Source organism: Plectropomus leopardus, chromosome 1 (assembly GCF_026936395.1).
Source record: "Plectropomus leopardus strain MGB_pleo_1.0 chromosome 1, ASM2693639v1, whole genome shotgun sequence".
Lineage (NCBI taxonomy): Eukaryota > Metazoa > Chordata > Actinopteri > Perciformes > Serranidae > Plectropomus > Plectropomus leopardus.
Window position 1 is genome coordinate 41,628,794 of NC_142176.1, and position 72,089 is coordinate 41,700,882.

Genomic DNA, 72,089 nt, shown 5'->3' on the forward strand with positions numbered 1-72,089 from the left:
GAAGAAGAATCTGCATATATGGACAATGTGTTTCGATCTTTTGATACAAATAAGGTAATGTACCGTGTCTTGAGTGATATAGGATATAAAGTATATGAATTTACAAGTAAGTAACCAGTATTTTAGGGAATATGCTGTTAGATAAACCAGTGTTAATGACAATCTTCAATATTTGTCAGTATTTGCCTTAAAATTGCAATATACCAGTCTTTACTGGAAGGCATTATGATGATGATGCGTACACCAACCTGTTTTCCTCTTAGGATGGTAAAATCGACTTCCTGGAGTATGTGGCAGCACTGCATCTTGTTCTTCGCGGAAAACTGGTGGACAAACTGAAATGGTCCTTTAAAGTTTATGACAGAGATGGAAATGGCTGTCTGGACAGACAGGAAGTTAGACACATAGTCCAGGTAAGATTTTATTTCTAAATAAATTATTTGCATCAGTTACTTGCATCGGTTACATTTTGCAAGACTAATGTTTTATAATGCATTAGGCTTCAATGAGGCACTGTTTTCCAACATGGTCCACATTCATGTTTTGATTTGAGGTATTGTTAAATTTTAATATCCAAAATATCCAGCTGTAAATACCCTCTTAACTGTGCAAAATTCACATAGTTCTGCTGTAGGTTCGTGAAGAGCTTTCAGTACAGTATTGCTTAATGCAAACAGCACATTTCCCATCCAAAGAGATTTTGCAAAGTCACCATAATATCATTCTGAACACACTCACTCACTGACTGAGGTTACATGGACATGTATAACGTGTTTATGAGGTCTTTCCTGGTTATGATCATTTTTGGGATATGGTGTTTATATACTCCAGCTAGCATATTCAGGTTTCTCATAAACAGAATATGCTGAATACTTGCTCAAAGACATAACGGGAACATTTCAAAAATGTATCATAAACTCGTCATTAATGTCCATGTGAATGCACTGACTGTTTCAATGCAGCAACAGATTGCTATAATTAGAATCATATTCAAAGCTACAGTCAGGATCCAAACAACAGTAAGAGTCAACTGTTGGATTGCTTTGCTTCAATATTAAAAATTCTCTGATTTCACAGAGTCCCCTGACTTTTTCTCTATTCCAGAAGGTGAATATCAGAATTTTACAAAAGCAGTCTTATCTTTATCTTTCTCAAATTAGTACTCAAAGTAAAATATAAAGTCTCAGCTGAAAGTGAAGCTCTGCTCTTTCCAAAAACAAATACGTAAACATGACCAAAATTTAACATTCTCTAGCAGTGACTGTTAATACATTCCAGTGGTTCTCAAGATGCTGTAAACTTGGTTTCAAACCCAAAGTAAAAGTAAAGATCAAATCAAAGTTTCAGTTAGAAAAAAAAACATCCTTCAGAATGATTTATTCAGAATTTAACACTTAAAAGTATCCACTGATCTGCGTCTTTGGGTGTGGTTTGATCAGATGTGACTGACAGCAGCCTGGCAACTTGAGCAAACAACACCACAAACCACCACTCAGTTGTCACTAAATTCTGCTTGGTGTAAAGAAATGGGTGACATCCCATTTTTTTCCATTCACTGCAAATCAGTGAGTGGAGCACAGAAGAAGAATTCAAATATACAAATTTCTCTGTTTTAAATTTTAACTTAATTTTAACTCTATACTTGTGTGTTTTGTCCTTTTATATAAATTGTCGTGGTAATGTTTGAAGGAGACTGAGAACAAAAACTGAGATGACAAATACAGACTTAAATCTTGAAATCTGATATTAAAAGTACAAAATGCAAATACAAGCACGAGGATTCACAAGGGAAGTGGTTCTGTTAAATGTTTGATTTGTTGGCATGAGATGTTTTCATCTTTCATTCAAATTGGCTTATGTTTTTTCTTTTCATCTGCTCAGATCATCAGCAAGTTAAAGAGGCATAAGGACCCGAGCACCACAGAGAACGCTGAAGATATCTGTGACAGAATCTTTGATCTGGTGGACAAGAATAAAGACAGTAAGTTCAAAGTTGGTGATACTGTACCCCCTTTAATATGTGGGCATGGTATCATCAACATGTGCCCACATGTCAATAGTGTCTGTTAGAACTGTGCTTTAATGAAGATTCACTGTCACATGTAGCTTTGGATTGTACCATTCTGTTTCTCTTGTCAATTATCTAGGTCAGATTTCTTTGGAGGAATTTATTGAAGGGGCAGAGAAGGACCCATGGGTGATGGATCAGCTCAAACTGGACATCGGGCCCTGTGACTGGTTCATTGACCAGCAGGAGAAGAAGCCCTGACTTCAAAGTGCACAGTGTGGGTTGTTCCGATAAATGACTGGACACTTAGTGACAGGAATGATCTGTCTTCAGTGTTCAGTCTTTTGTTTACACACACGGTGGTGCAACATGGTGGACTCCATGGAAGACGACCTGTTCCCATGTACACATGGAAGGCTCTCTCTAAGGGAACAAAAACACAACAATTCATATTTCAGGTGATTATTAAGGAATGAAAACATAATTATGAGTATTATATTCAATTACTGCTAAAGTAAGTCCTAGACACTGGACTTAACAGATCACAGAGTTTAACAGATCACATGCACTGGCAGGCAAGCTTTCTCTTATGATGAAGATGAAGATGTTTTTAAAAAACAACAAGAATATTCTAGGTTATTTTGCCGTTTAATAAAGTCTCATATGGCCATTGCAACATGAAAAAGTCATAGTTTGTCCCATCATCAATGACTTGATGCCATTGCTGTGATGAATATTTTTTGGCAAAAATGACAAGATTTAAAAAAGCATTAATTTTATTATTATTATCAGGGTTTGTTTAATATACTACACTATGTATTTATTTATAAAGTTAATCAATATTTATTCACAAAACTGTACATGATTAAACTTTTCACAAGCTCCTTTTGGTATTTTTTACTTTGGCAATAATTATCAAAGTTTTGTGGCTGCCAGTGGGAAGGTGAGCCGATGGAATAAAGTGTGCAAAGTTTGTTTTTTGGTTTATGCTTCCTAGAACACACATTGTCCATGAGTAAATGTCCCAAACACTGTTCATTAGACACTACAGTGAGGCATAAAAGTTCATAAAAACTATTTTGATTGTTGATGACTAAAAGGAAATGTGCAATTTGGGGAACTGCATTAATTTGATTTCTTGCAGTGGATTAAAATCAATACCACTTTTATCTCTCCATTATAGGAGACTGTTATCTATAGCTTACCATAAACCAGAAACGGGGGAAAAGCCAGCCCAACTCTGCTCAAATGTAAATTAATGAATAAATAAACAAAGTTTGCCTACCAGAACTTTTAAAGTTCACCAAATAAGATGTTACATCTTGTGTAAAAAAAAAAAAAGACACATTGTGGTTTGTGCTAGATTTTTTCTTGGGTAGGCGCTGACTACCTGCCCAGCTGGTATCAGACATCAATACGATAAATTTTGGTTCGAATCCAAAACTGAGTAGATGGTATTTTAAATGTCCAACTACATTAGAATTTCACATTGGACGTGAATATTATAGCGTTTCGCAGACGTTGGGTTTTCTTGTCATTACAACTAAATATGATTATTCTACTTCCAGATAATGTTAGCATGAGATGTCTGAAAGACACTGGATTTACATTACTTAACAACACAATTAAAAATCAACTTCATCTGTTGACTGTATACTCCTTGCAATCTGATGTTGGCATTAGATTTTTGACATCAAATTTGGTCACCTGACATTACATGTTTTATATAATTATATACTTTCATATACTCTGCAGGATTATTCTGTTTGGAAATATGCTTGCCAGTGAAAGTGAAAATAAAAGCCAACCATAGATTCACTCTAGTTTTGGGCTTTATTTTGATTTTTTCGGGGCTGTGTCTCTTGGATGCTGCCTACAGTCTGGCAGCTGGTCTCTACCTTTGTATAAAGCCACAACTTCACCTGAGGGGTACACGCCTACCAACATCCCAAACACAGAAAATAAGAGGAAAATAATTAAATCCAGATGTGTCTGCTGAAAAATAGAATTACTGCTGTATGAGTCTGATTATTGCAAAATTGTACACAATATATCTTTAGGTCAACGCTTTTGTCACCAAGTCTCCAAACATTAGTTGAATTCTGTTTCTGAATGCTAAACACCAAATTTTACTCAAAATTTCCTTAACCCCCTTTATTTCATTTAATTATTTTTATTTATTTTTTTAGCCATGTCTTGCTAAGTTGCAGACTGGCTTTTCCTCATGTTTATGAAAGAAATTAAACCAATTTCAGGTTACAAAGGGTTAAGGTAGGCTGTAAGGTGTGCTAAATGACACTGATATTTTGTTATGTTATGTCAATACAGAAAACTCAGTCGATCCATCTAATAACTCACGCCCTTACTGCTGTTTCTACTGTACTTCTTTCTACTATCTCTTTGCTCACTGTGTGCCTGCTTTAAAACACAGAAGAGGATCTATTTCATTATCAGATCTTTTTTGAGAGGTCATCTAAATTTGAATGATAAAGACAATGAAAGCAGTAATTAGGTGCACAAATGCAGAAAAGGGTGTAACAGGAGTCTGAATATAGAAAGTAAGGGGAATAAATCAAACATGTCACTCAGTTGTTGTTTACAACCTTTTTATGTCTGCTGTCTGCTATCATTTAGTAGCTCCAGGTTTCATTCTGTTTTTCCCTTTTTTGTCAGCTGCTGTGATATTGTAAATATGGTCCCCCCCTGTAAAGTTCAAAATTAACAAAAGACCATTGAAATGTGTGTGCATGTTTTAGTATATATTTTACTTTATTATATTAGAAACTGTTTGGTTACCATGGAAATTTCGTTTAGTGTGCTAATTTCTACATTAGTTATACTCTCACATTTCTCATAATACAAAAACTCACACAAGCATGCGCTTCGACATAGTGTCAACACAGCTGTCACCACCCTTACGGAGGCCTTCACTGTATGGATTTAGTCTGACTTACTCTTCTTAGCCTTTAAGGCTCTTTACCTAATAGTATCAGTAGCCTATCCATGACTTCACAGAGACAGCCATGAGAACATACATGTCTTTTACATATCTTAGCTCATTTTAACATAGGCTATATATAGCCTAATCAACAGATTTTTACACACACTGTCTTCATGAAATTAGGTAATGAGGGACACATTTTGGAAGATTACCAATAAAACCCCTTAGAACTCTGCAGACTACCTTACGTGTTAGTTGTATATCTTGAGTTCCTGCTATTCTAGTATGAAGAAAAAATGTTGAGTAAAATAACTTAAAAGTTTGGATTTTCAAACACGTTGAGAACCCCAACCTCACTCTGATGACATGTTCAGGAAAAATGGGACAGCTGATAAAGTAAAATGATATGTTTGGTAAAGTTAAAAAAAGTCTTTTGAAATGACTAAATCCATTTATCAGTTCAGTGATTAATTCATTAGATCATTAATGTAAAAAGTTTACAAAAGCATGCAAATCCAGGTGACAAAAAGGCTAGGTGCTGGACAAGAGATACAGGGGAGGAATAAACAAAGTCACACCAACAGATTATGCTCCCATAAATATTTAATATAATTTGCACTACAGAGGTGATATTTTGAGCTACATGCTCTTAATCTGAAATCATTCGTGTAACCTGTGGCTACTCTACAGTGGACGTGTGTGTGTGTGTGTGTGTGTGTGTGTGTGTGTGTGTGTGTGTGTGTGTGTGTGTATGTGTGTACAACAATCATGGCTACATAGACTCATTGCACCATATGAAATGCTTTTTAAGTGACAAAAATACTAAAAAAAATATCTGTAATATGAAAGGGTGGCAGAAAATAGCATAAGTTATGTTTTATGGTAGCCTAAAAACATGCGAGTTTCACTTTAGAAAAAATGTCCCATTTTGGCTTTTTTTTGTCCCATTTTACCTAAATGCAAAGTATTCACTCAAAACTTTTTCCCATAAAAAGTAAAGAGTAGTTATAGTTATAGTAGTTATATTTCTATATAAGCCAAACTGTTAACAAAAAGCAATATGCTATAACCATTTTTGTGGTTATACCCTTATTGTTTTAGCTGCAATAGTCTAATAATAAAAATAATAATAATAATAATAATAATAATAATAATAATAATAAATGATGATAAGAATAAAAATAATCATCATCACCATCATTATCATGACGGTGCAAGTACAAAAATACAATTTAATAAATAAGTAAAACATAGAGAATTGAGCTAATATAAGCAGATAAAATTAATGAATGCCAATAAAAGGTCTTGAAATTTAAAACAGGTAAAAGAGCATAGTATATGGAAGTGCATAAAATCGTTGCCTGGGGAAACTAAAACAGGACCAATATCAAGTGTAGGTACCAGAGGCGAGGGGCCATCACTGAAAACACACGGTTGCCATTGATTTTCCATCTGGTCTGTGGGACTGCTACTAAGATTTGATTCGCTGATCTTAGGGGTCTGGCTGAGCTGTAAGGGGTCAGATTTTTGATGTATGGATGACCTTGTAGTTGATTAGTACAATTTTAAAATATATTCTAAAATTAATGGTTAACCAGTGCAATGATGCTAAAATTGGGGTGATGTGACAGAACCTTCTGGATTAAGTTAATAATCTGGCTGCTGAGTTCTGTATAAACTGTACTTGTGAGACTGAATTGGAGTTTAAAAAGAGAATTACAGTTGTTCAGGCAGGGTGATAACCATGTAAATCTGTGTCATTAAAACTGAGCATGTGTTTTATCTTAGAGATGTTATGTAACTGATAAAAACCGGTTTGGGCAAATTTGTAGCGTGTTGTTCAAAGGATAGCTGGCTGTCACAAGTTACTCCAAGATTCTTTGCAACAGATTTAACGTTGACGGTAAGTGAACCAAGAGAGAGCTGTATCTGTAGGTTGTGATGTTCTGAAACAATGATCAAAACCTCTGTTTTATTGCTATTAAACTGAAAGAAGTTAGCTGCCATCCAGCCCTTGACATTAGATAAATAGGAATGAATTATGGTTATATTGTTTTTTTTTATTTTATTTTTTTTATGGTTATATTGTTAAGTTCATGTGGTTTAAATGACAGGTATAACTATGGATGGTAAATGGACTGCACTTGTATAAGGCTTTTTTCCACTCAAAGCGCTTTCACACTACATATCACATTCACCCATTCACACACTGGTGGCTGACGCTACCATACAAGGTGCCACCTGTTACTCAGTAACCATTCATACGCATGCACACTCCAATGGCACAGCATCAGGAGCAATTTGAGATATTTTGACCGTTGACTGGAGGAGCCAGGGATCATCAGCATAACAATGAATAAAGATGTTGTGCTGGCGAATGATATGTTCAAGGGGTAACATGTACAGTGAGAGTAAAATCGGTCCAAGAATAGATTCTTGGGGCAGTCCACAGGCCATACTAGCTGTTGACGATTTTAAATCCTGAATGGCGATTTAAAAATTTCTTTCTTAAATCCTATTTTCTAGGTCAGCGCATCTCCAGTGATGCCAGGCTAGCCCATTTCCTCAGTCGTGCTACTCTATGGTGTTGAAGGCCAGCTTCATTTGTCCCATTTTACCTGATGTCCCACTTACCTGACTACACCCTACTCCTACTGCCTTCTTTAGGCAATGTTTCTACCTGCACACACTATAGTTAGGCTATATATTTCTTTCATCCTGTAGGCTATCACTACTGCATCTCAGTATTTCTCATTATATTTTATACATATTACATTAAATTCCTATATTTTAACCTCTTCACTATTTAGTGTTTGTGTCTTTGGCCTGTGATTCTCATTTTTTTATATAGGCTATGTATTTATATAGTTTGTGTGTGCAAGAAAGGCCATTCAAACGAAAGCGGACATGATAGGTAAATTACTATCTTGTTGTTCGTTTCATCTTTGATGGCAAACACAGGCCTCTCGTGATGAAAATGCATATAATGAGCTAATAGAGAACTTAACGTCTGCATAGCTCTAGCAGGTTCAGCCATGTGCATGACCGTCCTGCATATTATTTGCCTGTGGCCGATCATAATGATAAAATATCTTTCGATGGCTTTCCTCCGGGACATGTCACCGAGACACAACAGCGCATGCGCAGGTTCTCAGTTGTCTGTTGACAAACGTGACCAAGGCATATCTCTGTCCCATTTGCAATTTCGCCAAATGAAATAAAATGTAATTAAACGGGAATCTGTCGACGTTGTGCGGTAGCAGCTGGATTCTTCATGAAGTTGTGAATCCGGTAAGTAATATTTAACGGCAGTAAGTTGTTTGACTGAGCTAATTCAAGTGGAGAGTCAAGATGCAGTTCAATGCTAGCTAAGTTAGCATGTAGCGAGATAAAGTTAGCCAACTGGATTAACAATTTGCTATTAATGGTATTTGTTTAAATAACTGGCCCACTTTCCGACACCCACCCCAACACCTGAGGCCTTCTTCTGATACAAGTGTGACGCCTTTGCGGTTCATATGAGCCGTGGTTTGGCTCAGTCAGAGGGGTACCATTTAGAGATGCGAGCTAGTAAGTTAGCTAATGTTAAAGCCTCGTCTTCCCACAGACAACTTTTAGTGACGCCTGACTGACAGCACTGTTTAGCTGTGCTCACAGTGGCTGTTTTCTCCATCTCAGCCAGCTACGCTTTCTTTGCATTTTGCGATTGTGTGTCTAGATATTTTACTTATTCAGCGAAACGATCGGCTTGAGGACAGACATTTGGATGCCTGTTTCTTTTAGCCGTAGCGTCGGTTGCAGTATCTGTGTTTCACTTAGCTCTGTCTTTATCATTAATCTTTCCATTTCGATGTATTCTTCAGAGTAGAGGTTTATTAAGACTAACACAATCACCATCAGGGGACGAATCTGCAACAGTCTGCGTTACTCGTTACAAATAAGTAACGTTACGTCATTATCTGTGTAATTGAATTGCAGGAATCTTGACAGAACATGACACTCGGGAAAGATAGCAGATAATGGCATTGTAGGCACTGGGGACACTGTATGTTATGCTTGAGAGGACTAGTTTGACCTGATTTTCCCCTGCGTCACGTGGGTTGGACCTTCCAGCCAGCTGAATGAGTTGGGCTGGTCATGCACCCTGCCAGTGAGCTCAGGCTGCACCAGGCCTCGAGTCGGGGCCAGTTTAGTCTTGTAGTTGTTTAGCTGCAGCGAGCACCAGGAGCCACACCTGTCAGTCAGCTCTGACTCAAGGCTGTGTGTGTCTCTCTGCTGCTGACATGGAGCCTGCAGCCAGCTGAAAGTGAGACAGGCTTCATTATAATGTTGGATTCTTTCTCCAGCCTGCATCTCAGTAATCACTTGGCTGACTCGGCTTGCCTTTGACTTGCTGCTCAGGTTGTCTGATGAACTAACCTTGGAAGGCTGTACTTCTTAATCTGTTATGTACTATGCTGGGAGGCTTGTAAATATTTTATAGAGGCGACACAGAGAGAGTGTAGTCTTGCTTTGTCTGCAAGTCATGATGGCGGACCTGCTCTTGAACTAAAACCCAGTATCAGTCTTGCTCTTTAGAGGTCCAACCACCCCCTCCATAATGTTGTGTGTCTTACAATTACACATGTTCAGGAGTTAGGCTGTTTATGTCTGTTTGCTGAATATTTTCAATGTAGTAAAGGAAGCCTGATAAATTAGGAATACTGTTTTGTTGTTCAAGAACAGTTATCTCCAAAATGTTAATAAATGAGAGAACCCAAAATAGACTCACCCGCTAGCAGTGAAGTTGACACTTTCCTCAATTCTGAATAATTAACTTTCTTTCTTTCTTTCGGTCAGATCTGAACTGAAACCATGCTGAAATGGCTTTCTGGTGAGGAGGGAGAGCCTGGCTCTGTGGTGAGTACACATGATTTTTTTTTCACGTCTTGTATAAATGGTCACATTGTAATCTGTGTCTATAATCAGAATTATTACATATTTTTAGTGTGTGGATAACATGTCTAACCACTTGTTTCTGTTGAAACATTTTTAAGCAATGGATGCAATGATTCCAGACATGATGAAAATGGCTTGTGCTGAAACAGATGTCACTGAAGAGAAACATGAGTGTGTGTTGTAGGAATGTTACCACACCTTGACTTCATCACCCTTTCACCAATAGAGTTGATCAACTAAAGTAAAATACATGCTACAGAGTGATCATTCATTTTAGTCACCGCAACATTTCTCAGACACAGGCAGTGATTTCAATAAATCCTTTGTCTGGATCCAAATATCCACCCTTCTCTTGCGGACTGAGCCCTTCTGGACTTCAGTTGTACATACTGTGACGTGCTCATGGTTGCCACGCGAAGCCTGCAAGAGCAGAGACTGCAAGCCGTTGTTAGCAAGGCCTCAAGTCTGTTTCACTCGTTGCTGCGTAAATGTTTGAGTGACACAACGGTCATGTGCAAGGATATCGTTAATGTCATTTTCCTCAATCAAGTCCATCAATGTGTCGGCTCACAAGATATAAATCCATATACAGGCTTTTTTTGTAACTGAACAAAACACATCCCTACACAACACACGGGCTACACACATTCAATAAAAGAGTAGTCAATGAAGATGAACTGATTAAAACGAAAACACATCCAAAACAGAAATAATATGAATAAAGACAGGACTACGATTCAGTAACATGGGTAGACCTGTGAGTTACATCAGATCACCTTCTATTGCCTATGTATTTAGCAGTACACTGTGCAGCTGAGCTAGGCTGCAATAACAATGATTACCATTATAGTCTATATTTCTACATATTTCTGTGTCATGATGTGTATAGTATTTCTGGCCTACATGACTCCAGTAGCATTAAAATAGGCTATGATAGCTGTTACACACATTATAAGTTTTGTTATTTTTAATCAGCTATTTAAAAAAAAACCTGCAAGGTAAAGTCTGTATAGCAATGAATTGTGGGTAATTAAAGAGTAACTAAGCTAAAGCAAAATTCAATTGCAATAGCAGGTTTCAGTCTCTATAAATATTTATCCACAATATGTAGAATTTTAATTCTTTGCAATCAGATATCAAGAGTTGGACCTGAATGACCTGAACTGAAACCTGTGCAATTTCATAATCATAATAGGCAATTTATTTTCATTTTCATTTCCATGTGCAATTGGTCTAAATATTCATTAACTTTTTAACTGTTAAGTTTTTTGTCTTGTTTATACTCTTTATATTGTTATTTGCTTTATTTAGCTTGTGCATTTGGTGCTTTTATATACCTTTTCTGCTGTAATAATGCAAATTTCCCCATTGTGGGACTATAAATGATTATCTTATCTTATCTTATCTTATCTTATCTTATCTTATCTTATCTTATCTTATCTTATCTTATCTTATCTTTTCTTTTCTTTTCTTTTCTTTTCTTTTCTTTTCTTTTCTTTTCTTTTCTTAATTAATCAACAACACTTCTACATACCCATATATATCGCTTTTCAAGGGAAAAAAAGTGGTTTAGGGGTTTAGTTACTCTTTTAAATCAATAAAACTTGCATCCCAAGCTGACTTTCTGGAAGTCTGCAGATGAACTGTGCATTTGGACACCCCTCAGCCCTCCTGGACTTCCCGGGAAAGTCTGCGAGTCTGCAAGTGAGGTGAAGTCCAGACATTTGGATTCAGCCTTTTATGTTATCTTTTGCAGCCTTCGTATTAGCAGCCGTTTAACTGGCTCAAAGGAAACCCAGCGAAAGCTTTGCAGTCTGTTTCATGTCCAGATAGACTGGAATTAGGGAGACTGCTGAGCTCAGGGCTTTGACTCAGACAACCAGAGCTCACACTTCCTGTGAGGGGAGGATCACTGCTCTGGCTTAAGCCCCCTGCACCCCATCCCGTTTACTCTACTGCCTCTATGGTTATCTCTATGTAAGGCCTTTCTACGAGTACAGTGATTGAGAAACTTGCTCAAAAACATTACATTTATTCACCAACTCACTCTCATCCAAATAACTCTTAATCTGAAGTGGTACAAGAGCAACATGTCTCATCTTTTGAGACACCCATTAGCCTTTACCTCTGTCATGTTTGTTGGAATTTCTCACATCACAGTTTTTTCTAAAATTGTAACAGCACAGTTTTATAAGCTCCCTCGAAACATATCATTGAAATTTCCACTAGGCTACACATTATTGGTCTATAGAATTGTGGAAATGTCATAACTTGTGTAGAAAAAGATAACTAATCAAATAGTTTCTATGTTTCAAAAAAGAAAAACTGGGATCAGTGCATCCCTGTTGCTCCATTCAGGTCCTCTCCCAGCAATCACAAGGGTCACATTCTCTGTTTTATAGGCTCTGTTGTCTGCTGGTGCTACATTCTAGTTATCCTCAATCTCACTCACACAAATACACACTCTAAAGCTGGCATCCTCCTGATCAACTCCAGATGGCCCTCAAAAATGTTATTGAAAACAAACACCAGTGTACTCATTCAGGATGTGCATTCATTTAAAACCAAATGCAGTGCTTCCTTTGGGTGACCAGCCCACCCTCTCCCCTGTCTGTCACCAGGGCCCAGGCTCTCCCCACGCTGCTGCTGCTGCTGCTGCTGCTGGAGGGGCCGCTGTGGAAGAGATGGCAGAGCGGCTAACCCAAACTGAGCTGCTTGTCACTCAGCTAAAGGACATGATCCGGGAGAAGGATGCAGCACTTCGGGCCAAAGATGACCAACTTAAGGTCAGGACAGTTCTGTGTCTTCAGGCAGCTCGCTTCTAGTAAGGCGGTGTGCAGGTTTATGAGTAAATACCCGCTGAGATGAAACATGCCCACATTGTGAGCACTGATGAAGAGGTCAATGTCATCATGTATCCGCGCTGTTGCTGGAGGCACCGTGTTTTTGGGTTGTCTATATTTTTGTACGTCTCATTCTTATGAATGGGATATCTCAGGACATTTTTTCAAATTTGGCACAAATGTCCATTTGGACTCAACAATGAACTGCTTAGATTTTAGTGGTCAAAGGTTCAAGTCAAGGTTACTGTGACATCGTCTGTTTCATCATTGTGAAGGCAATATCTCGGGAATGCTTTCTCTAAATTTGGAACAAACGTCCACTTACACTCAAGAGTGAACTCATCAGAATTTGGTTGAGATTGCTTGGACTAAATGCACTCATACATGATCTAGGGCCAATCTGAGAGGGATTTGTGTCTGACTGAGCCGAGCACAGTCGGTCACATGAGTTATTCTGCTCCTGTTAGTCACTGAATGAGGTCACTCTGTTAAAAAAAACAAGATCTAGTTAACTATTAAACTCCTAAGTCAAAGTCTACTACACAATAATAAAGACAGGAATGTGAGATTAGAGTTCAGCCGTGATACAGTAAATGTTTGGCGTAGAGGCCACATTACAGGAGAGTGCAAACAGAAACATCCACTCCACCACAGGCCATCAACACACTGCTAGTCATCTCACACTGTCAGAGTCTACACTTCTGGCAGCATCTCCTCAAATGTTCTTGTATGCACTGTCCCTGCAGAAAGTGCTGCTGATAGAGTAACCAGGCATGTAACTTACGTTGTATTACAGCTGAGATAAAGAACATGTTGTCTGTGACTCAGGTGGAGAAGGAGACGTGCGAGACCAAATTGTCAAAGCTACGTCTGCAGAACAAAGCCAAGGTGACCTCCCTCACTACACAGCTGGAGGAGCTGAAGAAACAACAGGGGGGTCAGGGTACGCCAACACACAGCAAAAAGGTATATTGACCCACACACATATCCACGCTTTTCTGACAAAAATGTGAATACCTATGAAGAATGCATAAATTCCTGAAACCTCAACAGTATGTGTGTGATTTATAGAGTATTTTAATCCTAATTCATATTTAAGCAGTAAGTATTTTTTTAACACAAGGGGGCATAAAGGCTGCAATGCAAAGTTATTTTTTGATCACACATTTTTCATTACATTATTCTTTCCTCAGGTCTTCTAGTTTCATATGCTACCAGTATCATCATCTTGGGCGGCAATTAATGCAGTTAATCTTAGGGCAAATAATGAATTAATGCTGACAGCCCCAGATTTAATATAAGCTTCTAATTGAGTTGTGTTACTGGTCCTCTGGCAGATGTAGTCCAGTGCTTGGCTCGCTGAAAGTTTTATTTGATGTCTGCAGGGGTCATCAGAGGGAGGAGGAGAGCAAGCTAGTCGGGGCAAGATTGTCTTGCTCAAGAAGAAAGTTGAGGAACTAGAACAGCAGCTGGCACAAAGACAGGGGGAACTTGAAAACAAGGTAAAGTATCTTCATTTATCCTGTACAGCAAAATGAGATTTGGTCTCCTCATGAATTTATGTAAAGATGATGTTTTTTTTATTACAAGGTGTCACAAAGAAGGGCTGCAGGCTACACGGTGCATGCCTACTAATCACAGGGTTTCCCACACTTATTTATTTGTCGCAGGCCACCACAGCAAAATCATTTTATTTATTTATTTAATTTATTTAAAAGAGACCATGCACAGTTAAAAACATAATGTTGCCATATGATCTACTGTACCAGATTATATCTTAGAGCTAATTTGCATCTGCAGTCCCTCGGCAATTCAGCGCCACAAAAAAATTTTTGGGGCTGGACTGGTTATTGGGAATGCTATAGGAATATTTGTACCATTGAGTTATTTATAGCGCACTTGGGGCAGAGATGGTGCAGCAGAGTGTCAGGAGCATTGAAAGTGAAACTTACTTGTTCATTTCCTTTACTTACAAAGTGCTTCTCTCATCCAGCCTTGTGATCTGATCAGCTGTTAACGGATCGACAGATCACTTTTCCACCAAAACTCATGAAGCGCTCTGCCTGCTGCGCTCCATACACGGAGACACAAAGACATCCAGATTAAGACAGAAATAATACAAAGGGACAGCAACATTTAAAAGATGCCAATAAATAAAAAAATAGATACATACATACACATACACTGTCATTCTGTGTTTAACACTGGTGTGCTACCATGTGTGAGCAGAAACATGCTCTCATTCATTGCTTATTTGAAGCAACTGATTTGATGCGTATGGTGGGCATGCAAACTCTATGCATTGAACATGTACGGACAGCTGCAGTCAAGTTGACACACAGGCGGCTCTATCCATAGTACAAGTGACGGTCCACTTTAGCCCCCAACAGTAAACGGGATGGTAGGAGGCAAGCTAACCGTCCAGCTGCCTTTGTTAAGGTTTTTTACAAGGTCAGACCAAAAAACCATGAAAACAGACTTTCTGTCGTCCTGCCTTGTTAGTTAAGTTCACTTTTGTGTGACTTTTTATATTTGACAGGCTTAGACAGGTCTGCTTACTATCCCCAAAGTCAAAAGTAAACATTGAGAGGCAGCATTCAGTTTATATGCACCATTTCAATGATCACAAATCTGCTCCAACTCACAGTTCTTCTAAATCAGGGCGCAAACTTTTTCCCTATTTATTGAATAACTTCTTTCAGAGGCAGGAGGTGGAGTCACTGCGGCAGCGGGGTGAGGAAATGGATTTCATGCTGACAGAAAGGGACAGGAAGCTGGCAGAAAAAGAGGCGTATATTGTTCACCTGCAGACAGCGCTGGCAGGAGATCAGCCCATCACAGCTGCAGCACAACAAAAGGTCATAAACATCACGAGAATGTGCTGTCCACATCATCTTCTCAGTGCTTCCTCACTGCAAACATTTTCACATCTTGAGATCAGAGCAGAAGTAATAACAGAAGATAGACTGTACTTGTATGTTGTCAATTCACACATTGATGCTTTACCTCTTCAGGTGGAAGAGGACAGTGGAGCCATGCAGGATCTGCAGCTGCTGGTGCAGAGCCTGAACAGGAAGGTAGGAGAAGCAGATGAGCGCTACAGTTTGCTGCAGGAGCAGATGGACAGCCTCAAAGAGCTGCTGGCCACAGAGAAGGAGCAGTACACGCAGAAGGAGAGCATGTACAAACAGAACGTGGGTTTTCAAAGCACGCTGTTACTGTGGCACATTTCTGTTTGAATGCGCAGGAGCTTTTTTCAAAATGCATGCAAGAAAGGGATGCTTTTGTTGTAGAGTTTGTATTTGTTATGAGAAGTGTCGCTACTTTTTGGTGATGATGCACCCTGTTTTTTCTTTTAGATCCAGACATTTAAAGACATTATAATTCAGAAAGATAACCAGCTGTTGGAGATCAACCAGATGCACGAACAGGAGCTCTTCAAGCTGGCTGCAAAGTCTGATGCCAGTGCCGACTTGGAGCAGGTAGTGACGACACGCATTTTTTGATGAACGAGGAGGGGAACACTTTAGGCGCTGTACACATGCCACGATTTTAACCACCTGGAAAATGCAAGGTCGGGCGATGGGTGCTAGTTGTGTTTCAACTCTGCGCCAACTTTCAAGAACGCAGAGGTCTGAAGTTGCAAAGTGACCATAAACAGAACAGTATTTACCTGAAATCCTGAGTGCAGAGCTGATCTTCTTTTAGGCTTTGTTTCTTAAGTGTGTATTGGGATTTAAATATTGTCCACAGGGCAGATGTGAAGCTCTGGGTATCCCTGCACTAAGGTTATTAACTTCTTTTTTTACATTTTACCACAGATTGATAGCAATGGGCGAAGAGACAAGATATTGTCTGTGATTGGTTGTTCCTCATCATATGACACTGCTACTTTCAAAAAGTTGAACTCTCTCAGGGCGCATTGGCTGCAAGATAAGTGCTTGGGAGCGCTTGCACGCCGCGACAGAGTCGCCGTGGCTTATGGCTACATGGAACACATTAGAAATGAGAGTGCAAAGACGTGGCATGTGTACAGCCCCTAACTTCTCTTTATAATATTGTGATTGTATGAATATTAAACTGTTGGTCAAAGACTGAATTCTGTTCAAAGGAATCTGAAGAAAACTTTACCACAGTCAAGTGTTTCTATGTGAAACATGGATTATAGAAAGTTTTTAGTGTTGGTTGTGTAATATTGAACACGTCTTTTTTAAAATTTCCTCCTCAGCTTTTGAAGGCTCTGAAACAGAAGCTTCATGAGAAGGAGGAGGTGCTGCTGGGTAAAACGCAGGTCATTGATGTTCTGCAGGGAGAGGTGGATGGCAGGGACCATCAGATAAAGGTCAGAAACAACATCTCTTCACTTCAAACATTCTTCTCCTCCTACTTTATATTTGGTGATGAAGTGCTTCGCTTTTTAAAATGCTTACAGGGAGTGTTCTTGCTTGATATATTTCATAGCCATTCCTTAACTCTGTCCTTTTCATTATCTTTTCTTCCCTACAGGAGCTCACAGAGCGACTGCGTCGGCTCCACGTAGAACGAGAGAGCCTAGAATCCAAGATGGAGGCAGAGAAGCATGTGATGCGAGCACAAATCCGCGACCTGATGGAAAAACAGCAGGCGGAGGTTAAGCGAATGACTGAGCAGCATGAGACGCAGATGGCCCAAATGCAGCAGGATCTCCTGGGGCAGCTGGAGCAGCTGAGGAGGGCCTCAGTCGCAACACCACCTACCAGTCAGGAGGTCTCAGGAAGTGGAAGCACACCTGCAGATTCAGCCTCCATCCAAAGGATAGCTGAGCTGGAAGGTTGGTTGGTCTTTCCTTTGATTATTAAGTCTCACTGCTGAAGAAGTCCAGAGAAAATTCCCTGGTGGTTTAAGACAGTCAGCACTTAACTGCATTGGACTCTATGTAAATGTATTTATTTTAGCCAGAAACAGTAAAGAAGAAAGTTAAAAATGTTTGACAACACATTAGACCATTTTTTTGGCAGACATTCGTCAGAAAAAACCCAGATTTATCAGACCACATTAAACTGATTTTCACACAGATGTTATGCCAAAAGTTGTGTTCTAACTCCAACAAGACTCTGAACACCAATTTCAACAGTAAATAAAATACAGTGTTGCTGTATAAATTGTATTTTAAAAATCAAGATCTCGCCTCGGATTTTGGTAAATCAAATTTTTTTATTTTATAAAGTGTACGTTCATTACCTGATTTAATAAACCAATGGGCCTCATGCAGCAACATTCTTTTAGATTTTTTTCTCTTATATTTTCTCGTAATTTTCTGGGAATAGGAAAAAATAAGAGAGGTCATCTCCAGATGCACCAAATGCTCTTAACCTTCCAAATCTGCTCTGACCAGTTGCTCATTGATGAATCCCACTGATCATACTGTAAATCACCTGTAAGCACAGGTAATGCTCCCCTAAACACTACTAAACACTATATACGGGCAGGTTTTGAGATGTGTGCAAAGACTGGAGAGATGACACCAAAAAGGCTGAAAGAAGATGAACTTCTGCAGGAGTGAAATCGACGTACTGTTTAATCAAATGAAACAAAGTAAAGATGGGGTTTTACAGAGTCACAGTACTGCTGTTGCAGGAAAATCAAAAACCCAGCAATTGCAAATCTTTGTGATGCTGTAAATGTTGTGTCAACAGCAGTGACAGATAGTTTCCTTAGCTTCAGTAAGATTACTTATGCTGCACAGTAAAAATGCTCTGTTACTAGTAAAAGCCCTGCATGTTACTTAAGTAAGTATGCAAGTACAATCAGCGAAATGTGTTTAGGTATTAAATGCAAAAGTAATCATGCAGGAAAGTTTAAAAAACTAAAAACAAAAGGTAGAAAATAATCAAAAAGAAAAGCAGCAAGTTCTCGTATTTGAGAATATGAAACCATGAAATGTTTTTTGCGTGAAAAATGACAAAACAATTTTAAAAATGGCTGACAATTAATTTTCTGATCAACAGACTCGTCATTTCAGCTGCGCTTGTACATTTTTCGTATGGTTTGTGTGTAGACGTCTTAATTTGTAAAGTAAGATGTAACTAAAGTTAGCAAATAATAGCGGAGTAAAAAGTATAATATTTCCATCCCAAGTGCTGAGGAGTCAAAGTAGAAGTGGCATGAGATTAAAACTCACAAGTAACGTAAAGTAACCCAAATTTGTACATTTTGTACATTTAAATACAATACTTTTTTAGTAGTAACTGGGATCAATAGACCAAGTATAGCAGTATTGTGTTAGCCCAAAAATGTAATAATCCAGTCATAATAATTACTCTGAAACATCATCTAAGTTCGATTACATGATATTTATGCATTTTTGAATGTTTGTCAAATTTAAACCTGTTAAACCTGGACAAACAATTTGAGGACCATCAAGACAAAATATTTGTCTCTCATCCCTCTGAGACTGCTCTCAACCAGTCATAAAATCTTCTTATACTTAAGAGAAGAGCAAAAATAAGAAAACATTGGAGAATCCCAGAAATCACTGGGCACTAACAAAAAAAGAGCAAATTGTGAATACAAACAAAAATAAGAGAAATTTATTTGTATATTGTGTCTTGCAGTGAGGTCAGTGAGCCCTATATATTGTCATGCCAAAAGTAAAGCTGTGGGATCTTTTCAGAAACCATGTTCAATACCTGTAAGCCTTAAGTATCACCATTTCATCTGACTTCCTCTCCTTACTTCTTGCAGCCCAAGCAAAGCAAAAAACAGAAGAAGCCAGTAGATCAGAGGCCAAATTTCTGAAAATGAAAGCCTGGTCCAAATCTCGGATCAGACAGTTGGAGGAGGAATTGAAGAAAAGCCAGGTAAGATGGCAACATTTTTAGATTTGATTTTCAAAGATATCAGGTTATCATGCTTCACTCGAGAGAAGCACTGTTATTATTTTTTTTATTCTCCATTCAAATTTCCCCCTGTTATCAGATGAAAAAACATGTGAATATCCAGAGTAGAGCACTCATTGGTGAGACTGTCCTGATGATGTGAGCTCATCATTGTGTTTCTCTCTCTGCATCAGTCTGGACTCTTTGCCCTCCCAAACACTTTCAGTGGGTGGGAGAACTCGCCTTTACAGACAGACTTTAGCCAATCCTGACGTTAGCATTAGCCTCTACTACGCAAATACATTGTCCGTCAGACAGTAGCAGGAGATCTAAAAAATACTATTTATTCATATTTATCATTTGCATGTGATGTATACCTAGTTGATAACAATCCCCATAAGGTTGTTCCGATACACCGGCATTGCAGCATATTTCATAGTTTTTCCTTCAGCAGCTAGCTGCCTCTGGCCTGCTGAATACCAGCTGGCAGCGTCCTTGTTGTCTGTCTGAAGCATTGTGAACACTGATCTGCATGTTTGTGATCTCCAGCTTTGTAGCCTCTTGTATCTGCTTCTCCATCAGCCAATCAATGGCCAGACAACAGTATGCATTGTATTTGTTTGTGGGGAACATCCTCTTCATAACTAACAGAGACAGTTAGTTTTCGACTCTATTCCCAAATTAACGTCACTTTCGCTGTGTTTACTCTGCTAACATTAGAGTTAGCACTTTTTGCTTTGCAAGCTTCCTTTAATGCCTGCATGCTATGTCCTCACATACAACGCAATTCATGATTGGCTGCTTATACTGTGAGTTATGGTGTGGATCCCTGATTGGCCCGAATAGATTGTAATTCCTGGAAAGGGTTTGGGTTGGCTGAAAATCCAGACTGATTCAGAGAGAGAAACAGAATGTGGAGCTCACATCAGGGTGGCTGTAACAGGTTAGACTGGACTCGAGCCAACCTGCTGGCGTCGGGTTGGGAGGGGCTGTAAATTGTTGTTATTGACCCCGGGCAATAACAAGGAAAAGTAGTGGAAGGAAACATATGAACCCTTACCTTGTGATAAATGTTTGTTATCTAAAAACACTCAGTTGAAATTCTGGCTTTTAATTGTGCTTGTGCCCAAAACTGTTGCTGTGGTTTGGGTTCGGGTCAGGCTTGGACAGAGACTGCTCAGGTTCATGTACGGTCGGACCTGATTTTTTGGGTCCAGTCAGAGCTCTAATGCGAAGTAAAAATGTAAAACTCCGGATTAGAGCTCTGATTGGACTGCATGAGGAACTCCTATAAACAGGGCTGTGAGCCAAAAAAAAGAAACCCGTTTAAAAGATGTTTGCTTGGTTCCCTTTAGGGTGGAGCTGCCCCCCCAGACCTGACTGCCCTGCGGAGTCATATCACAGCACTGGAGGAAGAGAGGGAGGAAAACCTCTGGAAAGTGGAGCAATATGAGGAGCTCCAAGCAAAGAATGGTACTAAAACCAAACCTGAGCGGCTCCTGCTTCTGTGCTGATGTTTAGTGTAACAGAAACATCATGTTTCCTTTGTTAACTTTTCTCTCCTGCTGTATGTTTGAACTTGACTGGAAATCTAGGTAAATATGTCACTGGTAGCTGTGATGACAAAATGAACATTGTGTGTTTTATGTTTACAAGAAATGCTGGAGGCGAAGCTGGTGGTGTACGAGGAGCAACAGAGGACCCTCCAAGCAGACCTGGAGCAGTTCACCAAGAGGGCTGCCTCTCAGGTCAGGCCTCCGGGCTTTTTCTGAATGTTGCTGTGTGATGAAACCTGTTCATTGTAGGTCTCCTCTAATTCTCTGCTCCCTCTTGTCACAGGCAAGTGAGTCGGGCAGTGCTGATGACACTCAGAGCCAGGTACTGGAGTGGCAGGAGATGGTTGCTGAGGCTGTCAGCGCCAGGGACCGGGCCAAGGAGGAGAAAGCCGCCATGGCCCTCCGCATCAGCCACATGGAGGAGGAAAGAGAGGGTAAGGCTGTTACTAGAGGATGGCACAAACTCAACAGGCTCCATTGTTTATCACCAGGAGGTAAATTCTGGAGAAAATATCAGTCACAATCCAGTGACAAGTCTGGTCTTTTGTTTATTATGTATGGAAAATCACACGAGGATGTTGGAGTTTTTAATGTGCACATACTTGCCTAATGCACACCTAATCTGCGTAGATAATCTCACACACTACCAACGCTCATGCACTGAATGAGAAAATACCCTGCGGTAACTAATATATGATTGGAAATGTTCTCTTTGATAAGCTGCTCTGTGTGTAACGCAGCACATGCCACAGTTTTTAGCAAAATGGTTTTTCTGGTCTGTACATATTACAAGTATGTCAGTGGTTACTTACTGGATACTTCATCCCCCAAATTATCGTTTCTATATCAATTATTCAACCTGTGTTGTGTTGAATTCAGAGACGAAAACTTTGTTTTTCTTCCAAGTAAACAAAGAATCCAAAAAAGGTGAACAAACTTGATAACTGAAGTCACAGGTGTCCACGTTTAACAACAGCAAAACTATATCAAAAGATTTGTCACAAACTCTCACACAAGTCTCATTGTTCTCAACGTTTAATGCTAAGACCCTCCAAAACACATGCATTTGTGCTAAAACAGTTAATGTAAAACACTTTGGCATAAACTGCACAAAAGCATTACTCACCCATGCATGAGGCTGTTTATATACAGAAGTGTTGCACATTTAGAGTTTTAGGGAATATGCCTGTGTTTGGGAAGTAGTGAGCATAGGACTGAATAAATGACAAATGGATTATGCTGTGCGAGTCATGAGGTTTTTGTAAACAGATGTTTTGATTTAGTTTTGGTGCTTTCGGACAAGGACCCCTATGACTTCAGTTCCTCAAGAATGTTTGCTTGTTTTGGATTCTTTGTTCACCATGGAGACGAGAAAAACAAAAGTTTTCTTCCTTAATTGAACACATCACAGGGTGAGTATTTGACATATAAATGATCATTTGGGCGGTGAAGTATTCCTTTATACTGTAATTTAACTTGTTGCCTAAATCCACTTTAACCAACGTCTTGTTTCTTTTCACTTTAATTGGCATAATTATTGATTATTCTGTCATCTTTATACTGATCATTTCTTAATTTGATTACACCTTTGAAAAGTATTAGTTTCGAGAGTCTAAAAGATGAACTGTTAGTTTTGAACCAGGATACCAGCATTTTTCCCATCCAAACTTTTGAAGCATGTCTGTCCGTCCTGGGAGAGGGATCCCTCGTGTTTCTTTCTGAGTTTTTTCCTCATACAGAGGAACAAAGAAAAGAGGGTGTTGATGCTGTATTTGTTGTTAAGCCCCTGGGTTAAGGATTTATGGGCTATAAAAGTACAATTGACTTTTCTTTGGAGGCTGTATTTGGGGCGCTATTTAATTGAATTGCATTATATTGTAAAATGGTTCTAATATTGGGCCTCATTCACCAATATCTTCCCTTTTTTTTTCTTTTTTTTACCAATTTCTTGGTACGTTTTTTCTTAAGAAAAGTCTACGTCAGAAGAACTGTTTGCATCTGTGTTCTTATAATTAGGAATTCCATGTCCTTGTTAGTTGAAGGTGTGTTTCAGTTGTTCCTAATTATCATAAGTAAACGCCCAGCAAAAAAAGCAAAAAAAGCTGAAGGCTGACAATTTCATAACTTACCCTGAAAGCTGCTTTGCTTCGTATCTTTTTGTCTCACCTGTTCAGACTGCCCGAGATCTTTTCTAGCCCGAACAATCATTAATTACTCGACGGCGTGGTACCTATTAACATAACTGATGTTAACTTGTATATTTTTAAAGTGCAATAATACTTTTTTTTAAATAAAATAATTCTAAAAATATTGTATGTTATATGTTGTAGTAATATCAATCCCTAAATATTATATAACTGTAGAACTGAAGAAAAAGCAATCACCTATTATTCTTCACAGACATGTCAGCAGAAGATATTTGTAAAAAAGCTCTTCTGTGTGCGTAAATTCTGTTCTCACCTAAGAACAAATCTAAGACAAGATAACATTGGTGCATGTCAGAATATTTGTAAAAACTGCGAAACTGGGTTTTAAGAAGAAATTTCCTCTTACAAGCAGTTGGTGACTGAGGCCCAATGAGTCTACTAGAACTGATAAATGCTGAGGACAAAATATTGGAAACATTTCTCAGTATAATGCAGGAATTATGCAGTACTCTAGCAGTACTACCAACATCAACTACAGCAGCACCATGTTGTGTAGCAGCGAGAGAGAGATTTAGAGTTTGTGTTTCACTGTTGACCACATGTCCTCTTTTGTCTGACTCAACATTATTTTCTTTTTCTTACCACCCCCCTGCCCGTCCTCACCGCTGTTAATGGGGAGCATATGGTTTATCCTGTGCTGCCTCCCATCTCATGGACCTCCGCCCCCCACTCCCCTCCTCTTGCCCCTGCTCCAGGGATGGGAGCAGCCACACAGAACAGTTTCCCATCAGTTTTGTGCATGCAGGCTCCCCCAAGCCCCCAGTGCAGCTCTGGCTCACTGTACTGCCTGCAGCTCCCCTGAATTTCCCGTCTGCTGCGGCGAGCTTGCAGGCAGTACAGTGTCAGGCTGCATTTTAGAGTCTGATGTTTGGTTTCCTTTATTCTCCCCTCTCCTGTGTTGTTCCTCTTTTGTTCCTTCACCCTTCTCTTCTTCTGTCCCTCTGTTTCTTCTTTTCATCCTTTGATTTCAGGTGTGGCCACACTAAATATTTTTGGAATAATCCATCAATAATAATTTCCCAGCATCAAATATAAGGAAACAACTCTGTCATTTGCTGTTGTGGTGGGATGGTGAGATTTATACTAACTTTAGGAAGAAGACTAATATTTGTTATAACACTGATATAGAATGGGTTTTTTGTGGGCTAAAGTCAAGCTGCTGCAGCAGCTTCTTGCTTCCTGTTGCTGCAGTGATGGAAAACTACACCACTTTGCTTCTGAATGGCTCATTTCACTTAAAAAAAACTCCCAAATGGCTAAGTTGACAAGTCAAAAAGCAATATGCACCTTGTGTCAAACAGCATTAAAATTTAGAAAGACTACCTCTAAAGTGCCTTAACACTTTTAGACCTGAGCAAATTGCCCTGATTTCTTTCAAAAACATGGGAAGAAGGAATTAGTTAATACAAGTACAAGTCAACAGATATTTGAGCACCCAAAACAGTAATCCCTCTAGACATGCTAGTTGTTGTATATAAAAAGAGGAATGACAATAATGTCATTCTTTTAAGTTCAATAAAACCAAAGACGTACTGAAAGTAAAAATGCCAGTGCTCCCTCTTACATGAATTGCAGCTGCTGGTTTGAATCAGCTGTGTGTGCTGCTGACTGTTAAATTACTGACTCAGTCAAGTGGAGGAGACATTAATGAAGCTAGTGTGAGTAATGAGACTCAAAGACCTCACAGTAATTAACGCTTTCTCACTCACCACCATCTCTTCTCAAGCTGACAGAAAAAGCTCAGGCCCAGTCAGTGAGGCTGTTCTTTTACAGCTTTGCATTCAATCCAGTCATTCCTATTGGTGTAATATTTGGTGATGTATGTGAGGTGGAGCTACTAAGGGAAGCATAAAAACTAACTTGCTCATTTTCTGTCGTCAAGTGCTGCTGCAAATAGTGAAATTACTGACGTGGAAAGTGTCTCAAGTTGCTCTGATGTGAGCTTTTGGGGTGACAACAGCGTGCTGTTTCACTGGGTCAAATGGTGTCTAAGTTAGAAGTTATAGCTGTTTTAAACAATATCTAGAGACGTTAAACATCACTGGCTGTTGATGAGCTTTCACCTCACTGCTTTGCTGCTGCAGCCCACAATATCTGTACCAGAAACTGGCTGCACCAAGTCTTTGTAACAGGGTCATTTATATTATTCAGGACAAAAGTCATCACTTTACAGGATAGTTCAGATTTTTTGAAGTGGTTTTTTATGGGGTACTTATCCATAGCCATAAAAAGTGTACTACATACAGTAGATGTCAGTTGGCATGCCCCCAGTTTAGATAGGCAGTCTGGAATTCAACATGAAAGCTAAGCAATCAACTGCTGTGGAGGGGTCAGGAGCAAATTGTATTTTAGCCACTGAAAAAAGGCCCACCCTAAAAAAAGTATGCTACACTGAGAGTATTTTTGCAGCTTTACCTGTCATTTATACCGAGATTTAAAACTGAGCAATTAAGCTGTTATATTACTCCCTTCAAAGCTAGATTCCATTGAGAAAAAACAGTGATTTAACATTGCTGAACACAGGAGATGCTGGTCTGCTGCTGCCTTGAACAGATTTGTTCAGAGTTTGTGTTATTGTGTGGCATTGGTGTTAAAAGGGTTACTTCGGGTTCACCACAGTCATTCAATAACAGACATTCTAACTGATGGAAGCAGCTGGAGACCAGCAGCTCTTGTGTTTAGAGGGCTAAGAGGCCATCTTTTCCTCAGCCAGTGCATCCTCTTGTTGTTTAAGTGTTGTTACTGACTGTAAACTATATCTGCAATAACTTTACTAATCGCTGTGTTTACTCCGCTAACATTAGGGTTATTACTTGTTACTGCTGCCATTACTGTTCTGCAAGCGGCAACCTGCATGCTATGTCTTCGACTACAACACAGACCCTGATTGGCCGCTTACATTGTCAACTAAAGTCAGCCTTAATGGACTGTAATTTCTGCAAAGTGTTTGTGGTGGCAGAGATTCCAGACTGATACAGAGAATGGAACAGAATGTTGAGGTCATGTTATCAGGACGGTTGTACCAGGAGAATTCTCCTGAAAGAAGTAAAACCTCCTGGAAAACAAGACAGATTTACTTCTTAGATATTGAAGCAGACAACTAATACTCATGTCTTTCTTGTTTTTACTTATCCTCTATATATATTCCCTCCTGCTGAGGACTGTGAAGTACTCTGCGTAATGCAGACTGCCTCTATTCTGCTTCACACTTGTTTTATTCAACTTTGTGTCCAAGATCTTACCCCGTCCTACTGCATGTTCTAAATGATATTCAGTTATAATAATCTTGTATTTTATGCATAGTACTTTTAGTATAGTAGGTAAGCTTTAAATATTGTAACAATTGTGCACTTAATAAGAAAAGCATTAATTCATTTCTAACAGTGCACACCATCATGTTTATTTCAAATTTGACCTCTCAGGGTTCTCAGAGGTCAAACTTCCCTCTGCATCATTTTGAATCAAGCCCTTCTCTGCTTAACCCTGCTTTTACACAAAACCCACTCTGCCCACTGCTTAACCCACTGAACTCCTTCTCCTTCTCTGCCCCACCCTTTGATCTGAGCCTCCCCACACACACACATCAAAACTCAGCCTGTTGTCACAAAACAGATGGGAACATGTTTTGTTCAGCCCTAATCAATTTGGCATCACCCTGCTTGCATCCTATGCTGCTACATGAAAATCCAAACAAATTTCAAAGCACTGCAAGAATCCCCTCAGATCTGCACCTGAGCTGTGTTACTCTAAATACCTGTGTGCTCCTTCTGTGAAAGAAACAGTGGTGTAACACTGGCTGCTAGTGTGACTCATGCAAATGGGCCCTCTCCCTCCTCCCACAGCCACTTGTGCTCCCCATCTCCCACGTGTTTGATTGCTGTTTTCCTTTGCTATGCAAATTAGGTGTGCATGGCTCTGACCAGAATGTTGCTTTTCAAGTGTTCCTCAGGTCCACATTCTTTATGCAAATGCAAAAGTGCAAACACAGTCTGAGTAACTCTCTCTCTCCATCCTTCTCTCAGTCTCTGTCTCCGTACTTCTCTTACAGTTTGTTTCTAGTTTTTCTTTCACTGTTGGATGAAACTGTTTTCTGTGTTGCAAAGTTTATATGCAGTGTTGACAGTGCCTCATTTGCCTCTTCATCAAAACCACCAACACTATCTCTGCCTGCACACCTATCTGTTCTCCATCTTTCCCATACTGTCTTGGAGAAACATCTTCTTTCACTCTGCCATCACTCTGTCCTCCCCATCTTATACCCACCTTCCATCCATAAATACATCCTCAATCCAACCCAACATTCCCCCTCTCCCTGTGGCACAAAACTGATTGAGGATGACTGGTTCTTTCCTGGCTGCTCCGATCCAGCACTGGCCACTCGGCAGCAGGAGTTGGAGGAGGAGCTGGCTCAATCTCGGGGGCTCGGCCAACAAAGGGCCAAGAAGCTGGCAGCTCCGGCGCAGAGAAGCCTGCAGGTAGGTGGATGGACTGACATGACTGTGGCTGTGCCATGGTTACACCAGCATTCTTTCAGACATGTGTTAAATGCATAGAAATGCTGTGATGTTTCCAATGACATAGTTTTAGGGAACAAAGTTCAAACAAACTTATCCTATACAAACTTTAAAGACACATTAATGCCAAAAGTACCACTGTCTGCTGGAGTACAGGAAGCACTTCCTGGGCTGTGTCACGCCATCACCAAGCTCCAGTTAAGCAGTCTGGAGAAATGCTGTTATCCTCAAAATGAGCTGTTTTCAACTCGCTTTGATAATAGTTGGGAACATTTATTTTCACTCAGATTTTTGTAGATACTTGAGAAACTCAACTGTGACATTATATGTGCTTTCTTACTATTTCAAGCCACATTTCCAGAGGCTTTGCAATGTTTGGAAGCAGTTGTAAAGTCAGGCTGCAAGTAAACTGATGATCCTGGCTATACAGTGAAAATAATTTCTCCACAATCGCTTTTGAAGTTAATTTTTACTCTTAAAAAAAGTAACAAATAGGGATGTCTCGATCGCGATTTTTTGTCGCGATCCGAGAAATTTAATATTAATCTCTGCCGATACCGTGTCCTGATCCAATGCCTCTATTTTCCTAGGTAATACAGCTGCACAGTGCACACTTTAAGCTTCTTTAAAGTTATGAAATCAATCCAGTGTATAGCCTGTTATTATAATTTATTTAAAAAAGAAAGCATAAAATGACAAGTCCTCCGTTTAATTTTTGGACCCCTGACTGCCGTGAGTGAACGTCTCTGTCCCTGTAAGAGAGTATTCTCAGTGTTTGTTGCTTCTGTGCAGTATTTGTCTCAGTTACCTGAATGAACTGTGTTCTGCTGAGTGTTTATTTCTGTTGTCCTCAGGTTTGGGTTGTATTACGCTTCATGAATAAATAAACCATGTTGGCTTTTTGCTTGTTTCTTGCCAGCTGGCCACTATTGTTTCATATGGACGGGGATGCATTACGTAAGCCACCAGCGGGAGTGTTTATTGGTCTGGCATGACGCAGTGTATTCTGGTAGTTATAGGTTTTCTCCATCTTGAGCAAAAGCACCCTTGTCTCTGAAACAGCAATTTCAAAAGTATTTGCGTTTTCTACTGTAGATATGGACTAGTTTTATTTTAGGACCATCTTTATATGGGTGAAATGTTTCTTTTATTGATGCTGCTTCTGACATGTCCCAGCCAGCTAACCATAGTCTTCAGACTTGAAAAAAAATCTTTGTTTGGTACAGATCCTCTCATGATCCTTTTCATATATTTTTCAGCAAAAATGAGAATAATGATGAAAAACATGATACTTCCTTCCAAACTTATAAATCATATCTCAATTACAATATCAGTACCAATAATCACAACGAGATGTTATTTCCAAGCTGCTCATTACTATTATGTTAACAGTTTTTCTCAAGCTGGATCAGGAGGTGGTTGGGCCAAGGATTTATGAATAGATGTTTATAACCTGTCACTACCCTGCTTCAATGAAGTTTCCTCCACTTGCAGGAGGACTTTGAATTTGACAGTCAGGCGTCATTCCAGGACCCACGGAGCGCCTCTGAGAGCACGACCCCGATGGAGGGAGAGAACATGGGAGGTTGGTGGCCCGAGTACAGTACTCCTGATACAGGTGTGAGAAGTGCTAGACAGTTAACACTGGCATGCACACGTTCATCTGCACATTTCTTTGGGATTTTGTCTTTGGGTTGACATTTTGGGTTTTCTTTCACCATAACACTCCAAACTTATTTTATTGAGTGCTGGATTATGGCTTTTGATTTTTTATTTATTTTTTTTGTTCTAACTGACCAATATTGTGAATGTAACACCGTGGTTGTCAATATTGGGGTATTGTGATAACATATTATAGGGATTAACTTGGTTCAGCTTGCCTTTATTTCTACTAGCAGACTCATCTGCTTAGTGACATTGTAGAAAACTAAATTGAAGATCACCACACATTTATCAAAAAACTCTGGGACAATTACTATAATCCCAAGAGCGACCAACTCATTGATTGGTTTGCATTTTTGGACACGTGCATGCTGGTTGAGCTGGCTAGTGTTTGTTTGGATTAGTCCACTGAATGCACCGAGTGGCTGTGAGATCATATGAATGTAGGTGGCAAGATACTCCCCATCTGTGGTAAGTTTTGTTTCTTCATTGTTTGCATGTTCTGTTATTTTTTTCTTCCTTTTGTCTCATCCCATCTTGTTGTCTTTTAAGCTGCTGCTTGTCATGAAGCCAATAAATACATCAGCAGTTATTTAAAACATTTGTTAGAAATAAATACTTATATGGAAGTGCTCGTCACTGTCGCCAGCCGTCCAATCGTAGTGGAGTAGGGGCGGGACAAATACCATAAAGACCAACCATCACAGAGGACAAATGCAATTGTTGACTAACAACAGCTGGTGTTTATTTGGCTGAGAAACTAAATGCTTTGGTGGACACATGGCCTTATTGTTGTAACACCACTGTCTAGTGAGAGTCAGACAAGAGCATAATGACCAACCAATCACCCAAAGGTTTACAGGCCTAAATAACTCAAGAGTTGTGTTTTAAATGGGAAACTGACTGATGTACTTTTTGGTTATTTTTGTCCAAATCTTGAGCCCTGGAAAAGCATTTCACAACTTGTCTTTTAATTAATTAGTATCCTTTTGATTAGCCCGTGCTGAAAAGAGATGTCATTTTCTGTCAGACTTTGACCCTGTGATCATGACTTCCCACTAATTCACCTTTCCAATAGATTTTCACCTCTTCTTCTCCCAGTTGTACTCATACAGTGGAGCTGTCACATTTTTCAAAAAGTGAAGTCCCAATATGTCAACACATAATTTGGTACAATGAATTGAAAGGCAACCTGCAGAGCTAAATCATAAATTATGTTGTGGAACTGTGGTGCCTTCACTGCCCTACTTGAGCAACAAGCTAGCAGGCAGCTTCAGATGTTATTATTGTAGTGACCTGAGGTAGTTGCATTTTTAAAATTCAGTTAACAGCCTCACCACTATGATATTTTCAGTTAGTGTTATATTACTCTGAATTTTCCTGAAAAACAATGTCAAGACTCATCTCAATGACCACCCTTGATGCATTGCCAGTGGGTGGTAGTGTATTTTTCTGCAGGGACTCTGCCCTCTGTATTTTCTTTTAATGCCCCTGCACCGGCAATAGCCGAGGCCAGAAGCATAAGCTGTGTGTACTTTCATGCGTCCATCTGGTCATCTGGCCATTCATGTGAACGAGATATCTTAAGAACACCGCAAGAGAATTTCTTCAATTTTAGGGCAAGCATCCATTTGGACTCAAGGATGAACTGATTAGATTTTGGTGGTCAAAGGTCAAGGTCACTATGACCTCGACTGTCTCTTTATTGGGAATGCCATATCTCAAGAACAACCTGAGGGAATTTTGCCCAAATGTTTGTGTTGCTTAAGGATGAACTGTTTAGATTTTGATAGTCAAAGGTCAAGGTCACTCTGACCTTGCATAGGTCTCATTGTCGTGAATGCTTTATATGAAGATGGCCTCGAGGTAGTTTCCTCAAAATTGGCATAAATGTCCACATTGAGCCTACATTGTATGAAATATGCTCTACAAATAAAGTTGACTTGACCTGACTTGACTTGACTAAGACTCAAAAATGAACTGATTCAAATTTGGTGGTCAAAGGTCAAGGTCACGGTGACCTCATTAAACATGCTTTTGGGCCTAACTCAAGAATTCATGTGCTAAAATTTCACAGTAATTTCTAATTTGATATAATGAGTTTCTGAAATTTTCTATCCAAGAGGTCAATGTCAGCTGTGACATCATTATGTTTGCGTAAACACTTTTGTGGCCATTACTCAACATCATATTTCAGGTCAGATACTGAATTGCTGACGCTGATCTCGTGCTGATTGTGGTGATTGTACAGATCTTCCGTGTTGCAGGGGAAAGATGTGTGTGTGAAGCATCCATATGTTCACAGACATGGATGTAAACTGTAAGTGCAATTTGACTGGTGCGCGGGGCCATACAACTGCAAGGCCGTGATTTTCAGTTTCCCTATGTGGATAATTCAACTTTTGAATCAAAAGTGACAGCCCTACAGTACAGTACATTTTAAATAGTTATCCCCTTTTAGCTGCTTACATCTGTGCTGGAAGTTTCATTGATGGTAAACTGTCAGCGCTTGAAAAAACAGCAGAATTACAAAGTAAATTGAAACAATATTTCTGTAAATGGAGAAACTAAAAGAGGTGACACAACTTTACTGTTCTGCTGAATGTATCCTGTTAGAGCTAAATACACCTCCCCTGAGTGGCCTTTATTTTGTCATTTGCTTTTATATGTTCATGTCACATCCCCAGTAAGTTTAGTCTTTGCTGATGATTCTAGACGGTTTGCGGTCTGTTGTGGAGGAGCTGGAGCTGGAGAGGAACCAACTGCAGGAGCAGATCCTGAGCCTGGAGGAGCGCTGTCAGGATCTGGAGGATCGGCTGCAGCTGCAGGCCCGCATAGAGGCATTGCAGGTAACCTCACTGTACACAACCCCACCCAACGTCACATACTAAGTCATTGCCCCAAGGTTAAGTCAAACCAGTATTTTTCCTTTGAAATATCATCTCACACTGTGAGCTGTAACTTGTAGTCATGACTTACCTGCTGATGAGTAACGGATTAATGGATGAGTGAACTGCATGTTTCCCCCGCGGACTGGGATTTTGTAACAAACCCTTCTAACACAGGTGACGTTTGATGTAGATGAAGATGAGCAGCCGTTTTGGGTCTCTCAGGTGTGTTGGGCCTCTCATGTCTGTGTGCGCTGGAGAGCCCCTCTGGCGGTGACGGCTAATGGTGTGGTGTGTTTGTGTAATCCTGGACACATTGTTTCTAACTCATGTTTTAAGTAAATGTTGTGTCGCAGACTCACTGGGCTTCGTAAAATCCCACTTCACCGGTTTCACTTTGTAATTGTTAAAAATGGTGAGTTCATTATTACCACATGGATGGGGAAATTAACTGTCTGATAATAGCAAAGATTCTGATGTAAAACAATAACAGTGACAGTTAATCGAAAGTCACCTGTAATGCTGTTCTCCAGCAAGTCTGCTGTCGCCCCCGTCTGTGTGCAGTGAGAGTTTCTGTATCCAGTGCTCTGTATTTAATCTTTGCATATTGATTTTTCTTTTTCTGCCACCACAGAATGAGTCAGAGAAACTCCAGAGCCAACTCGCCAGCGTCCGAAGTCAACAGAGTAGAGATGCAGAGAAGCATCAGCTGCTGGTCAGCAGTCTCAATGAACAGCTCAAAGGGTACGCTCTTCATTCACTGCAGAAATCAGTTTGATTACTTCAAATAACATTGAAATACAGCATAATACAGAGTGAGAGATCACTTCAAAAAGCTGCATATTAATTTTTAATAACAAATTTATCTTTAACCTCCTCTATAGTAGAATTAACACCATATTCTCCATACTCTTATCATGACGGCCCACCAGTTGATGCAGACATAAAATACAGTGCTTCTCAGTGTATGTAATATTCATTCATCGCGCAAAATACGAAAAATATGTCAACATGGGGTTGATGTTTTGTACAAGTTCACTTTGTCAGTTAAAAAAAAATCAGTTTGTGATATCAGCAGAAATCAGCATGTTGGCCGATTAGGATATTTAATTTTGAAGCCAATATCTCCCGATGCTAATGACGTGATAGTTTTTCCTTAGTTGATGTGAGGGTCTAAGGACAGAGGGATATCGTATGCTATCAAGCCCTCTGAAGCAAATTGTGATGAGCCAAATGTGGCTTTATAAATAACATTTACTTGACTTGATGTGATGTGGCAACATTTTCTTGAATCCCTAGTTTCAATGAAAAACGTGCACTCTGGAATGAGAGCGCAGTCATTGTTTAAAACCAAAGACTTTCTGATGAGGCACAATCCAAAGGCAGTTGAGAAGATGTATCATTTTTTTATTGGGCCTGGAGTCAAACTTTAAAAAAAATATATTTTCGTATTATACATTTGTTACTGCTGATCATTTAGTTTACAAAAAAAATGAGCCAAAGACACAAACAGGGCTTGGACCGTTTATCTGTGATCAACAAAACCTCATTGTTCCTGTGAGCAGTACTCTGATGTGCCTGCCTGATGTGTGTTTTTCTTTTCTTTGGCATTGCCGTATACAGCATAATATTTAACACAGGTAAATTTGAAGTGTTCCATGCTATAGCCAAGTTTGTTTTTAATGGTTATGATTGTGTATTTTAGACTGAGTAACACACAGGAGTGCTTGGAAAGCTCCCTCATCGAGAAGGAGAACACGTTGGCCAAGACGTCTGAGAAACTTGAGCTCATCAACAGCCTCCGAGAATCTTTGAGTGAAAAAGAAATTCAGTACAAAGAAGCGTCTGATAAGCTCCTTCAGACTGAACATACTGTAAGGCACACTTTTGTTTTTTTGTTTCTATTGATCACAGTTCAACACTGAGCAATAGCTGATTTTGTTGGTTTACTTTCCTTTGCAGCTAGAGACTGTTTCCAAGAAATGCAGCAGCTCAGAGAAACAGTGCTCTGAGTTGAAAACAGAAGTTGTAGACCTCACGCAGAAGCTGAATTTGCTGAAGGACAAGGTGTGATTTGTAGGAATAGAAATGGCAATCTATACTTAATATTTTTTAATCCATTATGTGGTAATCCTGTATGTCTTGTATGGCACTCAGTGCTTCATTATTGTTTTTATATCCTCATTTTCAGACCCAAAAACAGGAAGTCACCATAGAAACATTACAAACGGAGCTCGATCAGACAAACGAGGAGCTGGACAAACTCAATTCCACCCACTTAGAAGAACGAGCCCAACTCATTCATGACCTCCAAAGCTGTGAGCGGGAAATTGATAGACTCAAAGATGTCCTGTTGGAAAAGGAGGAGGAAATTTCAACCCTGTCTGGTAACATGTCTGAGTATGCAGAACAGATCACAGTGCTGAAGCAGGAGATCAAACTCAAAGAAGAGAACCTGGTTCAGGTAGAAAATGCACTGAGTAAGGCAGAGTGGGAGGCCAAGGTTATCAGAGACTCAAAGACTTCAGACCAGCAAGCCCTGGATAGGAAGATCACGGAGCTGGTGGAAAAACTCAAGGATACTGAGATAGAGTTGGGTAAAGCCAAAGAGGAAAGAGAGTCTAACGTTTCTGAGGTGGAACATCTAATAAAGCAGACTGAGGAGGACAAGAAAACCATTCAGGAGCTTCGGGGGGAGACCCAGAAACAGATTGTGAACCATCGTAATCATCTCTCTGAATGTGAAACACACATCACCTCACTGAAGGAACAGCTGACGTTATCCACACAAAAGCTGCAGGAGTCAGAAGGACTTCTTTCGCAGCTCAAGGACAAAAATACCAGCAATGAACAGCTACAGCAACAGCTCAGTGACAAAGAGCAGACATATGAAAAAGAACTAAAATCTTTCAAGGATGAGCAGAACAAACTCTTGGCACAGGTGGAAAAGTATAATAATGAAATGCAGAATTTGTCCAAACAGCTAGAGAAGCAAGTACAGAGTGAGGAGCTCATCAAAAAGGAGATACAAGAAAAACTGGAAACCATAGCATCACTGGAAAACCAACTAAAGGCAACTAATAAGCAGGCAGAGGATGAGAGGCAGAAATTCAACACTGAATTGCAAGTCAGGGATTCAGAAAATGAGAAACTAAGCAATGAACTTCAAAGCAAATCTGAAAATATCTCCAAACTCAAGAACCTATTGAAAAGCATGAAGACAGAGAAAAAACAGCTGCAGGACAAACACAAAGAGTTGACCGAGGAGCTCGAGCTACAGAAGCAGAGTGATCATCAACTTAGTGAAAAGGTCGCATCTGCTCTTGAACTCAACCGCAGTCTGGAGAATCAAGTCGATGGCCTTACAAAAGAGAAAGAGAGGCTTGAACAGAAATTAACTGAAAACGCAAAAGCGATTTCAGAAGTTACAGTTGAAAAAGATGCTTTGCAAGGCAAAATATCCATATTGGAAACGCAGAATTCACAAAACAGCAGCATAATTGAAGTGCTACAAAAAGATAAAGAGGATTTGAGTCTTCGAACTAAGGAGTTAAATAAAGTTCTTGAGCAAAGCACACACTCAAACTCAGAGATTCTGCTGGCTAAAACAAATGAATGTAGTAATCTGAGCCAGTTACTCAGACAGAGGGAGGAGAATGTGACACAGCTGCAGGAACAAGTGCAATCCTTGACCTCTAAAGTTGACCAGCTCAAGCAGGATGTGGCGGAGAAAGATCAGACAGTCAGTGATCATCGAGTGCAGATAGAGGCCCAAGAAAACCAGCTAACACAGCTTGAGGAAACTCTGTCTCTGCTGCGAGAACAGGAATGCAGTCTGAAGTCTGGCCTGATGGAGAAGGATAAAATGTTAAAAGAGAAGCAGGAGGAGTACCACAGTTTGCAGAATGACATTAAACATCAGAAAAATATTATATCCCAGCTACAAACAGAAGCTGAATCACTCAATGAAGAAAGCTCACAACTACGGCAGCAAATTGAGGAGAAAGAAGAAAGGTTAAAAAATGTGACCCAACAGTGTCAAAAACACAAAGAAGAACTGAATGAAACAAACAAGACTGTTAAGACTTTGAGTGAGCAAGTGCGTGTTATGGAAGAAAATACCAGAAAGCTCCAGTCTGAAGCTGATCTGAAGCAAATGGAGCTGGCTAGCTTAAACAGCCACATTCAGGCAATGACTGAGGAAAACCAGCAACTCCGTGCTGCTTGCGAATCCAGCCAAAAGGAGTTTGCTCTGCAAACACGGGTTCTTTCTGACCTTGATGGACAGCTTAAAGCAACTCATGAACAGAACTCCAGTTTCAGCATGAAGATTAGCAGTCTAACAGAAAACAATCAGAGACTAGAAGAGGAGTTATCAGAAAACATCAGATCAGTTTTGGAACTAACCACTGAGAGGAGTTTACTCCAAGAACAAAAAATTGGTCTTGAAATGAACATCTCAGAGAATCAGAAAATAATTGATGCCCTGTTGAAAGAAAATGAGAAGTTCATCATTGCAGAAGATGAATTAAAAAAGACCCTCAAGGAAAGCGAACAGTCAAACTCTAAAGGTTTGCTTGAGAAAACAACTGAATGTGCTAATCTGTCAAAAATGTTAAAAGAGAGAGAAGAACAACTTCAAAGTCTACAAGAGCAAGTTGATGGCCTCAAAAACCAAGTTAATCAACTTAACACATCATTGAATGAGAAAGAGCAAGCAGCATTGCAACAGAGTTCACGGTTGGAAGCTCAGCAGAACCAACTGTTGCAACTTCAGGATACTGTATCAATGCTTCAGGAACAAGGAGTCGTCCTCAAGTCAGGGCTGATGGAGAAAGACATGATGTTTCAGCAGAAAGCAGAGGAGTGTAGTGGTTATCAGGATGAAATCGAGCAACAGAAAGCACTCATGTCACAGGTGCAGGGTGAGATAGAGTTACTCAGGAAAGAGTGCCTGGAGACGAAACAGCAGATGGAGCAAAAAGAACAGACACTGAAAGAAGTTACTAATGAGTTTCTAAACCACAAAGAGGAGCTGAATAAACGAAACGAGTCAGTAATCTCACTCAGCAGTCAGCTTGGTGCCATGAACAAGAATGCTGCAGAGATGGAGGTAGAAATTAGCAATCTAAAGAGCGCTGTGGAGAAATTGACTGCAGAAAATTGCCAGTTGACACAAAAGGAGGACCAGATGAAGGTAGAGATCACTGATTTTAGTGATAACATTCAAGCGCTAAATGAGCAGAATACAAGATTAAAATCTGAACTTCAGAAAACAGTGACAAAGCTGTCCAAAGCACATGAAGAGGTCACACATCTCAAGGCAGCAACAGCTGATGGGGACAGCAAACTCCAAACTGCAGTCTCAGAGAAGGAGAGGCTTAATTTGACTGTGCAAGGAAAAGATGAGTCTCTGAAACAGCAGGAAAATTTGATCCAGCAACTCAACACAAAGATTGGTGAGCAGGAGGAGCAGCTGAAACAGAAAACAGATGACAACGATAGTTTGAGTGCAAAAGTTTCAGAGCTTGAAGATTCTGTTTGTAAACTTAGAGGACAAGTTGACAGTCTTTCTTCAGAGTCATCCATACTGAAAAGTACTTTGGAGAAAAGGGAAAAGTCTAGTCTTGAATATCAAAGTCATTCGGCAGCTGCTGTTGAAAGTCTCAGTTCAAATCTACAAGCCAAAGAAGCAGAATGTGAGAGCTTGAAAGAACAAACTTCACACCTTGAAGAATCTCTCACAAAGCTTAACAGTACCCTCAAAGCTCAGATGTCTGAAGTGGAATGTCTGAAAAAGGCCTCGCAAGAAAAAGAGGCAGCTCTTTTGGACCAATCACAGTCTCTCCAGGATATTCAGAGAAGAGCAGATGAGGCGTTGCTCTTCAAATCACAGTTCACAGAAAGCACAGAGTTGGTGTCACAGCTACAGAGTCAAATGCAGTTACTGTCCACTGAGTGTGGAAACCTCAAACAGTCAGCAGAGGAAACACAACATGCCTTTAACAACCTACAAGAGAAATATGCAGCTAACTTAGAGGAGCTACAAGATGTGGGACAGCAGCTGTCCAAAAGAACTGATGAAGTGTCCAACCTTCAGAAGTCACTGGATGATACCAGTAACCAACATCAGACAGCAAAGACCACAATAGAAACACTAAAAAATGAGTTATCTGTAATTCATCACAAACTTGAGAATGCAGAAGACCTGAACTCCAGTCTGTCAAAGGAAAAGGACGAAGCTTTTGCTTCTCATCAGGCAAGTGTGTCACTGCTGAAGGTTGAAATAGAAAGACTCAAATCACAACATCTTCAAGTTGTGGCACAGATGAATGCACTGACAGAAAACCTTGAGCAGAGAGAAATGGCTCTCCATGCAATTAACAGTCAGTACACATCCCAGGCCAAACACACATCCCAGCTGGTTTCAGAAATGCAGAAATTAGAGCAGCAAAATAAGAGACTAAATGAGGAGATTAGTTTGTCAAAGGAAGAGCACCAGAAGCTTCTTACTGCTGTCAGGAATGAAAACACTCATCTGCAGGAGGAAGTTAGAAAACAACTTGCAGAGAGGGAAGAGCTGGAAAAGAGACATCATCAAATGTGGGCATCGCAGGGGGACCTGCAGGTTCAAATGGAGCAGCAGTCCAGCAGCATGAACGAAATAATGGAGAAAATGAAGTTGGAGAAGGAGAGCCTTCAAGCAAAGGTTAGTGCCAAAGATGAAGAAGTTTCTCGATTAAAAGAAAACATTCAAAAGGTAGAGCAAATTCTTCAGGATTCTGAGAAAGAGTGGTTATTAGTTCTGGATAGAGAAAAACAGGATAAGAATTTACTGGCAGAACAACTACAAAGTGTTGAAAATGAAATGAAGTCGAAAGATGTTAAGGTAAATGCTTTGAAAGGAGACCTTGACAGTTTGCAGGAGAAACTAGCAGAGGCTTCCTCTGCAATTAGACAGGGGTCTGATCAACTGAGCGCAAAAGAGTTGGAGGCGTCAGCAACCAGGATTCAACTTGAGAAGGTATTAGCATCAGTCCAGGAAAAGGATAATGACAACTACAATTTGCAACAGGCTCTAAAAGCTGCAGAACACGAGTTAAGAAAATATGTAGGGAGAAAAAATGGTACTGACAAAGAGTCCTCTGTCTCACCATCGGCTGCTGTAAAGACAGAAAAGACCTTACAAGACATGATAAAACAGTTAGAAGAAAGTCACCAGTATCAGGTAGATGCTTTGAAAAATGAATTGGATAAAACCATGACACAATTACAAAAAACTCAGACTGCACTTAAAGAGGGTGAGAGGAGTAATGAAGAGAAGGGACAGCAAATAGTTATTTTGCAGGAGATGGTTGAACATCTTCAGACTCAGCTCAGTGCTGAGTTGGAGAAAGAGAAAGATGCTGCTGTCAAACATTCTTCTTTACACAGGGAATCACAAGCAAAAGATGATCATATCAACTGTATGAGCATTCAGATAAGTCAGCAGAAGGAATTACTTGCCGGACTTAGTCAGCAGTTAAGGGATAAAGATGCGTCCATTGCCCAAGTCATGGAATCCGCTTCAAATGAAAGAGTGAAACTTGGTGAGGAAAAAGCATCACTTGTAGCACAAATAGAAAGCATGGAGCAAGAAAACAAAACCTCCATGAAGAGGTTTGAGAAGATTTCTCAGCAGTTAGAGGAGCGTATTTCACACTCTCAAAGTGAAATTGAAAGCAAGAATTCAGAGAAACTTCAACTGATTAAAGAAAATGATGATTTAAAGAGTGAACTGGCCAAGGCGTCCAAAGAAAAAGATGCATTGAAGAAAAAGCTTCAAGCTGCTCTCATTGTAAGAAAGGATTTGTTGAAAAAAATTGAGCTACATGAAAACCAAAAAGAAGAGAGAACAAACGATAAAACTGAGGTTTCAGTTTTACAAAATAAATTACAGGAAGTCACGAATCAAGCTCAGGCCTCTGCAAAAATGTATAATGAAACAATTTCTCTTCTCGAGAAGAAAATTGTTGAGAAAGAGGAGGAGATTCTTGAACACAAAACAGAAACTGGAAGGCTTGTGGAACAGTTACATACAGAAAAACACACTTTGCAAGTCTCATTCAATGAGAAAGAAATGTGTTTGTCAGAAACTTTGCAAACACTGAGCGAGAAAAGCTTTGTTATAGAGCAGCTGCAGTCCAGTGCTGCTGAGAGGGAAGAAGCATTTAAGCGAGACAGAAACAGCTGGGCGCAGCAAGTAGAAGAGCTTCAAAATGAAATTAAGACATGTAAAGATGAGTTAAAGGACAAATCTTCCTCCACTGCTACAGCTGTTGATTTAGAAAATGAGCTTGCACAGATAAAGCTTGAAAAGGCAACGCTACAGAAAAAGGCCCAGGCTGCCTTGCTGGCACGCAAAGAGACACTGAAAAAAGCGCAAGAAAATGAAAAAAAATTAACTCAAGAACTTGCTGAACTGAAAGACGACTACAAGGCTCTCCTGGAACAACGCTGTCAGCAAACGAATGAGCTAAACGCTGTCCAGTTAAGCTTAGACGAGAAAGTTAGGGAACTGGAGGACGTCCGTAAAAGCTCTTTGTCTAATCTGGATGAACTGGACACTTTAAGACAGCTTGTTGAGGAGAGGGATAAAACTCTACAAGATTTGAAGATGTGTCTGGCTGAGAAAGAAAGCCAGTGTCATTCTCTATCAAACTTGCAAACAGAGCTTGAAAATGTTAAATCTAAATTTGAGAGCATGAATCGTCAGATGGCAAGTAAAGATGAGGCTCTGGTAGTTATGGAGCAGGAGGCAGAAGCTTTGAAATCAGAACTTCACATAGCACAGAATGAATTACAGAGAAGTCATGCAGAAATAAAAGACAAAACAAAAGAAGTTGAGCAATATCAGGAAACAGTCAAAATTGCTGAGCTGAAGGTACAACAAGAGAAGGAAGCTTTGGAGAGAAAGCTGAGCATCTCTGAGGAACACATGCATGCAAATAAAGAAAAATGTCAACTTTTGATTGAAGAAAACAAGGCTCTTTTGGAAAAAAGTAATGAGATGGAAGTGAAATTAGAGACAGCAGATGCTTTAGTTTCACAGAAGTCCTTGGAACTTTTAACCATCCAAAAAATATTGGCAGAAACACAACAGCAGCTCAGTGACGACGAAGGTGTTTTGACGGAGGAGCTCGAAAAAGCACAATTGCATTGTATTGAAAAACAGAGAAATTTGGATTTGTTAAATCAAGAAAAAGGAAATGCTTTCAGATTAATTGATGAACTCAGAGATGAGGTAACCATACTAAATAAGCAACTGAAGGAGAAAGTAAATGAGCACAACAAGCCTGAAATGTGCGTCAAACAGGACGAGGTTGACAAAGAAGCTGCCTGTTTATCTGGAAAATGTGCTGAAAACTTGAAAATGAAACTAAAGCAGAGAGATGATGCCTTGTTAGTCTCTCAGGCTAAAGTCTCAGAAAAGGAAGAACTAGTTGCTGCACTTGAACTGCAATTACAGCAGCAAATAAAAATACACGAAACTACCATTGAAAAGATGAGAACAGAGGCTGATGAGCTTCAGAGATCTCAAGATGGTGGCACCAAAATGAATGATCAGGACAGCCAAAGAAAAATTGCTCTCCTAACCAGGAAACTTCAAGCAGCTTTAGTTTCTAGGAAAGATCTCTTGAAGGAAAATGCGACACTCAAGGAAGAAGTAGAAAAGCTGTCAGCCAAACATGAAGCTAAAGAAGCTGAGTACTTGACTCTGGAATCATCCGTGCTGAAGTTGAAACAGCAAAACCTGGACCTGGAGAACTCTGTGTTATCTCTGAACAAGGAGAAAGACAAGCTCAGCATAGAAGCTGATGGCATCGCCATTGATAATCGCAGTCTATCAGCAGCCTGTGAGAGCTTGAAACAAACCATCGAAAACATCACCCAACAGAAGCAAGCTTTCTCCTGCCAGCTGGAGTCTCTTAAAGACTCTCAAACAGAGGAGCTTTCCAAGTGGAAGTCAAAGCACGCTGAGCTGAAACAAGAATACGAGTCTCTTTTACAAGCTTATGAAAATGTCAGCAGTGAAATGGATAAGATGAGACAGCTTTTGGAGGGGGCCAAAAGAGATAGGCAGGAAGCCCTCAGAAAAATCCACAAACATGAGGCTGAGATGGATATTCTGCAGAAACAAGCCAGAGACTTGGAGGAAGAAAATGGAAGAATCAAAGAGAAGATGCACAAATTTTCCAAAGAGAAACGGCAGAAGATTGAAGAGCTTGAGGAAGAGAACCAGAAAATTAGAAAAGAGCTGACTGAGCTTGAAGAAAACCACAAAATGGCAATGTGCGAGCTGACCAATAAAGATCAAGAATTGGAGGCTGAGATTTGCAGACTTAGAGGCTCATCAGAGGACCTCAGGGAGAAGCTTGCTGAACTGGAGGCTGAAAATAACCAACTGGCAGAAAAGCTTAAAGAAACTAGCCATTCGTTGGAAGAGAAGCACTTGGAATCAAATACATACACAAACAACATGCAGCTTAAACTCGATGAAGCTCTCAGTTTAAATAATTCACTGACTGGCCAGATTGAGGCCCAGAAAACAGAACTCTGTGCTCAGTTGGAAATCAACAATCTGTTACAAAAGGAGAGGCAAAGTCTCTCTGAAAGAATTGAGAAGATACAGAGCAACCATGAATTGCAGTTGGGAAAAAAAGAAGATGACATTAAAGAGCTCAAAGACATAATTAACAGACACAGTCAGGAGACCATCAGCCTGAATGAGAAGGTGAAAATCTTGGAGGATGATAAGTCCCTTCTGCAGGAGGAACTTGAAAATGTTCAAGAGATATCAGACAAAGTGAAAAATGAAAATGAATATTTGGAAACTGTGATCCTCAAAAACTCTGAAAGGATTGATGAACTGACTGAGTCTGTCTCTGACTTGCAAACCCAAAACATGCAGCTGTCCTCTCAGCTGGCAGCCAGTAAAGAGATGAGCAGTCAAGTTCGCCAAGAAAAAGAGGAGGAGCAGCTCAAATTAGTCAGAGAGTTTGAGGAGAAGCTCAAGACAGTCCAAAGAGGCAGTGAGGGCTCCAAGAATGTGAAGAAAGAACTGCAAGAGCTTCTCAAAGAAAAGCATCAGGAGATCAACCAGCTGCAACAAAACTGCATCAAATACCAGGAAGTGATTTTAGATTTAGAGGGCTCCTTGAAGACCTCACGGTCTGCCTGTGAACATCTGGAGAAAGAATTAAAGAAAAGCTCAGAGAAAATGTCAATTTTGGCAGAGAGAGGTAAACTAGCAGAAGCTGAGCTGATCACACACAAGAGTCTCCTCCAGCAGGCCACAGAGAAGATTTCTAGTGTTGAGTCCGAAAGAGACCGGCTGGCTCTGGACGTATCTCAGGGAAGTAAAAAGTCCAAAGATCAGGTCATAGAGAAAACACAATCACCACAAAATACAGATGAGAAACAATTCAATTCTTATATGGAGAACCAGTTTATGTTACAGCAACAGATAGAGGACCTTAAGGACCTTAAAGATAGAGAAAGCCAGAAGGTGAGTGAACTAAGGCAGCACTTAGACTCTCAGGATCTACAGATAAATACTCTGAAAAGAGCAGCTGAGACTAACGAGGCAAAGCTGTCTGCTTTATCTGCCACTCCTCAAGGTGCAGATGCTTCCAAACTTTGGAACAATTTGTACCAAAAGACATTACACGAGAAGGACAACCAGCTTCTGGAACAGGGTTTCATGATTAAACGATTCCTGGAAGACATGAGAGTGAAAGATAAAGAAGTGAATGAACTTCGAGTGACCAAGTCAAGACTTGAGAGGACTCTGAATGAATACTCCGTGGCTGCAGCTGCACAACAGAGACAGCTGTTTGTCATGAGCGCCAGCAACGCTGAACTGACTGAGAGTGTGGAGCTTATGACTGTGCAGGTGAAAGAACTGAGTGCTCACGCTGAAAGAATGGAGCGAGATAAAGATGCACTGAACAGACAGCTTGCTGACAAAGAAGATGTGATTTCCCAAATGCAGCTGAATCTCCAGCAGATGGAGAAGATAAATGCAGACTCAGATGCTCAGCTGCTCCTTTTACAGTCTCAAAATGACAAAGTTCAGGCTGACTTTGAGAAGCAGGAAGGAATTTCTCTGCAACTGAAAACACTCCTCCAGGGCAAAGATTCTGAGATCTCATCTTTGCTGTCCTGTAAAGACGGACAGATGTCAGGATATCTAGAACAACTCCAGGCTAATTATCGTAGCCAGGTAGCGGTATATGAGGACAGGCTAACATCATTACGTTACCAGAGAGAAAAGGCTGACAAAGAGTTGAGAGGGCTTGAAGCAAAGGTCAAAAGTCTGCAGATTACAGTGAACAGGTCTGCCCAGGAAAGGGAGCAGATGGCTGCGAAGATGGAGTCATTCAAGAACTCAATGGTGTCTTTACAGAGTGAACGGGAACGGCTGATGTCAGAATACAGAATACTTGAAGCAAGGACTCAGTTAGGGATAAAGGGTAAAGAGGGCTCTGCTGATGGGGAAGGTGGTGCCACCAAAGGCCTTAAACATGAAATAAGGAAACTGTTGCATCAAATGGATGATCTCAATTCAGAGAATGCTATGCTCAGGGCACAGTTGGTTCGGTACAGAGAGGATTTGAATCAGGTTTTGTTCCTGAAGGACAACCAGTTGAAGGTGCTGCTGAAGAAGCAACAAGATGTGATCAAAAACCTTGAAAACCAAAAGGCTGCAGCTGAAAAGCAATACAGAGAGTCTCAGCTGGAACTTCAAAAGGAAGAAGAGACGAGCAATACTTTAAAAACAGAGATGTCTAAACTCAAAGCTCAGGTTTCGAGCCTGGAGGCTGATATATTAACTCTAAAAAAGGAAAGAGCAGCGACAAATGAAGGCAAAGTGATCAGCGATTTGCAGGAAGCCGTTGCAGCCAAAGCAGCTGAATGTAATGACCTCCAGCAGAAACTTCTTTCTCAGAAAATCCAAACTGATGAGCTCAAGGAAAAAATACAGCTGCTGGAAAATGAAACGGACACAAAGCTGGCTGAAGCTGAGGACAAATACAACAGTGAGCTGGACACCTTTGAGCATGAGGTGGAGCTGATGAGAAACCAGCGAGAGACGGCTGATCAAAGGGTGGCAGAGCTCGCTAAAGATCTCCTCGAAATGGAGCAGCAGTTATCAGAGGCCAAAACTCAAAGCAAAGACATGAAGGCTCAAAACGAGTCCATGTGCAAAGCCATGGCTGCTCTGCAAAACGACCGAGACCAGCTCATCGAAGACTTCAAGATCCTGCGGAACAGATATGATGAAGAACTGCGAGAGACCCAGGCAGCCTTGAACAAGGTTGAGCGCAGTCTTCAGGATGCCATGTCTGACTTGGTGATGTTTGCCAAAGAGAGGGACATCCTTGTTCATAAATTAAACGCTTTAGAGAGCAAAGACGCGCACACAGAGCTGAACAAGCTGTTGGATGAGCTGTCGAAGGATCTGTCAGAGAAGGAAAGGGACCTAAAGCAGGTTGTCCAGGAGAATAACACATACAGCAGGCAGCTGTCGGCATTCTCCAGATCCATGGCCAGCCTCCAGAACGATCGGGACCGGCTGATGGATGAGTTAGCCGGGGCCAAAAGAGAGGTTGAGTCCCGGCAAGGGTCAGGCTCAAGTGGCATCAGTGCCTTCCAGAATGAGAAAGAAGGGCGGGTAAGTCAAGTCATCAGCTGTGGTTTGAGTTTGGCTGTTGCTTGCACTTCCTCTCTGCTGTGTTTCATAGTGTGGAGAGCATGCAGGGTCATTTCAGTCAAAAAAAAAAAAATTCATACATGTATACATATCAGTGCCTTGTCTTGCATGGTATTTTTTGGGGTGTTTGAACATCTTCTGGTGTTGTGAAATTTAGTTTGATAACATTGATTTTTAAGATGAATACTTTTGTCTTTGTCACTGATGACTGGTGTTTTTTCAGGAGGCGAGGCAGAATATGGATGAAGTACAGCAAACTGAAATGAAGATGCAAACTTACAGACTGCCACCTAAAGAAATAAGGAGCGACAAGGAAGAAACAACCGATGTGAGGTAAACACAGACTAGAGAATAAACTTGCATATTTTTAATTTCCTTGTAGTGTCCGTAAAGAGTTGCTTAAAAGTTACTGTAAGAATCATAGTACCTGACCTCTTCAGACTGAAGTCAAAGCTGTTGGACCCACTGCCCTGCCTTTGACCTTGTTGATTAAAGTAGGGGACAATGTCCGACGCGGTGTCTATCAGTTTTTAATGGCCAACGTGAAAGCTCACGGTTCAGGCCATTTAAAACTGAGAATGGACACCTCAGAGGGCATCATTCTGCTTTTACTGAGGTAACTTACCAAAGAAATAAAAAGTGAGAATATTTACTTATATTTTTATGCTTTTTATAATCAAAACCTCAAGATTTTTTGACAAGCCATAACTCAGTTTTCCTTAGGGTTTATCTCATACCTGGAATAATCGTTTCCGCCACTTCATTCACTCTTTCAGCAAATGGGAAGAATCTGGGATTCATCTTGGCAGCGGCAGATATTTCTAGTCCTCCTGGCTCATAGCTCGTAGCCAGAAAGCAAACATAACGTTTGCTTTCTGGCTACGAGCTATGAGCTAGCAAGATTCCAGGTCAATAATATTACGTTTGGGTGAAAAACAGTAATTATAGTCACATAGTATGTTTAACAACAAGACAAGCTAACTATCTAGCCTGGTCAGTTTCCAGATTTTTGTGAACAAGCTATGCGCGATGTGTAACAGTACTGATGGGACGCAGCCTGAAGTAGCACATTGAATGGTGAATGGGATGTGAAATGGACGCTAAAGTTGGAGGAGGGCAGTTCAGTACCTGCAGCGTGTGTTACAGTTTCCATCCTGTGGTGGAGAGGATGAGACACTGAAGGACAATACTCAGTGTTGGAAAAAAGTTGTAAGAAAAGGCTTTTACTGCATCTCTTACTCATGTTAGATACACGCTGATACAACAAATAGCTATCAAGCTAATTTAGAACAGTGAACAAGCAGTTTCATCAGAAATAATTAGTCGGTGTCCATGAACAGTTTTTAACGGGCACCCTGCACCCAGTCAGGATCAATTACCGTAAACCTTTAATTGATGGCCAGGGCTATTATTTGCTTGAACCACTGAACTCAACAGGCTTACATTTAGGACAGGGCTTTTAATTCCTTTTACATAAAACTGTTGCTCAGCAAAGATGGCAAAGATACAATCAAATTGTTTTATTAAACCTCTTTTTTGCATCTCTCGTTATATCTGCCGGTATTACTTCTTCTATGGTGCTCATGGTTTCAGTAAAATGAACTGAATGACTGACTTGTAGAGAATCTTACCAAGCCAACTACATGTGTAGCATGTCCATATCGTCAAAAGTTTAAACATTTATATGTGAATGTGTTATCTAAGCAGCTATCCAACATTATCTCCTTCTATACTATATATACTACTATAACTTCTATAAAAATGAACCAAATGGCAACCACGCTGAGCACTGAATCGAGACAGGCCTTTATTTGTCAAAATGTGTAGCCACACCGGACTGGTGAAAGGAACTGGTCGTCTAATTGGGACTAGGCTTATATTTGAAATTTTACGTTTAGGGTATTTAGCCAGATCACAGTATAAGCATGTGTAATTGCATGTGTAGTGTTGTTAACTGTATGGCGTACTGAGTACCAGTAGTGTGGCCTTTTCCAATTTTTCAGCTCAAATCGTTTCCATTCAACTGAAATGAGAAAAGGTGTCAAATACTTTGGGATAGAGTAGGAGGATAATATTTGCCCAAACTGTAGTGAGCACTTGCTGCTCTCATGTGTTTAGCTTACTGTCTCTCTGTTGGCATGGAAACAACTGTGGATTCTACCAGAATGGCTGTGCATGGGTTAAAGACCAAATATGAGCCAAATGAGGATTGTAATATATTAGGAAATGATACTTAAGTGTTGTGAACTTAAGGTTTTTCTGTTATCTAGGTCTGACACAGGGAGGAAGGACACACTGCCCGTCACCGTGAGTTAGACAGCAGAGTTTTCTGCCTTTGTCTGAAAATACGTCTTGTTGTGCAGGATTGTACTTGTTATATGTGCATGTTTAAATCCGCCAAGAATTCCAGTTGTTGTGTTTATCATAAACAACTTTGATTGAATACCAAATTCTAAGAAAAATATAATAGTGAGTTTTTCTTTTTCTTCTATATCAAAATCAAGTTGTTCAGTCTTTTTTGTTTTTCTTCCAAACAACAGGAAGCAGTAGTTTTGGCAGATCAGAGTGGAAGAGACGAGGTTTTGAGTCGATTGGATGCAGAGAGGGTCCAGCTTCACGGAGACCTGCAGCGCTGCATGTATGAGATCCAACAACGAGACCAGTACTTCCAACAGCTCAACCTCAAGGTACAGCACAGCTGAGCCTGTGTTTCACTCAAACTAAACACATTTGAATGTGCAGCTCAAACGCTGGCGGTGTAGATTGTGTGATGTGGGCAGTGTAGCAAGCTCTTTGAGTGTACTAATACATTATAATGTTAGAGGTCCAATTGCCAACCATTTCTAGCAATTAGGTATAGCTCTTTTTTTTTTAACAGAAGATAGAATCTAAAGTGGCGATGAAGGCATTTTTGAGGATAGAAAAAAGAACAAATAGATGCTATATCACAGTATATTGTATGCTTCACCTCCACCCCCCAGCTGCAGCAGGCAGTGGAGGAGAAAGGTGCTGTTGCAGCTCAGCTGAGGGCCGTTTCTCTAACCTTAAGGGACACCCAGAATCGCTGCCATTGGCTGGAAAACCAAGTCCAAGGCCAGGCTCAGGTAAGGATCTTAAACGTGCATATCTGTGCTGCTCATGTAGACAGTGTTTCTGAGCTCTGTAGCAGGATTGCTGCGTAATAATTTGTGTTATTGTTCACTGGCGAGCAGTAAATATTCTTTTTTCTTTCAACATCGGGTGGTGTTGTTAATGGGGCTAATAAGCATCTTGTATCCATGCTGTCAGTCTTCATAGCGGTTACAGACATAAGAATATTAATAAATGTAATTTATGGTAGCATGTAATATTACATGCAAATATTGTAGTTTATAAATGTGGTGTATTGTAATATATATAATACAATATGTATGAATTATAATAGTTGAGGTTTGACAAATAATAATGACAGTAGTAGCTGGCATCGAGTGGGATCACAGAGTCAGCACAACCATGATCACGATCCAGGCGCAGCCATGATTCAAGAAATCTACGAGATAAGGAAGCACAAATGGGGGAAGAGAAGAAGCCGAGTGACATGCAGTAAAAGGACATGAGTGTTTGCAGATGAAGAGAGAGAGAGAAGGAGAGAGGAGCTCAGTATATCATAGGTCCCTCGGGAGACAAAGCCTATGTCAGCCTCACTACTGGCTGGTCCAAGGCAAGCCTGAGCCAGCTCTAACTATGAGCTTTATCAAAGAGAAAAGTCTTAAGTCTACTCTTAAATGTGAAGAAGTGTCTGCTTCCCACACTGAAACTGGAAGATGGATCCACAAAAGAGGAAGTCTTTATTCTACTGGACTTGAGGTTTTTGCTGTTAAGTCACTTCACAACCTTTTGATACAGCTTTTATTAGCTGTTCATTATCCCAGCTGTATTATCATGTCTTATAGTTTTTAACTGACATAAACAGATATCTGTCTGTGGTTACATTTCCATCGTTTCTTTTGTAACTCCCCCTCTCTCCCTTCTTTTGTTTGTTGTCTCTCTGTACATCTCTGTCTCTACCTGTGATGCTGTGCCTCTACCACCAGGGGTCAGTGAATGCTGAGGTTGCACCTGGAGCCCCCCAGGAGAGGAGCAACAACTCCATGAGTGCTGAAACTGCAGAGGCAGCTCAGCTCAGAGAAAGGTGAAGAGATGAGAGCTGTACTTTTCTCTCTGTGATTTAGTAGTTTTCTCTGTAGTTTTGTGTGACATTCTCTCACAGATGTTGATTAGTGTCATTTTTTGAGCTGGTGTTTTTGTGTGTTTTCAGGCTGCTTGAGTTGGAGCAGAGTCTGACAGATGAGAGAGCGAGAAGAGAGACAGCTGAGGAAGCTCTGCGTCTTGCTGAGGACAGAGCAAAGAGGTTTCTCTGTCACTGCTGTGCACACACACACACACACACACACACACACACACACACACACACACACACACACACACACGAGTACATACAGTATACTCAACAGTGCAGAACCTTTCAAATGTATTTTGTTTTGCAGTGTTGGTTCCAGTCTGTCCAGAGACAGCCAGAGGGACTTCAGTATTGAGATGGAAACAGAGGAGGAGTGGGAAGCTCTCAGTCTCAACCCAAATCAGCCTCTAATAACACAAAAGGTATGCAGCATAAAACCGAGGAAGTACTTTTGTGAACAGATATTTTCCTCTATGTTCTCGTCTCTTGTCCAAACGCAAACAGTTTTCAGTCACTACAACAAAGATTTATAAAAAACAGTTTCTAGGTGAATGTTTTTTAAAACTCTTCTCATGTTGTTTCCATGTGGACATGTAAAACAGAGGGTTAAATGATGATGTCATCCCCTTTAATTCACACATGGCCATTGTTGCATTGTGTTATAATTTTCATGCTCCAGAAACGGGCCCCCCAGCTTAGCTTGATTTCTTTGAAAAAAAACATGGGAAGAAGAGAATTAGCAATCAAAGAATTAGTAAGAAATAACTATAAAGTAAAAAAAATTACTAACAGAATTACTAACCACCAGCAAGTATGTGCAGCGCTAAACCAGAAGTTTGGTTTGTGACAGTCTTCTGTGCGCTGCTCTCCGGGCATTTCTTACCCACAAACTTTTTTAGTTTTATGCACCACTGAGCAACTTTTACAGAAATAACGGGACCAAAGCTGTATCCAGATCTCTTTATACATCCATGCAGGTCTGAGCAATATATCCATACAATATTGACAGCTTTATATCAGACTAGATATTGTTTATTTGTAGATATTGTAATATTGTTGGTGGTATTTTTTTTCCTGGTTCTAAGGCGTCATTACAATAAATTGATGTCTATGAACTTCCCAGACTGTTCTAGCTGTTCTGTTGTTGGTCTTCACCCATTTAGTCATTATATCCTCATCACTGATGAATATTTATCAAAAATATAATTGAGTAAATAACTTATAGAAGCAACAAATGCTGCAATATCTATGATGATCTGAGAACTCTGTGCTGTTGCAACCCTTGATGGACAAACAGAGGTGCCTGCTGCACCCAGAGGTATGCGCTCTACCTCAGTAGCTGCTTTTACACAGAGATGGAGCTATAGAGCCGCAACAAAGTCCCCTTTCTATACCTGCTCTGCACTTTCACAAAGAACCACATGATGGCGGCATCATGCCACTCCAGTGTGTGATTATTCACTGCATTACAGCATTCCCACAATCAAAATAGGCGTGACAGGCATGACACTAAACACACGAGCGTCTACCTCTAGCGTGACATGTAATATACGTGTCGGCAGCGCTTTGTAAACAATATCAAAGGCATAATATGTCAATCACAATCATTTACCTTCTCTGTCATATGACGGCTGATCTCATCCTCTGCTCGGAGCGTCAGGAGCTCCTGCATCTCATTGTTTTCACAGTTTGTAGACATTTACAAATTATGTTCTTCTTCTGTGAATTAGCCGTTATGCTAACAGCTACTTTTTAAATCTCCCACAATGGGTCGCACACATAAACACATAATCAAAAATGCACAGTCATGCCGCCCATGGTCACGTATATCCAACTTTACATTTTACAAAGAACTTGTCACGGGGCTGTTACTACCTCCTTTCCCAGCTCAGAGGCGAGACCCCTCTTGGGATTGGACGTGATATACACAACAGTGAGGCGGTATAACGTTGTGATATTCCCGCTGTGAGCAGGCGGTGTAATTGTGACTAGTGTCTGTGGGTTAAAGTTTGCTGGAAACTCTGGTTTTGGATCAGACCCAGTAGAACCAGCTATTTATTTATTTCAAGAGTGGGATATTTTTCAACGTGGAGTGGGAGGAAATCTTTGGCATGTCCAGAGCATCACTCACATCTTTGAATCAACTTCTTCATCCTTTTATGGAAGGGGAATAAAAAGTGATGAGATCTTCAGTAGGTGTTTCCAAAAAGGTAACATTAGCCTGAACACTTCACTACCTTTACCAAGACTGTGTTATATAGCTAATAACCCTGAGTATTTGGAGTCGGTTTTGCATCCTTGTGTGGATGGAGATATTTTTAATGAGGATCATGGGGCAGAATTTTTATTTTTAATCAAAGCAGAAAACTGTCTGTTTCAAAAATATCTTTGTATGTGTAGACAGGGCCTTAAATACACCCCTTCCACATCATCATGTGACTGAAGGACTGTTTCCCTGATGGTTTGCTTTGTGTGGCTCCAGGTGAAAGGTGGCATGGTGGCGTGTCGACAGTGGCTCAGAGGGAGGAGCCTCTACTTCTCCAGGCTGCTGACGAGCCGTGCCCGCTCCCGATATTTCTTTCTTGCCTACCTGCTCACAATCCATGTGCTCGTCCTCATGTGCCTCACTGGTGCGCTGTAGCCAGGTCCCACTGGAAAATCACACGCTGACTCAACGTTAAACCTGAAAGCTCAAGTGTGTTTTTGTTTTGTTTTGTTTTTTAATGTATATGGCATTTTTATATATATATATATATATATATATATATATATATATATATATATATATATATATATATATATATATATATATATATATCCTCTCTGCATTGTATAGCATGAGGCTCTCCATACTCAAGTCACGTCACACCTGTCCTCATGAATGTTGTCAGGAAAGTAAAAATTGACGTCAAAGTTACCTGCTCGATCCATGACATTGCAGTCTGCTAAACAGACGGATCCCAACAGCAGCAAGCAAAAATATCTCCACAAAAAATGTCACTTCTGTTTATCTCGAGTTATTTTGTGTAAGACTGAACACCGCGAGTTTCCATGAAATCACAAGTTTTTGTTCTTTAAATGTTTAATGGTAAACTAAGCCTTAAAGTATGTGTGTTGGGGGAATTGTTGTGTGCCGTTTGTTCTTTTCAGAGTCAGATTACAAGGAAATGAGTTGATGGAAATGAACAAGGAATGACTTGAACTTTGATGTAACCCTCCAGTGTGAAAGCCTAAGAAGGTGCAGAAAGCCATATCCACTGTAAATCTATTTTCTAATCGTATCCTCACTCCACCTCGTTTTCCTCCCTGAGCTGAAACAAATGTGCAAACATCCCATCTGTCAGTGAGTGTTTGCTTTACAGATCACTCATGTCTGCACCAGCTGCTGCTTTCCTTCTCCTGCCTGCTCTCATACCTTGCACTGAATCGTGATGCTGAGTTCAAACTATGCACTGAAGCTCCAAATGTGTATATAATCATCTTATATAAGCTCTGAAGCACTACAGCCCTCCCACCCTGTTCCCTTGAAACTGCAGAGCCAAAGGTGTGTGTATCCTTACCTTGGCAGTTTGAACAAGTGCTCTCATGCCTGTTAAAGATAGTGGGAGACAACGGTTTCCATAAATGCTGAAATGTCACTTCGGTATCACGGTCTGCCAGTGAAGATGTGCTGCAGACACAAAGCAGAGGATATGAAAGTCTACTGTGTGTATTAAAGGTTTATTGTATTTATGTGTGTATCCCCAGAGAGTATACTGTACAGTATCTGTAATAGACCGTATTTATGTATGTATATATGCATTTCTATCATCTCTGCCTGATGTTGGATGACTGTACATTTCCTCTTGATTAGTCAGAGTCTGAAATGTGATTGATACAAATGAGATCAACAAGCCAAAAAATATTTATAATCCTTTTCAATACGAAAGAGAGCAGGATACAATGTTTTGTGGCTTGTTGATTGATGGGGTTTTGCTGATAAGTTGGTACTAATGATGTGTACATAAAGGTGTGATTGATATACGAAACAACGACCTGAATCTATTTATGAAAAAGGTAAACTACTGAAAACTGTTCAGATGGCATATTTTCTCTACTGCCTCTATTTTTAAGAGATAGTGATGCTCTTGGCCTTTTGGTGACTTTAGGCTTAACTTGGTGCAATACTGTGTCAGAGGTGATCTTTGTCAGTTCACCCTTCACCATCTGGAAAGAAGTTTAATAAAGCCTATTGAACTTTGTCTCTCTCTGGTGTGTGTTAATTTGAATTAACTGTACAGTTAATTCAAATGCCTGCTGCAGGAAGTTTGTGTCAGATTAAAAAGTACGATGAATTTTGGGCAAATTATTTTCTGTGAATATTGCATCAGAGATGAGTTTTTAGGATATTGGTTGAAACTTTTTATTGACTATATACCTACAATCATACATTATTCTCTTTCAGGGGGGAAATTGCTTTTGCTTGGCTGTCTTTTCTATGACAGAGCGAGGCTGTTTAGCAGAGTGAAGGCTCTGTGACTATAGCTTGTGTTCAGGTCCTCCCTGTGCCTCCTGAGATTTAAAAAAAGTTTATCTTGAACATTAATTTAAACATTAAAAAATACAACTATGTTTAGTTATCTCTACAGAAATGAATGAAATGCTGAGATAGGCCTACTGTTCATATTGTTTTAGACATATTTTACTTAGCATACTTTATAGTGTAGATTTAATTTTAAATTATGAATAAAACAGTACTGATTGCATGAAATCACACAAAAAAATTCCACAGTTACAATTGCATATACAAAATATTGTACATACACTGCACAAAACACATATTGCACACACCCCACTGTGAAAAAAATCATGTAACTATTAGCACAATCCCTGCAGCCTGAAGCAGTATTGTTTATAAATTAGATGGAGGTAGGAACAAATGAGTTTTTAAAACGGCTGAGTTTGTGGTGAGAACACTGTACTGTCTGGCAGAGGTCAGAGCTGGTTTTCTGTGTGGAGTATCTTTGATGAGTCAGTCATTATCCTCTGAGCTTTGCTGAGAACAGACTCCTCAAACATCAGCAGGAGGGGCTGGTATTCACTCCCTCCCATCACCTTCATGACAGCGTGCACCAGACAGTGTGCACTAGACGAGCAAGCTGAGTTTTAAGATGCACAGTGAGGTTTCTGTAGCATGCTTGCACTTAATTCTACACACAATAACTTTTACCTACAGCCGTGTAAAAATGTGCTCTAAGATATTTTTGCACATTTATCAGAAATCCCTCTCAGATGGTCTGTGATGATTGTCCCGCAGAGCTCAGGTGCAGCCTGTTTGCTGTGTTTACTCTGTAGATATCTCAGCAGCTGACTGCCCACCTGTGGTAAAGTCATTAGATTGGACATGATGTAGAAAGGCACCTTTATATTTAGGGAATCATCTACAAGGTACAAGGTAGATTTATTTGTCATTTTTCTTAAACATGGTTTATTAAGAAATTAAATTGGAAGTTCATCATAAATCCTGCTAAATCTTTTTGGCTTCAAAGGAGGAGTTGAGGAGTCTCACAGCCTGGGGAAAGAAGCTGCTCTGTAGTCTGGTGGTTCTGCAGCGGATACTTCTGTATCTTTTTCCAGATGGCAGCAGTGTGAACAGACTGTGTCTGGGTGGCTGCTGTCTTTCAATACTCTTTGGGCTCTGTGCAGACACCTCACTTCACCGAGGTCACTGATGCTCTGTAGATGGGAACCAGTGATGTTCTGGGCAGTTTTAATTACCCGCTGTAGAGCCTTCCTGTCCTGGGCCGTGCATGAACCATGCCAGTTAATGATGTTTCCAGTCAGTGTGCTTTCTATTGCTCCTCTGTAGAAGTTAACCAGGATCATGCTCTGGAATTTAGCCTTCCTACATTTCCGTAGGAAGTAGAGCCTTTTCTGTGGTTTTTTAACCTGGGTGGTGATGTGTGATGACCAAGATAGATTCTCAGTGATAGTTATTCCAAGTAACCTTTAGCTGTTCACCTGCTCCACCTCAGCTCCACTGATGTAGACAGGGGTGTGTACAGTGAGGTTGATAGCTGGTTAAATTATATTTATATTTATAATTTATTATTTTATTTTTTATTATTTTTTATCATTTTTGTCAAGGGTATATAAGGGGATATCTGTTCTCTGTCCGCCTCATTGCCATTTCCTCTAAAAACTTGTGCAGTGGTAATCCATGGAAAATAGAGACCAATTAACTTCATGTTTCCCCCCCTGCTTCCATTACTTCATTTTCTTCCGATGTGTGTTATATGTATGTATGTATGTACAGTATGTATGTACATATGTATATGTGTATATAGGCCAACATATATTTACTTTATTTTATCTATTAATATTATTATTATTAGTCTTTTCTTTTTTCTTCGAGGGGGTGGGGGTACTGTACTGATTTGTACATATTTGAGTCTCTCCTTTTTTTGACTGGATGTTTGTATAACCACATCTATCTTTTTTGTATAAAAATGATGAATAAATAATGATAAAAAATAATCACAAAATTCTTATCATTGACCTAACATTGACTTTTGTCCACCATGTTTTTGCATTTATGAGATCAAGTCAGCAACTCATGTTATAAAATAATGTTGTTATCAATGTTAGCATTCTGGCCTGGCATGCTTTATGGTTCAAAGTTTGCTTGCTTGCTACAGCTAATAGTAAATAATAGATTCTATGGACAAAATAATGAAATATATAATTTTTTACTTTCAACTGTTTACATTGTTTCCATGCTTTCCACCATATCTGCTGCCCTGAAATGTCACGCAAACGCCACAACTCAGCAACTTGTGAATCGTCGAAATTTCTTAATTTTCAGCTCATAATTATGACTTTGGAGTGTGTTCATGTGCTTGTAACTCTTAAATATGGTAAATACAATATTTCCCAGGAGCATGTGACGGCAGCATGTTGACTGCTTAGTTTCATATGTTAGCAAGCTAAGATAAGCTAATTAGCAGTAAACACACAGTACAGCTGAGGCTGATGGGAATGTTTTTAGTTCCTCAGGTGACTGATAATCGGCAACCTCTCTTTCTGCTAAAATATCCCCCTGCATTCTACACAGAGGTCCATTATACAGTAATTCTTGAAAAAAAAACCCAAACAAACACTCTTAAACACTTATTGAAAAAAGTCATATTGACTCTTTAGGTTGTATTTGGTGGGTTTTTTGTTTTGGTTTTGTTTTTGAAGTCATGCAGGAGTTTCCAGACCTGAATAGTGCTGCTACTGGATAATTTACTCAGGTTTTGGTGTGTTTGGCTCTTTGAGTCAAAGAACAAAGAGAGCCACATTACTCAGCACAGCCACACAGGGACACACAGAGCGATGTCTCCAGAGTTGGCAGCACGGGAACATGAAGGGACATTCTTCTCTGAAGTAACACATACAGATGGGCTTTAAAAATGTTGCACCTTGTTTCTGCACTTTCACAATATTGTGCCATTTCAGTGTGAGCTGAATATCGGAATGCAATAAAAGAAGAACAGATTGTCATTTCTAATGGGCAAAAATGAAAAAGACCAGAGAAAAACACAGAATCCATCTGAATACCATATGATCCATGACGTGTTTCTAAATGCTGAGTCTCATTTCCATGGAAAAGCTCTGCTGTAGGCCTTCAAAGTCCACGCTCAGTATGTTCTTTTATTCCTTTTTCTCTACAGTTACTTTCTGCTGCTGCAAATGAGTTTCACCACAGGGATCACATGATTATTTCTCATCCTCTCAGTAATAGAAGCAACATGCAGACTACACACAGCCTACACGTGAAACCTGTGCACAAGGGAAAGTTAAATCAATTTTATTTTTAAGACCCATTTTCACAAATCACAATTTGCCTCAGAGGGCTTTACAGCATACAACATCCATCTGTCCTTAGACCCTCACAGCGACTCAGGAAAAACTCTCAAACTCCCACAAAAACCTTCACAGGGAAAAAATAGTAAAAAAAACCTTAGGAAGAACGACTGAGGAGGGATCCCTCTTCCAGGACGGACAGACGTGCAATAGATGTTGTAAAGAAAAATAAAATTAGGCCTACAGTGATGACAAAGTGTTAAGAGAAAGAGGGAGAGGAGGAGAGATGCACAGCAACAATAATAATAACAATAACAACATATAACAATAGTAACATAAATATGAATATTACTAAATGTAGTTTATGAAAGTATATTTATTACATGCATATAGTGTAGTTTATGTATGTGGCAATAAGAGAAATATGTGTATGATATTATTATACATATTGTACAAACAGAACAATGGGACAACTGTTGGGGAGAAGAAAACATTGAATTCATCAAAAAAGAAGTCTCTACTATGTATAAATTAAATGAAAAAATAAAACATGACAATCCTATAAAAAGTTATTAAAATCTGCTGTAATATTCGCAGGAAATTGCATCTGCTCAAAACTCACTCAAATCGCTCATTTTACACCACTCCATTTTATTTGGGTTAACTGTACCAATAATCAGTTGTTCTGTACTGTTATAGTTATGCATTGAATATGATATGAAATATCCACATAATATGTCACTCAGTCAGGGCTCATCACTTTACTTAATGATAGAAAAGTTGTCTTTTAATGAAGTATTTCACTGATATAAAGAAGGTCCCCACATAAAACTAGGCTGCGTCTGCGGCAGAAACATGCAAATACTTTTGAAACTTGTGTTACATAAGCAAAAAAAAAAAAAAAAACAGAGAGAAAGGATGCTTTCGCTAAAACCTACAAGTACCAGAATGCACTGAATGGCAGCTTGATTGCGTATTCCAGTTAAGCGGTAAGCTGAAACATGTTCCTGAAAACATCCAGGACCTGGATATATGGAGGGAAGTTTACCATAATTCATTCACAGACTCGTAGACTTGTGGCACGCTCACTGGAAGTCTGCGAGTGCTGAGAGCTCCAAACCCACAATTCATCTAGTTCACAAGAGGCCTCGAGTGGACTTTCTGCAGACTTCCAGAGAGTCCGCTCGGGGTGCCGATTTCATCAGGCTTCAGAGGTTTAATTACCCACACTTCATAGCAATATGGACTTGGTGCTCTCCTTTTGCAGAAACTGTTTTAAAATGTTACTTGAATTATGTAGGTCAGAAACTGTTAAAACCCAAAAGAAAGACTTTTCCATTTTTAGTGGGGCCCTTCTTGTCTAAACATGGCTTTGGAGCATTGTGAATGCAGGTGTTTTCAGTGAAATAATGTCCCCTCTGCTGATTTCCTTGTCCTTACACATTGTAACAGATGGATTCTTCTATTGTTTTATAACTGATTGATTTATACTGTGACTTTTGACTCTGTTGATTCTATGTGTTGGAATCAGAGTGTGCTTGTAAAAGTTGTTTAAATGAAGGTTAAAGAAAAATTCAAAGCTGGTTATTAACCAGTGAAGTATCCCTTTAAGGAAGGAGGTTTGGAACAGCTGTATTACAGGTATTTGATTTATCATGTTTTATGTAATATACATATGAAGCCACTAGATGGCAAAGCCTCCTTATTTAACAGCAGAAGCACAAAGCAGATCCTCTGATCATCATGAATGGGAAAGGTGGCTTCATGCTGTGTCTCATCCTTGTGTATGAAATATGGTCTGGTTTGATTTGTCCCTTTTTATTTCAGCTGCTGCTACTGTCATCTTCAACCTTATAAATATTGATGAGGAAATTCCCTTTTTCTTCTCATCCCATGCAGCGAGTCGTGAGAGGCAGTTACACATATGCAGAGGGATAGACCTTCCAGAGATCCCCTTTCCTCTTCAATCTTTAGCTGCTATTGTGTTCTTTATAAAAGCCCTGTGGTCATCCATCAAAGGGGAATTACATCTCTTTGCCTTCCGTTTCCTCTCGCCTTTCACCACGTCCTTACTTATGTCCTTTCTTAGTCTGTGAAAATATGAAACAGTCCAAGATTAGACTTTTCCTTTTTGTTTGTCAGGCGGGGATGAATCACCCATCTCCACATTTATAAGCCTGAACTGCACCATTTTTACACTTCACACTGACAGGAAGTCAACTTGGTTCGGATCTTGTGGTTTGTGGAGGAAACCACCCAAGACTCAATTCTAATAAAAGAAGCCCGGTTCTTGTTGCAAAGCTGCATCTCATTTCAGCTCCTTCTCTCGCCACCAGAGTGAAAACAGTCCTCCAGTTGCCACTGACCCACTTGCCTCCAGCACCCGAGGAAGAGATCCGGAGGAGTAGGAGAAAAAGGCGGAGGTAGAGGTGAAAACATGTGGGAGTCTGCTATGATTAATGTGCTTTCAGAGAGAAAGTGAGAGAGAACGGGGCATCTGTGATGTGTGCTGGTGGAAAGTGTAAGAAGTAGGCTCCAGTAAAGGTGCGCTCAACAAATAAATGACCCATCCTCATCTTAATGCATCAACATGGAACATTGGAGCAAGCATAGCAAAAGAAATACTTCAGCAATTGATGATCCAAGAGCATGCTGGGAGAGAAGCAGTGTTCTCGTTAAGTGAATAAAAATCACACAAGAGTCTCTGTGGCGCTGCTGGTCAGTGAGTCAATGATTTTTATCTCTCTAGGGAAGCAGGCAGAAATCTCTCAGATCATTCAGCAGGGTTGCGATCATCAGGCGTCCCACTTTGATCCTCCGGAGTATCGACGGCAGCAGCAGTGACCTCCTCCTCATCACAAACGAGGGGGGCTGTTTGATCCTCACTCTTTTAAATCTTACCAAAGCCTCTGACACTGCACACTATTATATATCAATGTATCATCTTGGAGAACATAAACCTGCAGACACTAGATGGGTTTCCATTACAGATTTTCGCAAAACTTAAGAGATGTTTCCTAAATATCGATAAAACACAATTGCGAGATGACTTTGTTGTTCTGCGACTTCTTCTCAGGTGATAACATCCCAAGAAGCATGGTGATGTATCATCAAAACATTAGCAGCTTTATTTCTATTGCAGCCGACACACTAACTGTCATTATTTCCAGTCCAAGGCCATGTAGGCGTGTTATGGAGCCATAATAGAAAGACAAGCCTCTTACACGTGCGAGCGGCCAAGGGCACAAAGGAAAACTTTTTGAGATTGATTTGATAAATCAGACTCAGATAAGTTGCAGGGAATATATTTATTATTTTGTGGTAAAGAAGGACATTATATCTGTAAGTGCAATGATGTCAGTGATGATGATGGTAATTGTAGCGATGGACATGTCATCTGCATTTACCGTCAAAATGACACTTTACACTAGGTATATGTGTGTTTGTGTGTGTGTTCGTGTTGTTTGGCCACTGCAGGACTTTACTGCATCACCGCTCTCACTCGCCTCCTATTCTCTTTTTAGCCCTACATTTTTTTCACTCTGCCCTATATAATGTCCCACTTTGCAATTAGGTCTGCTGCTGGTGTGTACGGAGAAGAACAGCAAGATGGAGATTCCTCCTGCATCGCAGACTGCTGTGTGTGTGCGTGTGTGTGTGTTTGTGTGTGTTTGCAAAGTATTCAAGGCCGTCTGTGATGCAGACTCGCACTGTTCTCAACTTTCAGACTGCCTTAAGCCCCCTCTGGAATTGGGTTCACTTACAAACAGGTCCTGACAGACATCTCCTGCTTCATTTTTAAGTGAGCTGTTCAGCCTTCCCCTGACTCTTCTTTGTGTTCCTTTAACCATTTGAAACCTGGGAAAATTGGTTTAATTTCTTTCAGAAATCTGGGAATAAGGCAATGAGCAACAAAAAAATAAGTGACCCCCAAATCAGAAATAAGTTAATAAAACGTACATGAAAATAACCTGAAAAATATTTTCTTTAAAAGGAAAGAAAGTAAAAGTAATAATGTAAAGTACATTTTTTTATAATGTAAAATACATTTTTTCTCCCAAGACATTTTTCACTAGTTTAAAAAACAATAATTTTCTAAATATACAAATTTCTTGCACTGCTTACCAAGTTGCTCATTGCCTTTTTTTCCCATGTTACAGACATCGTACAAATTAGCTCAGAGTTCAAAGGGTCAAGTACTTGTAAAAGGCATCTGAAAGCAGCACAAGAAAAGTGACATTGTTCCAGGTTTATGTCATTATGTGCATGGAAACAGGTACAGAAGTCGTCTCTCCCACCTCTCATTCATATTCTCCATCATCATTTGCATCATTTACTTTGTCATAACTGCAGTCAGGACCTACAAGATGCTTCTGCTCCTAATGAGTGCTACTACTCGTCTCCTCACCGCTACTCAGTGAAATGGCCTACTTCAGCATCTTTACTAGAGATGTTGCACTACACGCATGACCCCCCTCACAACATGGTTAATTAGTTGCCATAGCAACAGGGTCTTTCCTGGCTACCAGCTCAAGACCCCGACTCCTTCAGCCATGCGTAATATCACATGTTCAGATGACGTCCTCCTCCGTCCTCTCTGAGCAGCAGATATTTATACACTGAAGAACACCAAGCTGAAAATGTGCTGACAGCAGTTGCAAGAGATTGTTAGGAAAAAGAGATTTTTGGAAACATGATGTAAAGAGTGCTGCAGCACAGACAGGAGCTCTCTGGCTCTGAGTCTGAGTGAGGACCGTAAAGCTGCACTGACCAACATTCTGCTGTCAGCAGTGGATGGAGCCATTCTGTATCATGTGGTCCAAACCAAAGCAACGCATTTCTGAGAGGCTGTGCTCACATTTACTTTTTGGGTCGTTGTGTTTTACTCTTCAGTCTCCCAAGTCCACTTCTGGGTCTGATACAATTTCAAGTGCTGACGTAACAAATGGAGTGAAGTATAATAACAGAGAGCTGCTTAACTGCTAATGTCTGCTGGTTTGTTGGTTTACTTTCATGTTTTTTAGCCTATAAACTGACAAATGCAGCTTTAAACAGGGAAGGTTAGTTTAAAGGGACAGTTCGCCTCTACATCAAAAATACATATTCTTCCTCTTGGCTGTTGTGCTATTTATCAGTCTAGATTGCTTCGGTGTGAGTTGCAGTGTTGGAAGTATCAGCCGTAGAGATATCTGCCTTCTCTCCAATATAATGGAAGTAGATGGCACTCGGCTACTGATGCTTAAAGTGCCAACTCACACTAAAACAAGCTAGACAGATCAACAGGTAAGAGGAAACATACAATTTTTCTTTATGAATGAACTGCCCCATCTAGGCTGACTAGATGGATTTCAACATTTCCTCAGTTAAAGAGCCAATAGGAATGAGTCTTAAACTGGATGGAAAAAACAGGGGAGGAATTTGAAAAAGACAGTGTTATGAATTCAGCTACTAAAATAACCTGGATTTTGATCGGTGATGTTTAAAGAATGCAAATGTGAGTGGAAAAAATGCTGAGCTATAATACAGGAGATGCACTGACACATCTGGTAACAAATCCCAGGAGATTTATTACCCTCTCCTCTGCCTCCCATCTTAGTGAAAAGACAGAAGATGATGTATGAGGGGACTTTATTCTCACATTATCCCAGGACATTTAAATCTACACTCAGTGGACCAATAACCCCAGGCTTTACCGACTGACCAGTTGGACAGCAGCTGAGACACAGAGTGACTGGATTTAGTTCAATCTTCATGGCTTTAACAACCTTCCCTTTCATTGTGATTTGCATGTGAAATGTTCATGATCAGTATATTGGATGTCAGTTAAGGCACCTACTAAAACAATTCACTGTAATGCAGTGAAGAACTAAAGACATGGCAACATTATCTACTTTATATTCTTTCCTCAAATGATAAAAAAAAGTCTTTCATATGGATATTTTTTTTCCTATAATTTTGAAGCAAGTCTAAAGGTAAAGGTCCGTCAAAAAACAATGAGTATCAAATCTAAAAAGTTTGTAGTTTACTTTTTTATAAGGTTGGCAGCAGCAGTGAGTTTAGATCATAGGCTGTATATAAAGATGGACCATCTATCCCCACTATGTTTAAAGGAGCTATATTTAAGATCTGGACATAATTTTTGTTTAAAACATTTAAAAACATGAACTAACCCTATCAACAGAATGTGAAGAAGTAACACCTTTGATGTTACTGTATGTCCAAGATGCCTTTGTATTGTATTGCAGAGATATCTACTGCTAAGCAGCCAGGGACGGCCTGACCCCTCTGTAATAATACATCCTGGCCTGAGAGGTGATGGTGAGTCACTGTAGCCTCTAGTGAGCAGCAGGAGAGAAGGAAGAAGTTGTGTCACAGTGTGTTCCCCTATCAAATAGTGCTGGTGCTCTCCTGGGAAAGTCCTGTTTTTGTTTGACCCATCCTCCACCCCAACCTTCTCACTACATGGACTTTCTTGCTCTTTATACTACGTTAGTTGCTCTGAGAGTCTAATAATGCCACACATGGGTTTACATTGCAGATAGCTGAAAGTCCCTTGGGTCTTGTGTGCCTGTATCAGGGGGCTGAGGAGCATGACAGTGTTGGTATTTTACAACCTGGGAATGAGAATGTGTTGCCAAGACAGGGTCTCAAGATCACACCCCTAATCCAATCCAAGATCCAAGCCAAGAAATTGAGTTTATACAACTAGTGTGATTTATTTACTAACAACTGAAACCATGATCTCTTCCTAAACTCAACCAAAGTTCTTTTGTGCCCTAAATTTAAGCATAATGTTACAAACAAGAAATATAACAGTATGGTGATGGAAACTGTGCAATTAGAAACACTTTGGTACAAATTTGAACGTTTGGAACATGGATGAACACAGGAACGATATCTTACAGGAGGGGTTTAAGACATTTCTTTGGAAGACGTGACATGACTTCTTGACAGGTTGGGTCACCATTAGAATCCACTGTAACTGCTGATTAAAGCTACTGTTTTACCTTCATAACAACTGTACAAGACTATTAGAGCACATAAATAAATCTGTTTATATGCACAAAAAAATCTATTTTTGTCCTGTTATTCCAAAAAGACAGTATTCCTGTCTAGCTGTTTACATTGCTAATGAAATAGAATATTCCCCTAACTCTCCCATTTGCAGCCATGAATACTGATTAATGATTAATTTTCCAATATAATAATATAATATAACATTCATCACATCAGAATATAGAGAAGTGGAATGACTGGGGCCACTTGTTATTTTACTTTATTGCATGACAATAGGATTTTTAAAGGTTGTCTACCCACGGTGGACTTATTGGGCCGTACAAACTCAGCCTCCTTTCATCATTCCTTCAACCGTCTTCTCGAAAAGGTTGGCACTGCGATATTTGTCGATATCGAAGTCTTCCATAATTTTTAAAAGTAGGTGTCTTCTTACCAAATATGTTTACTTTTCTTTTGATTATGCATCTCTGCCAAAGTCCAGCAAACTGTTGGTTTGTGTACAATGTATCCATGACAAAGCACAGAGCCAGCTGTAAACAAGAGGCAGTTTATTGCAAACTGCAGTAAAAACCCCAGTTAAGACATATATTTTAAATGTGCTGTATTTGCCCAAGGAATGTGATTGAAACCTGAATGGTACTGGCAAATCCTACCTTTTAATTAATTGGAAAATTCAGAAAAAGGCCTAGTTTCGAATATCCAAGCAGAATATGTTTTTTACATGACCTGCATTAAATTCAGAATATTCTTTTATTTGTATCAGTGTTCATGTCAAGGAGGCCATTGAATCAGAGTCTGGAGGGGAATTGTCTGCACATGGAGACAATCCCACACAACACCAGGAGCTAGCAGCAACCAGTGCTGACAGACTTAACTTTCAGAATGTTTACATGCACGGTTTAGTGGAACTACAGTTATAGCCCTATTAGGCCATTTAATCGTACTACTGTCCTTGTCCTATATATCTGTCTATATATCTATATATATGTCCGTATATAAGCACCAGAAGATAATCCATTTATTGACGGAAGTATGTCCCGCTTCTCCACGGCAGGTGGTCCTCCATTCACCTAGTTGCTATTGGACCTTCTCCGGTTGACCTATTATGTCACATACCAACAAGTAAGCAAGTGGCAAATGTTGAATGTGGACAACATGGATCATTCTTTGGTGCTTTACTTTTCGTATGTACTGTACTACTTTTTGTTGATACCTTTGTCCTGTTTTGTTTTCTTCCCTTATTCTTCCTTTATTTTTCTTCTATGATGTTTTCTATAAATTTATGTTCAACTTCCAGGCAAAAACCAGTGCATGCACTATGGAGCATGCACTAAACACCTATGCTAGTTCAGGCCCGGTTGAGGCATTAACATGAAAGAGTAAATCAACCCCCAACTGCATTATCTAGTTGTGTTAGACAGACATTTAGAAATTCAACCTTGTACAATTTCAGTTAGTCTAACAAGTTAACATGTTTTGAAAGTCTAGTTTTAGTTGGACTAACATGTTAATTCCACTTCTGCTAACATCACGTATTGACTGTTAACCTGGGAACAACCAGAGGGTGGCGCTACCTTTTGTGATGATGCTGTCTACATATGGACAAGCAGCATAGTGCAGATTAGGGATTAGTTAGATACACTAAAAGGGACCCACGGCCAGACCATTTACCAAAACAACAAATATTGATACTCTTTTGACAACATCACAGAAATACTGTGACTTCATTCTTTGCTCAGGACACATTATTCCACTACGTCTATAGCAAGTAGCGGTTTGCTGCTATTTTAATGCTTTGAATGTTGCATACAGATCCTTTAACCATTTAACCCTACAGGAGAATTTGATACTCAAAACATAGGTTTTGGCAAAGTATTTCTTCAAAATGTATGTCACATCCAGCTGCAGCTTGTCTGCAAAAGATCCAGGTTGGCTCCTCAACAGTCAACTCTCACTCTGTCCTCACATTTTAGCATCTAAGAATATTCTTAACATGCATCGGATGATCTACAGACAGGCGGTCTCCTCAGCTCCTGCAGTTTTCATGAGGACACTGCCTCTGAAAAGTTTGCACTAAATGGCTCCGCTCACTGTAAGAAAGACATTAAATTCACAGACTTGGAAGGGAACAAAAATGGCAATAAGGGAGGTGTGGACTCACTTCAACTTGGCATTAAACCCTTTCTGTCTTACTCCCGGTGTCTTCCCTGCTCTCTTCTGCTGCCTCTGCATTTTCTAATGCTCTGTTGTTTTTCCATCCGCTGTGACAAGGTGAATGGGGAAGCAGATTAATTGGGTCAATGAATGACTATGAGAAAAGTTTAACTGTTGTTGTTGTGATTTTATTTCTACTCTCTCTTATTTACACATGTGCACTTATGTTATATAACCAGTGATAGTTATAGCTACATTTTCTGCCAGCCTGTTCTCATTCCAAAGTCATCAGATACAGCCGATTTGTCAGTGATTTTGATGTCAGACAAAAACACCAAAAGCCACCTTTTGTGATGGCATGATACGCCACTGGGCAGTGTCAGTTTATAACGTAGTCAGACAGACAGAATCTTTCAGGGTGTTATGATGAGCAGCCGGTCGGCTTGGCTGCAACTGCAGCGGCAGTATTATATGTGGATGGGGGGAGGGCATCAGTTCATGATGTGGCCGGATGGAACCTGACATGGCCATATGATACGCTGCCTGACGGGATCTGGTAAAGCTAACAGTCACAACATAATATAAGGTGTTGGAAGGAGCTTGAAGGAGCTGGAAGGCACTGTGAAGTGGTTGGGAGGGGTGATTTATGGGACCAACAAACCTTGGACTGTTTGCCTCCCATATGAATGTTGAGCAAAACCATGTTGTTTTTTTTCCTAAACCTGACCATGTAGAAATGGCCACTATAATGTGCTTTTTTTGATCTGCTAAAATCATCACATATTGCCGCTTTTGCAGTATTTTCAGCATAAAATCCAGATGTCAAAAGCCATCTTACACATCCGCATGAAATGTGCTGGATGGTGTCAGCTGAGAACGCTGCCGGACAGAACCGTTCACAGTGTTATTATACACTGTCAGACCAACATATGGCACCTGCCACCGCCGCATAATACACCAATGGGCGGCATCAGCTGAGAATGCTGCTCGACAGAACCTGACACATTCCACATGATATGCTGCTAGATGGCAGAATATCATAACATCAATAGGTTGAAACACTTTAATGACATGAAATAAGGAGCATGAAGGCCTCTATAGGGCAGGCAGGGGGTCCAACAAAGCCTGGACCTTTATGCGGGAGTCTTGTGTACGCTTCCTGTCCGAAGGTTAGTTACCATGTGCATTCTCTCCCTAATCCAAACCATCCATGCATTTGTGATTGTTGACGTCCTGGCATTGGTTGCCATGTGCTGTTGTTGCCCAAACATAACCACATGTAGCGTAATACCACTATGTGCTTGTGTTGACATCACCATTGTGCAATCCTGGAACATCAACAGCAGACACAAAAGAATACCTAGAGTGTAATATGCAGTTGCAGAAGTCCACTGCAAAGCAGTTGGTTCAACAAACACCAGACTTTCATTTAGGAGCCTAATGTTCGCTTCGCGTATGAATGTTGATCCACTGAAAAAGTGATATTTGATGACTTGGGATGAGAGCATGCTGTATCTGCATATCATGTCTACTAAAATCTGTTTTACTACTGAAAAAAGAAAATTTACCATTTTCCAGGAAGTTTAAACAAAAACAATCATTGTTAATAAGCTAATGTGACTGAATTTCATCCAGAAATCAGTCATTTTGATCCACAAACAGACACGTAAAACATAAACCACATATGCTATCGACAATATCTCCTGATAAATGTGTGTTTCTGTTACTGTGTGCAGGGAGTGGCTGAACTAGAGAAATGCTGATAAAAGAGTAAAATATATGGAGAGCAAAAACAGAGAGAAGCAGGAAGGTTGTGACAGTATGAGTAACACTGTGCAAGCACGTTTTCCTCATCTCGCATTCCAGATCTTTATTGTTTATTTACATAGCGATGAAGGCACCCAGAAAAACTCTGCTTATCAGCTGGTTCAAAGAGAGAATGCAGGGCAGAGCCTCTCTGGGTGGAGATCCCACTGTTAATTGCCATATTTCTCCCTCAGATTAAGTCAGCTCAGTCTCGCTTATTTACTGGCCTGCAGGAATTTCTCCATAATGAAAGGATGATACGTTCAACAGCAAAAAAAAGACTCTTTCCTTTCCACCCTTGCCTTTAAGAATAATGAGCACTGAATACATTTGAAACACAAACGCATCTACTAAAGCTGTAATAAAGGCTGGGAGCAGAGGATTCATTTCTCTGCTGCAGTTTAAGTTTTTGACATCCTTGTACAACTGTAGCAATTGTTTATTCATGTTTGAATGTGTGGAGTGGGGAACACTTTATTAATAACTTGGCTTTATTTCTTTTATTTGTTTGTTATGTTCTTTGGTGCTTCTTATTGTTCTGCCTCTTTGTGCTTTGGGGTTTTTTAATTGTGAAGAATTTTGTAATTTCTGTTTTGAAAGGTTATTGCTATAGAAATAAATCTTCACTTATGCTACAGATATAGTTTAGGTTTTTTCAACTCTTTAAAGGTCATGCCCTTTTAGTTAGAGCACTGCTGTCTGATTGAGTTACAGGGGCACACTTTCATGTACAGTACAATACTGTGCTGCTCTATTATTTCAGATTCAAAGGATAACTGTATCGGAGCCCATTTTTGAGAAATCGTGTGTTGCAGCAAGTATTTCCTGACAGAGCTGAATGCAAAGACGGTGACTAAACAACAGCTACATTCAGACTCTTCTCTTTCACAGCCCAGGGATGTGTACTTTGGCAGCTGACAATGCAAGTCTGTTTCCATATTGTCACTTTGGAGGGGGGTTGGGGGAGGGGGGTGAATGAAAAACATGTATTTTGTTGCCTGTTATTTAAGGTTCACTGAATGACCAAAAGTATTTGATCCCATTCAGACACAAGAGCATGAATGGCTATGGTTACATACACACCAACATTCCCCTATCTTTCCAAATATGACAACATTCTGGAATTTAATGTTGGTTATAAACATCATATTGCATTTAAATATTGTGAACTAGGCGGTTTTCCAAATTTTGCATTTTTGGATCAAGATATGTGGGATATGCTGATATTATTCTGGTTTAAGGAGCATTATGTGCACATGTATACAGCCAATCTGAAATATGCATTTCAACTGGGTTTTTTACTGCAGCTTGCGAGTCAAGGTCTCTCATCTTTTTACCATCAACTGTGCGTTGCCATCAATACATTATAGCACGTCAAAGTGGCAGGCAAAGTGATCAGGGTGCAGCAGAGTCAGCTGCAGGATATCTATAATAAACGGGTCATCAGTAAAGCCCAACAAATCCTGACCTGTCCTGACCATCCTCTCTTCGTGGAGTTTGATCTCCTTCCTTCTGGCCAGCGTTACAGAATGCCTCGAACCAAAACGAAACCTGCCAGAGCTTCTTTCATTCCTGTTGCCATTGAAAAGCTTACTTTGCTCGTCTAATCTGGCAGTCTGTGTACTTTCCGTGTGTATGTGGGTTAGATAGATTTCTAGATTACGTCCTGGCTTTATACAATGACTTTTAATTACTTATTCTTCTATGATCTGTCTTAGCCTGAGTATTAATTATTATTTATTTTACCAACTGCATTGCACTTTATTTGACTTGATGCAATTTATGTTCATCATGTTAGTGGGATATTCATTTTCATTAGCCTTGAAAAACAACAATATTGTCTTTTTCAGAATAAGGGCAACAAAACTATTTTGTGCATGTAAACATACTCACTGTGGTCCAACACTGATGTTGGGTGATCAGGTCTAACTCGCGGTTGGGGTTGTAGTTCACATCAGGGGGGTATACTACAAAGTGAGATTAGTGCCTTAGTGAGGTCTGTGGAGTCTTTCCTGAAATACGAAGGTGGCCCCTTTTTGACCTGGTTGGATCACCATGGTTACTTACATGTCAAACTTAACCTGGTCGGGAGCAGGTTCTGCTCTGAGTCTGAGCTTGAAATCAGCTGAAAAACGTCTTTCATAGCTTTTCTGAGAGGCGTCACTCGATAATCAGTGTCAGCATACGAACGAAAATGTTAATAATACACTTCATATGTTGACCCGTAATGTTACATGTTACAATGTCACATACTCCCAACAAAGTCGTGCATTTACAGTATACCTATATACTATGCATTGCAAAGCTTTATTTTTTCCCACAGGAGCCTGCAGTTTATCAGTGATGCAGAAAATCTCAGACAGAATATTTTTTTACCTTATTCATGTGTTTGTGGCTTTCACTGAACTACTGTACTGTTTTTGTGGTGTTTGTTGGTCAATTTGTCCACAGTGACTCAAAAATAAGTTTCTATAAAACCACAGATCACATTATACATTAACAGGTCACCATATATTTTAATCAGGATGACATTAATTTCACAGTAAATGTGATATAATTCCTTCAGATCATACTTACCGTTACACTTCTGTTCATATGCTTAGTTCTGATTTGCTGAAGTCTGTTTTTACACTGCTATTATATTACAGCTGATTGGTGTGTTGGTATTTATCACAGATATTATTCAATCCGTGAAATTAATTTGACTTTGATTTGTCTAAAAACTAAAGTGATTTATATGTCTCCTTCATTACGGGACAGTGTCAGACCTAAATATAGTTATTGATTATAATATTTAAACCTGCTGCATCGAGTTTAAAGTTTCAGAGCTTTAAAATGTGCATCTGACACATTAGAAATAACGGAGTGATATATCGCCGAAATAGATCACCTATAT

The 72,089-nt window shown here is 39.9% G+C and overlaps 2 protein-coding genes across 7 annotated transcripts in view; both read left to right on the forward strand.

The window, feature by feature from the left end:
• The window catches only part of LOC121945563 (guanylyl cyclase-activating protein 2-like), a 2,735-nt gene extending 150 nt beyond the window's left edge, over positions 1-2,585 (forward strand). The window contains exons 1-4 of the mRNA XM_042489805.2: positions 1-54; positions 264-413; positions 1,882-1,981; positions 2,148-2,585. The exon at positions 1-54 is cut by the window's left edge and continues 150 nt beyond it. Of these exons, the coding sequence (XP_042345739.1) occupies positions 1-54; positions 264-413; positions 1,882-1,981; positions 2,148-2,269 (426 nt within the window). The 3' untranslated portion in view covers positions 2,270-2,585. The remainder of the gene's footprint in view (positions 55-263; positions 414-1,881; positions 1,982-2,147) is intronic.
• Positions 2,586-8,084: 5,499 nt separating this feature from the next.
• On the forward strand, positions 8,085-54,630 carry LOC121941888 (uncharacterized). 6 transcript variants are annotated; one of them, XM_088081289.1, is made up of 29 exons: positions 8,086-8,240; positions 9,789-9,848; positions 12,509-12,673; positions 13,559-13,696; positions 14,116-14,232; positions 15,433-15,588; positions 15,745-15,924; positions 16,090-16,212; positions 16,959-17,072; positions 17,237-17,540; positions 19,454-19,569; positions 20,943-21,060; positions 21,244-21,335; positions 21,427-21,577; positions 27,674-27,825; positions 29,359-29,482; positions 32,242-32,375; positions 33,049-33,158; positions 34,120-34,288; positions 34,377-34,481; positions 34,606-46,131; positions 46,394-46,503; positions 48,441-48,477; positions 48,711-48,857; positions 49,152-49,274; positions 50,244-50,341; positions 50,468-50,560; positions 50,697-50,811; positions 52,872-54,630. In XM_088081289.1, the coding sequence occupies exons 2-29, from the start codon at positions 9,804-9,806 to the stop codon at positions 53,028-53,030; spliced, it is 15,021 nt and encodes a 5,006-aa protein (XP_087937415.1). In that variant the 5' UTR covers positions 8,086-8,240; positions 9,789-9,803; the 3' UTR covers positions 53,031-54,630. The 6 variants fall into 6 exon arrangements, with proteins under 6 accessions (XP_087937393.1, XP_087937398.1, XP_087937415.1 ...); XM_088081284.1 differs by having other exon boundaries at positions 27,719-27,825; positions 50,468-50,580; positions 50,615-50,811; XM_088081298.1 differs by having other exon boundaries at positions 27,719-27,825.
• The last annotated feature ends 17,459 nt before the right edge of the window (positions 54,631-72,089 follow it).

What these genes read in the sequence shown, in the direction of transcription:
- LOC121941888 (XM_088081267.1), top strand. Translation starts at nt 9,804, where the DNA reads ATGCTGAAATGGCTTTCTGGTGAGGAGGGAGAGCCTGGCTCTGTG. An exon ending in CCAAAGATGACCAACTTAAG is followed by an intron (nt 12,674 to 13,558) that starts GTCAGGACAGTT and finishes TCTGTGACTCAG; the next exon opens with GTGGAGAAGGAGACGTGCGA. An exon ending in CCCGCATAGAGGCATTGCAG is followed by an intron (nt 32,376 to 33,048) that starts GTAACCTCACTG and finishes CTGCCACCACAG; the next exon opens with AATGAGTCAGAGAAACTCCA.